This window comes from Gopherus evgoodei, chromosome 15, assembly GCF_007399415.2.
Source record: "Gopherus evgoodei ecotype Sinaloan lineage chromosome 15, rGopEvg1_v1.p, whole genome shotgun sequence".
In the NCBI taxonomy this organism is placed as follows: domain Eukaryota; kingdom Metazoa; phylum Chordata; order Testudines; family Testudinidae; genus Gopherus; species Gopherus evgoodei.
Genome location: NC_044336.1, coordinates 7881016 through 7941963, shown reverse-complemented (window position 1 = coordinate 7941963; position 60948 = coordinate 7881016). Strand labels below are relative to the sequence as shown.

At 44.5% G+C, this 60948-nt stretch overlaps 1 protein-coding gene across 1 annotated transcript; it reads right to left on the bottom strand.

The window, feature by feature from the left end:
* Positions 1-7061: 7061 nt before the first annotated feature.
* On the bottom strand, positions 7062-31625 carry TEKT3 (tektin 3). Its single transcript, XM_030534417.1, has 8 exons — positions 31542-31625; positions 25874-26481; positions 23943-24026; positions 16782-16852; positions 15501-15644; positions 12473-12695; positions 10596-10750; positions 7062-7403 (listed from the first exon to the last, which is right to left on the bottom strand). Exons 2-8 carry the CDS (start codon positions 26450-26452, stop codon positions 7187-7189), a joined length of 1473 nt encoding a protein of 490 aa, XP_030390277.1. The 5' UTR covers positions 26453-26481; positions 31542-31625; the 3' UTR covers positions 7062-7186.
* Positions 31626-60948: the final 29323 nt, after the last annotated feature.

The following is a 60948-nucleotide window of genomic DNA, read 5'->3' as shown; positions in this document are numbered from 1 at the left end:
ATGGGATTTTTAGAAGATGGCAAGTGCCAGAGGAAGCAAAATGAGCGTTTCTGACTTGCGGAAAGTTGGCTTGGAGAGAATATGAAAATACTCTAAGGAAAAAAGGGAATTCTATAATGTCTGGGAAATCTGCTTTAGAAAGTTGGAAAATATTGAGAAAGAAATTAGAGAGGCTGCAACTGAAAATTCCTCCAGTTAAGATTAAAGCAAAGAACCACAGAGTCCAAAGTGCATTGAAAGGGTAGAACAGAGAGAAGACATTACGGCCAGTTAACTGACACTGCATTTAAATCTCATAAATTACAGGAAGAGTTTAAAGACTTTTGGCTATTGGAAAAGACCAATATTTCACATGATGTAACAGAACGTTTCAAAAATCTGAAAGACTAATAAAGCTGATGGTGGGGTGTGACAAGGGGTGCGGGGGGACCTCCCTCTGACCTGCCTGGGGTCAGGACTTTGCCCAAGGAATTTTGGAATAAGTGCCAAAATTCAGGGCCATCCTTAGGCATACGCAGCTGCATAGGGTACCTGAAAATTTGGGACACCACTGGGTCTAGTGTCCACCCCTGTTCTGACCCGTCCTGCAGGCTCCCACTACAGCTGGCTGCTGCAGCCTGGTGAGTCTTCCTCCGGAGGAGATCTAGTACTTAAAAGTGAAAAAGCCTCCAGCCTGCCAGCCCTACTAGCACAACATTGGGACTGTTAAAGAGCCATTCAAGTGGTAATGAAGCCATTTAGCAGGCATTTGCCAACCCCCAGGTACATACTGTCAGTTTTTGCTGACCAAACAGTTGTGCATTACTGTCATGTTTACTTAGTCAAGAGGACCTTAGTTTAAAATTTGCTTTAAAAATGCCATTCGTGTGATACAGAAGATGATAAAATCACGTCTCTAAAAAGTCCTTGCGTAGATTTTTAGATGCACAATCTGAGTATTCATCTTTAGCCTTAAATGCTTGGATCTTCAGACGTAAAGTTTTTTAAATAAATCCCTCAAAAGACCCCCCTTATCTACAATATACATGTGAGCCCAGGCTGCCGTGGGGCATAGGAGCACCAGTTTAATAGTACTGCACAGGGCCCCATAAATCCTAAGGACGGCCCTGCTAAAATTTCAAATGTGCTACAGGTGCCTCTATTTGGGGTTCCAGGATAAAGACACCTTAGAGGGAAGGGCCTGATTCTCAGGAGAAGACACTCAGTACTTTCTGAATATCAGGCTCCATTATAATGTCTTGAGTTGAGCACCTACAGATCAGGATAGCAAAAATCACTAGACGCTTTGGAAAGTCTGAGGCAAGGAAATGCTGGCAGAACACTTATTACAAAGGAACATATGGACACAGCATCATAACTGGTTACCAGGGCAGTTCACAGAAGCTAAAAGTCAGCATGTCCATAGATTTATTTCTGGATCAGGATGGGAGTCAGGCATCTGGTGCCACAGCAAGAAGGTGGGAGTACAATAAACTAAGAAAGGGCAGGCATGTTAGCTAGACAGCCTTTTCTGGTTCTAAGATGCCGTGTTCTTAAAAGAAAGCTGCTGTCTCCAACAGACTCAGCCCTGAGCTCCAAGATACAAATAAAGGGGAGGAATCCTATTTTAGTCTGCATGAGACCAAGTCCTGGTGCAAAAGGTCCATCAAGAACAATTACTTCCTGTTTTCTGTTATGAAGGGAGAACCTGCCAAGATGCAGAGGTTATGGGATGGAATCTTGCCACAGATTAGAGCTCTAGGACCCTGCACAGGGAACAGTGGGGGACTCACAAGCTACAAACTATCTCCATAGTCTAGAGCAGCGGTTCTCAACTTTTGATACCAGGGACCGGCTTGCTGTCTTCCTAAACTGCGTCAAGGAGATCTCACGGACTGGTCATTGAGAAATACTGGTCTAGAGAACCAAAAACATTGGTAGCACTGTCTGAGTTTATCTGCGCTGTTGCCACTGAGAAGGAACCACTGGAGGACTCACGCAGAGCCAGAACTTCTGACTGGGATAAGAGCAGAATTTTGAAGTCAGAATTTTCAAAGCAATCTAAGTGACTTAGACACACAACTCCCATTGGATTTCAGTGAGATTTGGGTGCCTAACTGCTTTCATCTTCTTTGAAAATCCAGACCTAAATTAATAACCCTGAGCTTTCAAAAAATGAATTGCACTACAGAGGTAGGCAATGACAATAGAAGCAATGAGCAACAGGAAGGCATCTGCAAGCCATCGTGTGGGAAGACGTTCCACAGTAACTGGAACAGATTGAATAATAGAACGAAATGGGGCGATTTTCTGTTCATGAGCAGTTTCTTGTCATAGTCTTAATAATAAGCATAAAAATGCTTTGATAGCATTTAGCTCTGTTCTGATATTTCATCAGGGTCACGTGATTAAAGTGAATAAAATACCTTACGAAGCTACCATTAAGTGACACATATAGCACTGCACCCAGTGGTTCAGGCACTAGTCTAGGACTTCAGAGATTTGGGTTTAATTCCCTGCTCTGCCTCCAGACTCCCTGTATGACCTTGGGCATGTCACTTAGGCCCAGATTCCCAAAGGTGGTGAGGCTCCTAATTCCCATCACTTTCAAGGTTAGGTGCTCAAATACCTTTGAGAATCTGTGCCTATGTTTTCCATCTGTAACACAGGGATAATAGCACTTCCTTGCCACACCAGGGTGTTTTGAGGATAGACACATACAAGATTGTGAGGTGCCAGATATTATGGTAATGAGGAACTGATAAATACTCCATGTCTAACGACAAGGTGGTATAAAGAAAGTCGTCCATACAAACCTTGCTCACCCCCACTAATAAACAGGATGTTCACTGCAAGTTAGTGAATCTTGTAAATTAGCAGGTATGCAAGAAATATATGCATCAACTAAAGCGTTTTACTCATTTATTTGATGTGTTGAATTTTAATCATGTGTGATAAAGCTCCAAAGCACACCAGCAAATGCTCCGTAGTACACTTTGTAGAAGTACTATGCTGAAGGATAAGTACTGGGAGACCTCACTACAGCACTCACTATTAAAGCTTTGCAGAGAAGCATGAGAGTACTGCCTTTTCTGTACAAGTTTTAGTGTGTGCTGGTTAGCAAGACTCTATTGTCTTTGTATTTCATTGCATCTGGCAGATGAAACCTTTATCTGGCTAAGACCTTTATGAAACTATGCACTTCATTGTTTTGTTCCTGACAGCGGAGGAAGGTGACAAGATCTTCTGAGGTTTAAAATTTGAATATTTCCTTTTGTGCCTTATTTCAGACTCCACCAATTCTTCTGCTCTTCTCTAGCATATAAAGGTGAGATACTCAGTTGCAAACTGGAACAATGGGCCCAGATGTATCCCATTTAAGTCCACGAGAATTTTTCCAGAAACTTCAGTGGGAACAAGATTGTGTTCTAAAGATGTGAGTGGAGTTACTTTATACATTGGCATAAATCAGGAGTGAAAAGAGTTGCACCAAATATAAAGCTGCAGTAAGATCAGGATCAGTCCCAATGAAATTCACATTTTTCTTTAAAAAAGTAGAGTATAAGAAATTCAATAAAATATCACAAGGCCAAGTCCAGCCCTCTAAGCCCCACACCCATTGCTCAATTTCACCTGACTCCTCTCTTGCTTAAACCAGTGTAAGTGTACGTCTGCACTACGGGATTATTCCAATTTTACATAAACCGGTTTTATAAAACAGATTGTATAAAGTCAAGTGCACGCGGCCACTCTAAGCACATTAATTCGGTGGTGTGCGTCCATGGTCCGAGGCTAGCGTCAATTTCCAGAGCGTTGCACTGTGGGTAGCTATTCCATAGCTATCCCATAGTTCCCGCAGTCTCCCCCGCCCCTTAGAATTCTGGGTTGAGAGCCCAGTGGCTGATGGGGCAAAAATCATTGTCGCGGGTGGTTCTGGGTAAATGTCGTCATTCATTCCTTCCTCCGGGAAAGCAACGGCAGACAATCATTTCGCGCCCTTTTTCCCTGGATTGCCCTGGCAGACGTCATAGCATGGCAACCATGGAGCCCGTTCAGCTTTTTTTTTTTTTTACACAGTCACTGTATGTGTACTGCATGCCGCGGACAGAGGCAATACTCCAGCGCTACACAGCAGCATTCATTTGCTTTTGCATGATAGCAGAGATGGTTACCAGTCGTTCTGTACCGTCTGCTGCCAGTGTAATTTGGCAATGAGATGACGGTTATCTGTCCTTCTGTGCTGTCTGCTGCTATCATGGGTGCCCCTGGCTGAGATCGGCCGGGGGAGCAAAAGCAAAACTGGGAATGACTCCCCAAGTCAATCCCTCCTTTATGATTTCTAAAAATAGAGTCAGTCCTGCCTAGAATATGGGGCAAATGTACTAGAGAAGCAGTGTATCAGAAAGTACAGCTCCTCTGTGTCAGATCCCGCAGAAATGATGAGCTACATGCCATTCACGGGAGTTGCCCCTGCAACAACCCCACCCGTTGCTTCCCTTCTCCCCCAACCTTCCTGGGCTACTATGGCAGTGTCCCCCCCATTTGTGTCATGAAGTAATAAAGAATGCAGGAATAAGAAACACTGAATTTTTAGTGACATAAAATGAGGGGGAGGCAGCCTCCTGGTGCTATGATAGTCCAGGCAGGACATTAAGCAGTGTGGGGGAGAGGAGCCAGCATCCCACTGCTATGATAGTCCAGGCAGTACAGAATCTTTTCTTTTCACATGAAAGGGAGGGGGCTGATTGAAGCTCAGCCCCCCATTGCTATAATGAAGACGGTTACCAGCCGTTCTGTACCATCTACTGGGAATGACCGGGACTCATTCCTATTTTCACCCAGGCGCCCCTGGCCAGCCTCACCTGAAGCCAGCCAGGAGCACTGATAAGAAGGATGGTTACCAGTCCTACTGCATCATCTGCCACCGGGGAGGGGAGAGGAGCAGATACTTCTCTTCACTGCTGCAGCACCGCGTCTACCAGCAGCATTCAGTAGACATAGGGTGACATTGAAAGAAGTCAAGAAACGATTTCTTTCCCTTTTCTTTCACGTGGGAGGAGGGAGTAAATTGATGAGCTATTCCCTGAACCACGCCGGACAATGTGTTTGAACCTACAGGCATTGGGAGCTCAGCCAAGAATGCAAATACTTTTCGGAGACTGCTGGGGACTGTGGGATAGCTGGAGTCCTCAGTACCCCCTCCCTCCCTCCCTGAGCGTCCATTTGAGTCTCTGGCTTCCCGTTACGCTTGTCACGCAGCACTGTGTAGCCTGTAGATTTTTTTTTCAAATGCTTTGGCATTTCGTCTTCTGTAACGGAGCTCTGATAGAACAGATTTGTCTCCCCATACAGCAATCAGATTCAGTATCTCCCGTACGGTCCATGCTGGAGCTCTTTTTGGATTTGGGACTGCATTGCCACCTGTGCTGATCAGAACTCCACGCTGGGCAAACAGGAAATGAAAATCAAAATTTCGCGGAGCTTTTCCTGTTTACCTGGCCACTGCATCTGAGCTGAGATTGCTGTCCAGAGCGGTCACAGGGGTGCACTGTGGGATACTGCCCGGAGGCCAATACCGTCGATTTGTGGCCACACTAACCCTAATCTGATATGGTAATACCGATTTTAGCGCTACTCCCCTCGTCAGGGAGGAGTACAGAAACCGATTTAAAGAGCCCTTTATATCGATATAAAGGGCCTTGTAGTGTGGACGAGTACAGCATTAAATCGGTTTAACGCTGCTAAAATTGGTTTAAACGCATAGTGTAGACCAGGCCTAACTGTTGATGTCTGTGGAATCACTCCAGATTTACATCAGTATGGGAAGTGTATCCGGGCTGTTGATTTCAGTGGGAGTTGTGCCTGAATTTGGTACGTACTTTTGTTTGATTCCCGAGTTTAATTTAAATGCTTTTATTTAATTTTATTTGATTTTTGGCAGTTTAAAGGAAAACTTGGTGCATTATCAGGTGACTTAAAAGCAAATATAATGTCATTCTTTCAGATGGGAACCTTGGGAAACATTTTCAAAAACATCTAGGTGATTTAGGAGCCTCAGCACAATTTTCAAAGTGATTTGGGCACATAGGGTTAGATTTTATAGGTATTTAGGCCTCAAAAAGTGGTAGACAGGAGCCTACTGGGGATTTTCAAAAGAACATAGGTGCTTCATACCTATTTAAATAATTGATTTCAATGAGAGTTTGGTGCCTAACATTCTTATGTGCTTTTGAAAATCTCACTAGGCGCCTCTCAGTGTCTTTAAATGCATAAATGCCTTTGAAAATCTTGGGAAAATCCTTAAGAGCCCAAGTTTCATTGAAAGTCAATGGAAATTAGCTCCTAAGTCACTTAGGACCTTTTGAAAATGTTACCCCTACGCTGGTAAAGTGCCTACTATTGTGCATATGATAGCATTCTTCAGCGCTGCAAAGCCTAGTGATCCTCAAGCACTATAATTATGGTATCTCACCTATTTAAGCAGGATTATATAGAATTCTAGACAGGGAAGATAGTTTTGTAAAGTCTGGTTACTCGAGTAGATGAATGGTACACATTGAGAAGGTTCCTAGGATTCACAATAATTTGTAAAAACAATGAGGAGTCCTTGTGGCACCTTAGAGACTAACAAATTTATTTGGGCATGAGCTTTGTGGGATAAATTTGTTAGTCTCTAAGGTGCCACAAGGACTCCTCATTGTTTCTACGATACAGACTAACATGGCTACACCTCTGAAACCTGTCATGATAATTTTGTTTATCCTGCTGCATGCCTAAAAATACATCATCAATATCAACACCTAATTACTCTAATTGCCGAGTATTTTAGTTTTACTTCTGCTTTTTTTTCCACTAGCGAGAAACAAAGGCGAGAGACCCTGCAATTTTAGATTTCTAAAATTACAGGTTGAGACGACAGGAATAATTCCCACTATGGAGTGGTATTTCTCTAAGTGTCAAACAGCACCCTTTCAGATAGTCTCTGCACATTCTATGAGTACGTATAGCCACCAATGGGGTGGGGTGGGGGGGAGTCTCCCAACACATAGTCTCACACAGAAAGTGATCATTTAATTCCTATTAGTGCATCCTGTAATACATGAAAATATAACCCCATATTATTAAAACTCTGTAGTGCCACCAAGGAAACCCCTTCCATATATGCTTTCATTAATCAGTGCAGGAGCAGCTTCAGGGCTATATTGGCCTATGTGTACCCCACCAGCCTAAGAGTGTTGGGGAAGGTCTTACGCATCCCCATGCACTTCTCCTGATCAATGAACAGGGAGTTGGCTTTGACAGCCAGGTCATGCTCCAGATTAGATTTGGTGTGGACCAACATCTGCAAGGTGTCCTCTGCATCCCTCAACCTCTGCTGAAGGCTCTGGATGGTGTCATCGATTTCATGGACTTCATTAACCAGGCTAGATGACAACAATAGAAAAAAAGAGTTAGTAGATTCTAGCATGGAAACAGTCCTATAACTGGGCATGTTCCTGGCAAGGCATTATTTACAGGGCTTTTGGTGCTATTAAATACCATCTTGGTTACATTCTGAACATATTACATGCACGTTTCTTACTTAAGACTGATCCTGGATCCCACTGAAGACAATGGCAGAACTCCTTTTGCCTTCAGAGGGGAGAGGGGGTTAACAAACAAACAAACTGCTCTCAAACTCTAGTGATACATGGAGACAACTCACGCAACAGACAGCACCATTTAGAAAAGTGATGGAAAGCTGTGGTTTCCTGTTCTCATTTTGTTTTCCTGAGTTTTATCTTGCTTGCGCGCGCACACACACACACAGAGTGTGAAGAATGAAAAACAGCAGAATTTAAAAATTAAAGAGCAGAATATGAATGATGGATGAATAAAGACATTCAGGATGCCAAGAGAACAGTCAGGTGAAATAATTTTAGATACAATGACTAAATACAGTTTACAGTTGTCTTGCAGATCTTTACATTGACTCACTGCAAAAATGCACTATTGTTAGTTATCTCAGCACACCGGCTGTGTTGTGATGTATTGGGTGACTGGTGTGATGGGTTGGAACGGTCTAGCATTTAGGGTGTTTTAGTCTGTGATTTGGGAGACCCACATTCTATTTGTAAGGGGACTCTTGTCCCCTTACTAAAACTGAGTGGGAGTCTTTTGGTTGGCTAACTCCCCGTGCCAAAATAAAGTGGAAGGGTCAATGGGAAATCAGGACCCTGAGACTGACAGTCCTCAGGAACAATGGGGAGAGGCCAATGCCCCAGGTCAGCCTGACTGACAGGGCAGGCAGGTTAATCAGGGAGTCAGATGGCCTGGGGCAGGGGCCAGGAGTCCCATCCTTTGTGTGAGCTGGAATTGCCTGGTTCAGACAGAGTGGGGCCGAGCTATGGAGAAAGCAGGGGTCTGAGCTGAGCTGGGGAGCAGAGCCCTGCCAGCTCCAGAGTGGCCAGAAAAGCAGACCCTGTGCTGGGAGCAGGGCTGCAGCCACAGAGCCAGAGGGGCCAGCAAAGCAGTTCAGGGGGCTGGAGGCAAGGCAGCAGCATCAGTGCTGAGGCAGAGTGGAGCCAGAGCTAGAATAGTGGAGCTGGGGCTGGAGCTGGAGCAGTCTGGAGCCGGGTGCAGTGAGCAGCTGGGGCCAGCCAAAGGGGGCCCTGATGAAAGTGCCCAGCGCAGAAAGACACCCCCAGCCCAGGGTCCTTGCAGGCCAGACTGGGAGGGGCATCTTAACCCGATGAGGGGATGATGCTCAGAAGAAGGGTCCCATCACCCAAAGCCCGGAGGTGTGTAGCCACCACCAGAGCAAGTGTCCAATCCACAGCATCCCTGCAGCACAGCCAGGGCCTGAGAAGGAGGCCTGGGACCTACAAGGAACAGACGTCCGACAAAGTGGGTATTCACCCACGAAAGCTCATGCTCCAATACGTCTGTTAGTCTATAAGGTGCCACAGGACTCTTTGCTGCTTTTACAGATCCAGACTAACACGGCTACCCCTCTGATAAGGAGCAAACTGTGAACTGCCTGACATTCCAGAGACACTGTTTGTAATGTTCCCTGCCACACAGCAGGGTGATATGTTTTCCTTTAACCTTTCTCATTTTCCTTATTCTTTTTTAAATTAGTTGCTGATTAAATAAATTGTATTTGCTTTAAATTGTAAGTAATGATTAGTAGGTCAGCGAAGTGTCCAGTGCAGAGAGAGCACCCCAAGTGGGGACACCCTAGTTCCTGTCTTAGGTGACCACAGCAAGGTTGGGGGTTGAGCCCCCCAGGAATCCTGGGCCCAGCCTTGTTGGGGATAGAAGGACTCTGCCAGACAGGAGAGTGAAAGGACAGGGGGGCCTCTGGGTAAAGGAAGTGGGAGTGAGGACTCAGATTCTTCCACTAGCCCATTTCACTGGGGTAGTGCAGAAGCCAGGAAAGTTTCCCACAACAGCGGGACCATTCCCCTGCTTACATATTCCCTGCTCTGTCAGAGGCTTACTATGTGAGCTTGAGCAAGTCACTTAGTTTCTCTGGGACTCTGTTTTACATCTGAACAACAGAGATAACAGCATTTCTCTAACTCACATTGTCAGGCATTAGGGAGGCTCTTTGGTTAAGTCTAAGCAGCACTATTACATGAAGGACCAGATTGTGCATGGTCCTTGCACAGATAGACCGAGGAAGGGTGTTTTTGTGCACAGAACTCAGGATGGACTCAGCTCTCCTGTGGTAACTGACCAGAGCCGACACTCATTGGAGTACAGTTATATGGAATACAATGCAGTCTAGGGAGCCCCCGCTGCAAGTGGGGTGCGGCCTTGCCCGTGTCAGATATCTGATAAAGCCACTGAATCAAGACTGGGGGTGAAATTCTGGGCCTAGTGAAGTCAAATTGCAAAACTCCCATTGACTTCAGTGGGGTCAGCATTTCATCTGAGGTTGATATTAGGAACTGGACTGTGGAAGCCAAAAAGCTTTAGCTGGAATATCAATGAAAAGAGACAGGCCAGGGAGGAAGTAACAGCCAAACCTCCTGCTGAAAGGAGGGATCAGGTCCCAGCAGCACCTTAGGAGACAGACTCCAAAAGGAAGAAGACCCTAGATGCCCTCCCCAGCTCTCTTCTGGGCACTGGACTCCTTTGCAAGAGGAGGTTTAGTTTTGAAAAAGAATCAGCCAAAACACGTCCACAATTAAAATACTGAGTATTGACCCTATCCTGTCAAGTACTGAGTGCTTCAGCTAGTGCTGAAGTCCGTGGGGGTTAAGGACGCTCTGCATCTTAAAAATAGCAACATGGCCACTCAAAAATCTTCTTTAGTGTCTCTCTTATAAGGACGGAAACCATTAATGTTCTCCATTGGAGGTGCAAAGGTTTGCATGAGGTTAGCACCACACCACACAAAGCCTAGGAAATTAGCTCACTTGCAATTTACTTTACTAGTCACATCAGGTTTCAGGTAAGAACATAAAAACTGAGCTGTATTAACTTCTATTTGTCATCTTGCAAAACTGTGAATGCTACAGTGCCCTGACAGCACTGAAACATTGGTGGAATGGCTAGTGGCTTGTAACAACCACTGCATGGAATCATGTTGCCTTAAATATAGCAGTAAACCTGAACTCCTGCCTTACCGTAACTGGGTGGAATCCCGGCACAGCTCCACGTTTGGCCGCCGTGTGCGCTCGTCCAGACGGGTATGGGCCACCTTTAATGGCGGCCCTTTGTCTCTGATGGCTTTTCGAATGGCTGCTATCGTCATCTCTGTTTGGAAGATTTCTTGTAGCGTCTAAGATTAAACAAAACCAGCCCATACACAAATGAACGTTGCTATTTAGAGAATACATTTCTGTATTTTCTCTTGCCCCCTCAAAATTCCATCACTTAACGAGAGATCCTAAATTCAACAAGCAGCCAACATTATACCCAACACAGCCTCTGTATTTTACACTACAGCTGGTCGACAGGTTTACATTTTGATCCATATTCACAAGCGAGGAGAAAGCGAGGGAAATGGCTTGCCGTGAGAATAATATTTACAAAGGTGACATTGATATTGGGCTCTCTCCAATCCCACTGACATCACTGGCTCCCCTGCTAATGGCCAGAATGGGAGCAAGATCAGGTGCACGCAGAACTTTAGAACTCCTGCCAACAGAGTGAGGATCTCTTTTTTAAGGCTTATCTTTAGAGAAGGTATCCGATTAACACTGGTGACTGGACACTAAAAATCCGGTTACCGTGGGAACCCGTGCCAGTTGTGGCTGTAGTTTGAGCTGGCATTGTCCAGCCAGAACGATTGCCCCTCCCATGTACAGACGTTCCTCAACTTATGCAAGGCATTCCGTAAATTGAATTTTGTGTAAGTTGGGAACGTATCTGCAACTATTACGCGGAAAAAAAAAAAAAAAAAGCTTACGGAACTTTAAGTGCAGATTTCCGTAAGTTGGGTTTTCATAACCCAGGGAGCGTCTGTAGAAGGAACGGATTCTCACACATTTGTAGGAAAAACAAAACAAAAAATCCCATTCTGGATATCAGTACTTTAACTTCTACAGTACCTTCGAGGGGCTTCAGATTTATGATGCACTGCGTTCAATACTATATTGAACTGAGATGCACAGGCAACCAAGTTCTTTCCTCATGCTCAGCCTAGTTCCACAAGCCAATGCATCTTTGTACTTTTAAGGGGTTGCAAAAGCACTGGAAGAAGCTCAACACACAATGTTGTAGGTTTCTCCTTCCCCTCTCCCTCAAGGATTTTAAATCCACTTCTTAACAGGCTACGATAGAAAGACCGGCTAAATAGGCTAAAGGCAGGTTCTGTCCATTTGCTGGTTCTCTGATAGTTCAATCCACCATCAAAGCACCTCACATTTGATTTCTTTTGAGTTTCATTCCAAAAACTTAAAGCTAAATAAACCTGAAGTTAGCCCTCATTTTTTCTGCCCCAGCTCAAACTAACTTCTTTCCCAAGTGGAAAATCTTGGGTAAGCGTGGAATGTGATTCGAGAAGTGAAAGAGAACACAGGCCAATTCCTTCTGACAGTTACACTTGTGTAGCCTTATTGACAGATTTTCACACAAGAATAGATTTTGGGCCGTTCTGCTTTTTCACGCCTGGTATAAGCAGTATTTCAACAACAACAAAAAAGGCAACAAATAAATACATTCTACATTCCCCCCCACCCCATTTTTTGAGCAGCTTTATTGTGAAGTTAAAGAATCTAATCTGTGGCTCCAATTTATAAGCAACAACCTTGAGGAAAACCTAGAAAGTTCAGATTTAGGTTAGATATTAGGAAAACAGCAATGACTATATAGATAGTTACGCACTGGAACAGGTTACTAGGGAGGCTGTGGAATCCCTGTCATCAAGAGTTTTTAAAGAACAAGTTAGACTAACACCTGTCAGGGATGGTATAGGTTTACTTAATTCTCCCTCAACCCAGAGGGGATGGTTTAGACGACTTCTTAAAATCCCCTCCAGCCCTACTATTCTATGGATTACCTTAGCCAGATGTGTCTGGATCTTATTTTTGGCATCCGCTGTCTCAGAGATGCGATTAGTGAACGCAACGTTCACTCTGTTGAACTGGTTCCACATCTCGTTTGCAGTCACAACCAGCAGGTTTTCAATATCATCCCTCAGTTTGGAGGAGGCAGCTCGTTCACTCTGGGAGCGGAGAATATTATCATCTGTAAACTTGGCCCAGGACTCTGGCACAGAGATCCTGGGAAAACAGAACCAGAGGCATGCAATAGCATAATGCAGCTAAGGCTGACTACAGGCAACTGTATATTCTATTAGGGAGGAAGTTGGATTAAAATGATCCTTGCTGGAATCTGTGATCCTGACTCTGCCACATAAAAATTAGAATATCCAGCTACAGTTCATTCATAGTGCTGCTGATCTTTATCATTCAGACAAATATAAAGTCTGCCGTATTCATGAAGACAGCTCCACATACATAGTCTTATGCAGGCTCCACATACATAGTCTTTGTCATAAACAGATAGTAGGAGTTAATAGAACAGAAGTACTTTATATCTCTTTTGCCTGTAAAGGGTTAACAAAATCAGTGAGCCTGGCTGTCACCTGACCAGAGGACCAATCAGGGGACAAGATACTTTCAAATCTTGAGGGAGGGAAGTTTTTGTGTGTGCTGTTAGTTTTTGGTTGTTGTTCTCTCTGGGTTCTGAGAGTGACCAGACGTGCAACCAGGTTTCTCTCCAATCTCTCTGATACAGTCTCTTATATGTGCAGAATAGTAAGTACTAGGTAGATAAAGCGAGTTAGGCTAATCTTTGTTTTCTTTATTTGCAAATGTGTATTTGGCTGGGAGGAGTTCAAATCTGTATTTTGCTGAAAGGATTTTAATTTGTACTTGTATACTTAGGCTGGGAGGGTATTCCCAGTGTCTATAGCTGAAAGATCCTGTACCTATTCCATTTTAAATTTACAAAGATAATTTTTACTGTTTTTCTCTCTTTAATTAAAAGTTTCTTGTTTAAGAACCTGATTGTTTTTTTATTCTGGTGTGAGACCCCAGGGGATGGGGTCTGGATTCACCAGGGAATGGTGGGGAGAAAAGAGGGAAGAGGGAGAGAGAGGCTAATTTCTCTCTGTGTTAGGATTACTGTCTCTCTCAGGGAGAATCTGGGAGAGGGAGAGAGAAGGAGGGGGGAAGGTGCATTTTCCTCTCTGTTTAAGATTCAAGGAGTTTGACTCACAGTGATCTTCCAGGGTAACCCAGGGAGGGGAAGCCTGGGAGAGGCAATGGTGGGGGAAAGGGTTTACTTTCCTTGTGTTAAGATCCAGAGGGTCTGGGTCTTGGGGTTCCCCGGGCAAGGTCTTGGGGGGACCAGAGTGTGTACCAGGCACTGGAATTCCTGGTTGGTGGCAGTGCTACAGGTTCTAAGCTGTTAATTAAGCTTAGAGGAATTCATGCTGATACCCCATCTTTTGGATGCTAAGGTTCAGAGTGGGGAATTATACCATGACTGTCTTAAATAGTGACTTTTGGATCATTTAAAGATTTTAATAAAACCACATATTTCTAAACAGTTTGAGTATGTTCAAGCTCCAGGGGACACAAGTTACAATCAACTCACTCCAGCCAGTAAGATTTATAGCAACTTCACACTGAATAAATAGTACATGGAGTTCTTCTTAGTCATTTCTGTTTATTCAGAGTGAAATCCATCCCTGTGCAAAGGGTCAGAACAAGACCGATGCAACCCTTAAATGCCAGGCAAGACTGGAGGGAGGGATAGCTCAGTGGTCTGAACACTAGTCTACTAAACCCAGGGCTGTGAGTTCAGCCCTTGAGGGGGCCACTTAGGGATATGGGGCAAACATCAGTACTTGGTCCTGCCTAGTGAAGGCAGGGGGCTGGACTCAATGACCTTTCAAGGTCCCTTCCAGTTCTAGGAGATAGGTATATCTCCAATAATAATTTCAGACATGCCATCCTGCTGCACATCTCATCCACCCTCTGTGAATTTGATCAGCTTTGGGCTCCATTTATTTTGGCTGTTATTCTGCTGCTCATCCAAATTCCTCTGGCCCTAGTAGGGAGGTAATTAATTGACATTTAAAGATTAAATAAATCTATTCCAGCCCACAAAGTACACATGTACTAGTGAAGATTAATTTACTCCTTTAGCCCTCTGCCAACCATAGTACAACCATCCATGTACTGATTTATATCCTCATTCATTCACTGCTCTAATAAAGAGCAGAACTGTATCTCAATATCAATGCTCTTTCTTTCACTTCATTCCCATTTTGTTTATATTATGTCCATTACCAGGTCTTCTTTAGGAAGCAATCAAAACCAACAGCCTTTTCTAAGGTTGCAATTCAGATTTCATGGGCTGTAGATCAATGCTGACTTATATAGCTATAAAATACATATAAAATATTTGAAAAATAAATGTGAAGTTTAAGAACTGCATCACAGACCAATAGCTAATACATGCATGTTAAACCCAACAATGTCACTTTAAATTAAGGCTGAGATTTTTTCAGCCACCCAAGGGATTTGGACACAGAATCTCATTAATTTTACTCAGTTGAGTTTCTCAATCACTTAGGCAGCTTTGGAAATCTCAGCCTGAGTGTCTCAAATTGGGCTTTACATGAACTTTACTCTTCCTTTCTTCTTCTACCTCCTGCCTCTGTTCTATCTCTCCCGTGCTCAAACCCGCAATCTCCCTCCTTTATCATACAGGAAGGCTTATATCCTGCCCACACAGTAATCTTTTGGTTACAGTCCACTCAGAGTCATTATACACTTAAGAGACTGTACAGTTTCCACTGATTGTTAAAAACATGTGCCCTAAAATGACACGTGGCTGTGGTCTGTGTGTGTTGGGGGAGGGCACGTAGCAGCCCATAATAAAGGGAAAGCTGACTTCTCCTACAAAAACCATCTCAGTAGCTTCAGCCAAAGGGCTGGATCATGCGGGTAGATCCTTTTCTATCCAGTCCTGTGGCCCAAACAGCTTGAACATAATTCTCAAGGTGTACTTACGTAGCATCAACCCGCTCCACTCCTCTGTAGTAACTGATGCCATCAGAAGTGTTCCTTAGATGGTGACACTTGTCATCGATCCGGTGAGCTGCTTGCTTATCACTGAGGTCTTTCTCCAGCTCATGCTGGGCTGCCCTGTCGGAGCTGTAACATGAGAAAAACCATTATTGCAGAGTAAACAATGATGAGTATAACAGGCCACATCTCCAGCTCCAGGCAATCCCCTTCTGGACTACCCCAACAAGGCAAAGGAGACTTAAAGTTGTTCTAATGGGTCCGAGAGATGATGAGGGGGCAGAGCTCATGGAACATACTCTAATGGATAAATCCATGGAGTAACCCGACAAGTACTTAGCACCAGAGGCCAGTTCAATCTCAGGTGGCCCAAGAACTGGGGGGAAATAGAAGAGCGGTTCAGAGGTACCTTTACTTATCCCATCAGCCCAGCTGACGTCAAGCACAAGATTGCTAGTATTTACTTAGCATAGGAATATAATTCAAAAGAAATGGAAGAGTTTAATATTTCTGAATGACCCAAACAAGAAGAACATGCCTGTTAGAAGGGGCTATAATGACACCTTCCACTTTTATAGCATCTTTCATCTGCGCATCCCTAAGCACCATACAAACATGGATCAGTTCAAGATGCACGAGACCCCTGTGAGCAAGATAAGTGCTATCCCTATCTTCAGACGAAGAAAATGAGGCATAAGATCACATAGCAACTCAATGGTAGAGCAAGGAGTAAGAACCATGTCTCTTGACTCCTAGTAAAGTTCTTTAGTCATTAGATGATGATACTTCCTGCAACAGAATGTAATATATGAAGGAATGATCTGGCAGCTCCAAAATATCCCTGGCCTGTTTCATGTATCACTTTAGAAGGGCATTTCAGGCCAGATTGTCTAAAGAGCACAGCTTCTATTTACGCACCAAAACAAATGGCCAGATTTCCAAGAGAGCTCAGCACTTTGGGTGAATGAGCTCTTTTGGAAACCTTGCCCTAGGTCCACAACAAATATTTCTTACCTATGGTGGAGTATCTCTCTAAGTGAAGCTACTCTTATTAAAAAACAACACTGCATCATATCCTTTGGGTCTACACCAACTTGTTCAACAATTAGATCAAATTTAAACACAAGCTGAGCAACTGTTAAGTGTGTGAGACATTTCTCCCCCATAAGCTGTATTTTTGAGGGGGGAGGGGATTTGCTGAGGTGTTTACATTAGAAATTAGAATATAATGCTACTAAGAAAAGTTGAGGTGAAACTCTTCCTTACGCAAGCTGGGCTATCGCCTTATCCAGATGGCGTTTCATCCTCTCCTGACACGACTTGATGATGTCAACTTCCTGGTCAATTGACAAAAATCAAAATTCCGTCAATGTCCTTGCTTATGAATTCAGGTAACTTTCATTCTGAAACCCACCCTCATACTCCTACGTGGCCTCCTTGAACTCGGAGTTTAGGCACGCAGCAGTAACCCTGTGCTGTGTGCCTGCTATTCCTTATACCCCAAGTGAGCATGCAGGAAGTGTGGAAGGAGTAAGCAAAGCCTTGGCTTCATCCCTCCCATACTCTGGGCAGTGCAGCTGAGCCAGCACAATATATCCGCAGTGATGAGGAAGTAACTTGAGTCCCATCCTTGACTCTGCCACTGACATGCTGTGTGAATTTAGGCAGTCACTGTTTGGGCCCAGTAACAAATTCCTGCCATACTGGAGCAAGCTGGGTGCAGGGAGCAACAGTTGCATCCTTGGGCAGCTCCTGGTATGGGGCAGCTATGCACTTCCCCTGATCCAGGTCAGGTGTTGTTTCACAATCAAGCCCTACATGAAATGTTTTTGTTCACACACAATGAAACACACACTCTGCATGGATATAGCACCTTCTGGGGATCTTAAAGGACTTTGCAGATGTTCCTAATGTATGTGGATTGTGGCTAGTCCTTATGTCCCCAGTTAGGGGACAATTCACTGAAAAGGGGGTAGATAAGTGCAGAGAGGGGAAGGGAGTAGATGGAACCATGGCTCCATCCCCCACTGTATACAGGCCAATATGTTGCACTCCTCATGGGGTGTTGCAGTTACCCCCACCAGCATAACTGAGGAGCTCTGACCAGCATCGGTCTCCTGGTGGGCTTGTCTTTGTTACAGTTGTGTTAAAACATGACCGTGAGGAGTTAAACTAGTTAACATGATGCTGAGCGCGGCTTTGCAGTCAGTGTTGACAAATTACGTTCAGCATCCTGCCAGCTAGTCCTGAGTATACCCTGATGAAGGCAAGGCCTAGACAGAATGTCTCCCAATGCTTCTCCTTTTAATCTACATGAGTTTACTCAGGCTGACCATTCATCTGATTACCCTCTACACACTGAGGTTCGAATTTCACATTAATCCCATGGATTTCCAACCACTGTACCTTACTTGCTGTCTTTGGCAACTCATCTAATTTTAATCATTGTATTTGGGTGCATGGCATTTATGATGTACCTCCCTGCCGTATGGCAGGGATAGCTAATTCTGCAATGACAGAAGCACACTCCCATGTTTCCAGCTGAACATGCCACAATGATACATAGCTATTCACAGTCAAAAATCAGGAAGATATTTTCTTTGAAGTCACACAGTCAGTAGTACAAGAGTCATGGCATTAGCATTAGCTTTCACTGCCTGAAAACTGGATTGCAAAACATTTTTCCTATGCAGACATCAGTGTGGAGTCCCAAGTATAGAGGCAGATTCTTAGCCAGTGTAAATCTAGTTTGCTCCCATGTCAAGCAATTGAGCTACATCTACACACACCATCTGAGAATCTGGCTTATTAGCTCCCAGAATGCCTATCCTCCTATTGTCAGAGGTGAAAGTAAGCCGATACGGCATACCAGCAAGAGTCAGTATGCTATGCCAGACTGGACTGTCTTCCCCAGGCTGGCGATGTAAAGGGCCGATGGCTCCCTTCAGTGGCTGGAGCCATGGGCCCTTTAAATCGCCCCTGAGCCTCACGGCTCTGAGATGCCTCTGCAGCTGGTAGCTCTGGGAGTGACTTAAAAGGCCCAGGTATTTAAAGGCCCCGCCTCTTCCAGTCAAGGCTATGCCTCTTCCAGTTGAGGCCATGCCCCCCGCTCAGAACTCCAGCAGACCAGTAAGTCCTTTAAGTTACTTTCACCCCTGCCTATTATCCAGAAATAAATCACATATTATTCCTGGGTGATTCTGCACCAAAATATTAAAAATTTTGCAAATTTTATTTCTCAAAATAATGCAATATAGTCACACCAGTTTCAATTGTTTTGGTAAGTTATTTAAACTACAACATAGAAAAAGTCACAATAACTATTCAGCATTTCCTAAACACATGAAAGTTAAGTTACAAACACTTGGTAACTAGTACCCTGCATTCCAGTTATAATCCTGGATTTTCATTTAAATTACATTACAGAACACCAAGCAAAAAAAAAAAAAAGTAGAATGTCATTTTAAATTGCTCAGACTTTCACACATGAAAGTCGTACTGTTTTGCTAATCATTGTCCTGGATCTGGCTAGATACTCTGAGAAGTGCTTGGTTCTGATTGTCCTGACATTTTATTGACTGCTTAGAAAATGTTTTATTTGCTCTCAAAGTTTTTTTTTTTTAATGGGTAAGTAAAATAAATCCTGAGCTGTAATCGAACCCCATTTTGTCACTTTGGCACAGGAAAAAAGTGAGCGAGCACATAGCTCTTCCTAGCTGATTTCCGTACTGTCATTTATAAGGCTTTACATCACTCTGGCAAGGTAGGGGCCTTAAAACTTGTACAGGTTTTATGCTCCTGAGGGAATTGACTGAGAATGGGAACAGTTAACTGATCATAGCAACATTAACAACATGACTATGCAGGGAGGCTGCTATATTTCTGTCTCAGGGAATGAGATCAATTAACCATCAACATTAAAAAAATGGGTTATTGGTTTTTTACAAAAGCTATTTTCTTTAATTTAAAAACAAAATTTTCACTAACATGATGCTAATATTTAATTAAGATTTTTTTCAATTCTCAAGAAGTTATAGACATGCTACTAGGCAGGCAGGCAGCTACTTTTCTGCCTCAGAGAATGAGATCAATTAACTAGCAGGAAGACTGCTACATTTCTATCTTGGGGACAGAACCTTCTTTGTGCATAAAAAAAGACCTACCCCCGCTCCACGAGCCTCAGTAGCAAGTGAGAGGAAAGAGTCTCTCTCGCTTGTTGGCCAGCCCCGACCCCTGATAGTGATCAACGTCTCCCCCGCAGGAACGCACCCCCAGGCCCTCTCCCCCCTGGCAGTGATTTGCGTCTCTGAGGCTGCTTAGAACAGAAATATACGGGCCATATGAATTGGGAGCACAGAATTCTGTCAGGAGTAACCATTTTATTCTGGATTCATAGCACACGGCTGGATTTTTCTAACTTTGATTGATAGAAATCTCCTTGTTTCCTTGTACTCCCCCATATGCCTCTCTGGGCTTATAGGTCGATTGTAAACCCTTTGGGGCAGGGACCATCTTGTTGTTTGGTGTTTGTACAGCACCTGGCACAATGGGGTCCTGTACTAGGGCTCCTAGATGCTACTGCAATACAAACAATAGAAATTCTAACTATGCTATTGCCTTTAACTCAGTGAAAAGGAGAAGGGCCTGTGTTGCCAACTCTAGTGATTTTGCAGGAGACTTGTAATATTTGCTATGTTTATGAAAGCCCCAGCTCCTAGAGGCAGGTGATTAGGTTTGAATCTAAAATTTCACAGTTTTTCAAAACAAGTTCTGAGCCCTCATGGTAGTGGAGGAAAGCTGGAAAACATGCTCCAACCGCTCCGCAAGCCTCAAAACACAGAAGATAATAATAAAAAGAACTGAACCTCGATTTTTTTTAATACAGCCTCATGACTTTTGGTGATCTGACTTATGAGGAAAAAAATTCTCTCAATGAGCAGTTCACTCGCAGTACCTGGGGCTGCAGTTTCAGTTTCATGAGGCCTCTGCAATCACTCCCTATTTCACTGAACTTTGGATTAGGATTCTACCTTCATTCGTAGAGTTGTTTGCTTTTTACATGACAAATATAATATAAAGGAACCACACGAGCACAGTGGGTGCACATAACCATGTTTAATAAACATCCATCAATATACAAAGCCTAGCTGTACACATACACTGCTGCTCTGGCAGGTGCTGATGGCTTCTGAAACCCGAAACACAGAGAGCACTGCTAGAGGACTCACAAACTATTTAAAGAGCTACTTCCCAATTCTGATGCACTATAAGGGGACGCAGCTATTTAGCAGTTAAATTTTCAATGTGACTCTCTCTGTTAGGAATGTGTTGTTTCCTTACAATGAAAGCATCCCCCAGAAACAGTATGGCTGTGTGCTATTTGCCTATATAAGTTGACATTTACCGAGGAACAAGCGACCAAGTGGTTTGGTTTGGCCAATATTGCATGGTCTACAAAACATGCCTGGGGTTTGTGCTCTGTGTGGATTGGCAGGAGCTGGAAATACCATGAAAATGGACTCTCAGTCACTAGGCCTGGTCCAGCTTACACTGATATCAATGGGAGTTTTTCCATGTATGTTAATAATTGCAGTTGAATTGAAACTTTAGGGTGAAATCCTGTTCCCATTGAAGCCAACGGCAAAACTCCCACTGATTTCAATGGGGGCAAGAGTTCACCCTTAGGTTGGAATTTTCCACAGCACTCAGCACTGGCCTAAATAAAGATAATAGCAAACCTCCAATTGACTTCAATGGGAGTAAAGTTAGGCCAACTCTAAGCTCTTTCTGAAAATCTTGCCAACAACAGGACCTCCTATAGAGAGACAAGGGGGCTGAGATAATATCTTATAACTTCTGTTGGTGATAGAGACAACAGAATTTGGTCCAATACGAGATATTACCTCACCCACCTTGTCTCTCTCTAATATCTTAGAGAACATGGCTATAACTACACTACATGGGATCTCCTACAAGTATACCATGGTGCAGCTACCTCATATGTCTCTCCAGAAGCCAATTACCCACTTTTACTGTATTAGACAGACCTTCTCTTCATGCTCGGTCCTGGCCTCTTGTGAGCTTCTTTATTTAATGGATGGGGGAGGGGGAAAACAAATGCACAAGCTTTCTAAAGAAGTTCCACTTGCAGGTAGAGACCAGCCCTGGAAGATTTCAAAGATGAAAGTCTTTGAGTACTGGAGGAAGTGGGTTACAACAGGAACTTGTGATGTTGCACTCCATAATGTTTTATGGAAATATGCTTATGAGTGTAAATATGATGTAACTGAAATATGCTTTATGCAAAAGCTCTCTTGTAAAGTATCATTAAAAAGCTTATAATCTACTGAGTGTGTTCATCCTACGTGTATAAAGGTATGATTCTTGTATCTGAAACTAGAAATATTAAGTATAACTCTGAGGTCCTATTGTAAATATGCAAAGTGTGGGTCATTAATGGTGGTTTAGAATCTTGATGGCTCCCATTGACCAGGATAATTGACTGTAAATGGCTCTGTTTACCTGTGAGCCTGCCGGGGTATGTAATGAAAAATGAGGTCTTACAGTGACATGTGACCATGTCACGTGATACTGGAATCCATCTTAAACCTGGTGCTTTTCCATTTAGAAGAGGGGTGGGGACCCAGAAAGACAAAGGATTCCAACCTTGTGCAAAAGCTATAAAAGGGGGTGAAGCAGGACAAGGGGGGTCCCAGTCATGAGAAAGACCCTGCTTTTCACCTAAGATGCCTGCTGGAACTAACAAGGATTGTACATGGGAAAGGATTGGGCCCAGACTAGGAAGGAGTCTAGTCTGTTAAAGAAGCTTATTGGAACATCTCTGAGGGTGAGATATTATCTGTAAGCAGTTTCTTCATGTATTAGGCTTAGACCTGCATGTTTCTTATTACTTGGAACCACTTAAATCCTACTTTTTATATTTAATAAAATCACTTTTGTTTATTGATAAAGCCAGAGTAAGTGATTAATACCTGGGAGAGCAAACATCTGTGCATCTCTCTCTATCAGTCTTATAGAGGTCGGACAATTTATGAATTTACCCTGTATAAGCTTCATAGAGAGAGTAAAACGGATTTATTTGGGGTTTGGATCCCATTGGGAACTGGGTGTCTGGGTGCTGGAGATAGGTGACCTGCCAAGCAGTTTTTGGTTAAAGTCTGCAGCTTTGGGAGCATCGCCCAGACCTGGGTCTGTGTTGCAGCAGGCTAGTGAGTCTGGCACAACAAGGCAGGGTTCTGGAGTCCCAAGCTGGCAGGGAAAATGGGCTCAGAGGTAGTCTCAGCACATCAGGTGACAGTCCCAAGGGGTTCTCTGTGACTGAACCTGTCACAGAACTAATCTGCAATCTTAAGTACAGCAGTTCTTAGTGGAGAATCTACTACCCTCCTTATCCCACTGGTAGTTAGACGTATTTAGTCTCTGTTATGTTGTCTGAAGGAAAATGTCTTGTATAACTGATTTGGTATGTTAACTAAAAACAAGTAATATTATTGGTGGATGGGGGCCAACATAAAGAAGAGTTGTCATCCAACCTCATCAGATATCTGTATTCAAATGGTTGGTTTAATGTTCTGGTGACTCAGTGTTAGCACTGAAGGTGCTCAGAAACCATACAACAGGGTAGATGGACGGATGGACGGACAGAGGGGTGTGTGAAAGGAGAGATAGGATAGAGCAAGCCTGATCTAAAGCCTTCTGGAGTTGCAGTCAATGAGAGTTTATTGATTTCAGAGGCCTTTAGGCCAGGTCCTTAGTTAGTATGTTTTATGCTTTGCTTAACAGGTAGTTATTGCTGCTGGATCAGCCTCTTCCATGCTAAAACCTTCAGGAAAGGAGCTGTCCTATTGTCATTCATGCTGGCATGTGCCTTGATGCCTGCCCTGAAATCTGGAAGATCCCCAGCACTTGGCGGGAGGTCAGACTATCCACATAGAGGCTCCATTCCTCTGAGCTGGCACTGCGCTGCCAGTACAGCCACATTACTGGAGATTCCCTCTGGAAGTGGCTGGCCCTGGGAGGCCGCTTAAAGGACGATCATCATCAAGGAATGGGACTCAGGCTGAATCCTCTTTCCTTACATCAGCTCTGCACAGAGCTGACGTGTTTCCCAGCCCTGCCCCTTCTCTCTAGCCCAACCCATGAGTGGATCTCCTCTGTGGAGTTGGAGGAAAGAGTGGATGGTGCTGCAGAGGCAGCTGAACCCCACTACTCCATATAGGAAGGCTGATGACTGCATGAAGAGGGTCCCCTCCATGAGTGGATCTTGGGGATCTGGACCGTAGTAAGTATAAGGAGAAATGATGAGGACATGTGTTAAAGCTACAACACCGGGTACTGTTGGTCAGCATGGAGCTGTCTTTGCAGTTAAGTGCCCCATTCCCTAGTTAGGCTGTTATGAAAACTTACTGTCAACAGCTGTTTTTCCACATCATCATGGACTAGGTCGATTCCCATCCTCTTCTCTCGATGAAGTAAGCACTCTTGGGCTACCTGTTTGGTAAAAAAAATATAGCTGTCGACTATAAGGTGACCAATAAAATTACACCAGAGAGCTCTGGAAAAGTTCCAGTTGCTTAATGTTAGTGCTGTTCAAAGGTAGATGTTTATCTCACTGCAATATTTAGTAATGGCAGTAATCTTTGCACTTAGAATGGGATTTTTTCTTTGGAACACATATCTTCCCTTGGGTTGAGAAAATCTTTTAAGACACACAAGTACCCATTTGCCATATGCCAGTGTGTTACTGATAATAAACAGCCAAGCTAAAATAGCCAAGTGATCAAAACATAAAGGACACACCACACGATCCATTGTCTACAGCCAAGCTCTAAGATACAACCGTATTTGCTCCAATCCCGCAGACAGAGATAAACACTTACAAGATCTCTATCAAGCATTCTTAAAACTACAATACCCACCTGCTGAAGTGAAAAAACAGATTGACAGAGCCAGAAGAGTACTCAGAAGCCACCTACTACAGGACAGGCCCAACATAGAAAATAACAGAACGCCACTAGCCATCACCTACAGCCCCCAACTAAAACCTCTCCAGCGCATCATCAAAGATCTACAACCTATCCTGAAAGATGATCCCTCACTCTCACAGATTTTGGGAGACAGGCCAGTCCTTGCTTATAGACAGCCTCCCAACCTGAAGCAAATACTCACCAGCAACCGCACACCATACAGCATAAACACTAACCCAGGAACCTATCCTTGCAACAAAGCCCGATGCCAGCTCTGTCCACATATCTATTCAAGTAACACTATCATAGGACCTAATCACATCAGCCACACCATTAGGGGCTCGTTCACCTGCACATCTGCCAACGTGATATATGCCATCATGTGCCAGCAATGCCCCTCTCCAATGTACATTGGCCAAACCAGACAGTCTCTATGCAAAAGAATAAATGGACACAAATCTGACATCAGGAATCATAACATTCAAAAACCAGTGGGAGAACACTTCAACCTCTCCAACCACTCAGCGACGGACTTGAAGGTGGCAATTTTGCAACAAAAAAACTACAAAAACAGACTCCAAAGAGATACTGCTGAACTCGAATTAATATGCAAATTAGATACAATTAACTCAGGCTTAAACAGAGACTGGGAATGGTTGGGTCATTACACTAATTTAATCTATTTCCCTATGTTAAGTTCTCCTCACACCTTCTATGGGTCATCTTGATTATCACTTCAAAAGTTTTTTTTTCCTCCTGCTGATGATAGCTCATCTCAATTGATTAGACTCTTCCTGTTGGTATGGGTACTTCCACCTTTTCATGTTCTCTGTATGTATGAATATCTTCTGTCTGTGTGTTCCATTCTATGCATCCGAAGTAGTGAGCTGTAGCTAACGAAAGCTCATGCTGAAATAAATTTGTTAGTCTCTAAGGTGCCACAAGTACTCCTGTTCTTTTTGCGGATACAGACTAACACGGCTGCTACTCTGAAACAAAACATAAAGGAGCACATACATCCCTGGTGTAGCACCAGTTGAACTCAGAGAAATGTCTCCAGGCATGAATTTGGCCTGATCTGAGCCTTGCAATAAGACATTGTAAATTGTGACCTTAATTAGAATTTTTCACGTAGTGCATGAGAAAATATTTAGTTAAGTAAATACTGTTCTTAACTGCTCAACAGGCATTGGATAGGAAATGTATCAGATGGCAAGGGCTTTGTTTATCTCCAGCTTGGCTAAGGGCCTCTTAATAAAAGACATTCAGACATAACCAGCTCAAATGAAACTTAATTAGATATTTGAATGGCTGCAGATTGGGAACTGATAGGCTATAACCCATCACAGCATTTATCAATGTAACTGATACCTGGAGAGGACCTTCTGTTTCAGCCAAGGCCCTTTCCAATCGTTTCTTCATGTCTGTAAGAGCATTGGTCTCCCCAATCATCTCGTCTATCTCGTGGTTGAGCTCCGATTTCCAAAATACTATATCATTGACCCGTTCTCCCAAATTTTTGGTAGTGTCCGTTTGGGTTTTCCTTGTTTGCTGATCTTTGTCCTGGATCATGCGGGATGTGTCCACTCTTAGCCGCTCTGCGCTGTGCCGGGACATCTCTGACTCTTTGTAATTGGTCAGGTTGGATCTGTACCAGTCATCAGGGGTATACCTGGTGAAAAGCGCTGTTCTATTGGAAACAAAGGGAAGCATCTTGCTTTGGGTTAACCCTTGGGAGCTTTTGGAGAAGGGAGCCAAAGTAGGAGTGATGGCTGCTACTTTATAATAAGTGCTGGGTCGCCATGGAAGGCTCAAGCTATGGGTCAAAGAGTAGTGAGGGAACCGGTTCTTATAGCTCGATGCCATGGTGCTGATAGCTGGTAGGAAGTTAGCAGGTGTTGGTCTTGGGTGGGCGTAAGTTGCCGTTAAAGTAGAGCCTACAAGCTCCATGATGGAAAACTGCTATTCGCTTTTACTTCCTGCATAAAACAAACACAAAAAGACAACAGAGAATGATCCCATTTAGCAAGGTCCCACTTAGTCGTAACAACACCTCTTCCTTAAACACATGCACTCATAATAAAAACACCAACGTGTATAATATTTGAGTATCAAAAAGACAGGCCTAAAACTCTCGAAAGCAAAGGCCTATCTCACCGTGCCCCATATATTTGGATATAGGAGAATTGAAGTTTCCTAGCCTGATCTACAGTAAAAAGTAAGCTTCACCCCACTACGCCACTCAAGAGTGTGAAAAATCCACACCCAAGTGATGTAGTTAAGCCAACTTAACCCCCAGTGTAGACAGTGCTAGGTCAGTAGAAGAATTCTTCCATCAGCCAGCCTAGCTATCACCGCTTGGGGAAGTGGATTACCTACACTGATAGAAAAACTGCTTCCACTGATGTAGGTAGTGTTTACACTGAAGCACTACAGTAGCACGGGGTTTGAAGTGTAGACAAGCACTTAGTTATTGCTCAGTGTCACTTATTGAACTAAACCAAGGGCCATATTGTGCCATGACTTTTTAAGCAGAACTCCCTACTGAGTAGAACCGGAAGTCCTGCTTACAAACTGATAGCATTACACACTCCCAAACCTTTACTACTGTCCACAATGCACAGTTAACAGAGGTGCAGCAGCAATGGCTGTATTTTATTCTGCCTCATTTATCATCAATAGATCCTGATTTTGCAAACCCTGCCTTACATATTATTATTATTGTCCTAGTATCTAGGAGCTGCAGTCATGGGACCGGGACCTGTTGTGCTGGGAGCTGTATAAAACACAACAAAAAAAACCAGTCCCTTCCCCAAAGAATTTACAATTTAATTATAAGAGAGGAGACAACTGGAGGATACAGATACAGATAGGGGAGCCAAGGAAACCATGTGTTTTATTTTACTTATCTGAGTAACTCCATTAAAAACAACAGAGCTATCAGATACTTTAAATTAAGCATGCACATAAGTGTTTGCAGGATTGGGGCCTCAGGGACAAACCCACAAGTTCCATAGTTTTCAGTAGGAGCAGTCTCTTCCTCATATGTACTCAGGGTGTGCAGGACAGAAACTGCACAGAACTCCTAGTTCCAACATTTCCAATAGTGAGCAACAATTTACCAAGCAGAAAGTGCACAAGCTCAACTTCCAGAACCTAAATGCAGTGTTGCTAAGGTAGAGCAAGGCAAGCAAACATCTTTTTTTGACTTGCAAGGAGAGAAAATTTGATGTCAAAGTCACTGACGTAGAATAAATATATTTGAAAAGAGAAAAAAAGAACAATGACCTGAAGGTCAGCCTTTTCACATTTAACCATTGTTACACTTCAAAAGTCATTTGAATAAACGTTCACCCACTGTCACCCTGGAGTGAATGACCCCACAGGAGGGTTTTCGGGGGGGGGGGGGGGTTGTAGGGGAAGGAATGGGGGAATTTTATTTCAAGTAATTGCATACTGTACTGTTTGCGCTATTGTTCTTTTCACTTTGAGGTCATTAACTAATTGTGAATCAGTAATATAATACTCATGGCATTCAAAAGGTGAATATTTACTTGTGTACAATACCTATAATCCATTCACAAACACACTGAGGGATATGTTGCGCTGATGGGGAATTCTCTTATGGTTACAAGAGTTGATTGCTGGTTTAAATAAAAAGGGACTTCTGGCTGCCCTAGGGAGAAAGTAAAAGATCCCGTAGCTGGATCAACAATCTGCAGTAAGAGGATGGACAATATTGTCGACAAAGCTACGGTATTTGTAGGAGTTCAAGATAGAACATGTGTTCTCCAAAATTTGTTCCTTACAGTTTAAATAAAAACCCTTCACATATTAAACCTGTTCCAATATTAATATTGTACAAACAACATCAATACGTTTATTTTTTGATGTATTTGTATTGGGTAACTCATAGGAGCCCTGTAACGGCCCCTTGTGGGAGGTGCTGTACAAACACAAAACAAACGGACAGTCATTGTCCCAAGTAGGGTGACCAGACAGCAAATGTGAAAAATCGGGACATGGGTGGTGGTGGTAATAGGAGTTTATATAAGAAAAAGACCCAAAAATCGGGATTGTCCCTATAAAATCGGGACAACTGGTCACCCTAGTCCCAAGGGATTTATAATCTAAGGGCATGTCTTCACTACAGCTGCTACAGCGGCACAGCTACAGTGCTGCAGCTACGCCACTGTAGCATCGTAATAGAGATGCATCCTACAGGGACAGAAGGCGGTAGCTAGGTTGATGAAAGAAACATGCTTTAGGCCTAGCTGCATCTACACCGGGGGTAGGTCAACCTAACCACGCTGCTCAGTGTGCGACATTTTTCACAGGCCTGATAAACGTGGCTAAGTCAATCTCATTTTTAGGAGTAGACCAGGCCTAAATAGTGAAGGCCCTGATTCAGGAAAGGGTCTCTGTTCAGGAATGGTGCTTAGCCTGAAGCATAACTTCAATAGGATTTGAGTGCAATGGAACTTAAGCTCTTGCTTCATGTTAAGCATGTGCTTAAGTGCTTTCCTGAACAAGGATAAACCTAAGCACCTACTGAGGTGTTTTTCTGAGTCAGGACCAAAGAGGAGAAGAGATGTGCTGTAGCTGTATTTTCATTCTAATGATCCTGCACTGATACAATGCCTATTAGCCACATGGATCCTAAATCACTGTACAAAGTGAATAGCCCTTTGTGCAAGCTGCACACCAAACATGCACACACACACACACACACACACACACACGGATCTACCACCAGTGAAGTGGAGCCATCTCTAGGGAATGAAGAGTAATAGCTATTTAACAATGCATCACAATGGAGGGTTTGTCTACACAGGGAAATGACTTTATTCCTTAAAAAGTGGAGTGATACCAGAATAACATCACTTTTATTTCAGAATAGAGAGTGTCCAGACAGGGAGTTATACTGGCATAGTTATAGCAGTATAATTGTTCCACTACACCTATGCTGGCCAATTTCCCCATGAGAGAGACTGGTTTATATTTAAAGTTCTAAGCCTCTGAGGAGGGAGGGTTTGAGTTTTAGTCACCTCAGCAACAACGGAAGAAAACCTGTTCCTTCCCAGGAGCAAAACCAATAAATCCCGATGATTTATAACTGAAATTCATAAGAGGGAATAGACAGGAGACACACAACATGCTTGAAGCAGCAGACTAAGAAAAATATCATATCTTAATATATTTAGCAAATGACAATGCACATCAGAAAAAAAATAGAGGAATGAGGGGGTCAAAATAGGGTCCACTGAGTGCCACAAAAAAGGTAGCTTACAGAGCTGATTCAGATCCAACATACACTGTTGTACATCAGGAGTAACATCACTGAATTCACTGGACCAGACACTCTGCTAGCGCAATGATTTCAATGGAGATATGATGATTTTAAACCAGCTGAGGATCTGGCCCTGTGGAATTATGCAGATGTAAAAAGTGTGAGATCAAAATCACACAACATGGAAGGAAAGCCACATAAAAGTCTAGGATGCTGCTATACTAACCAATAATAAACATCTCTAACTCATCTTTGGGGTGCTCAAATAAATGTTGCTTTAGCAGAGCAAAGTATTATTATTACTAAAGAATGCTTCCGAATATAAATGATATGGAACATAATACTGCAAATGATCATGCAAACCAGTGAAAACTAGTGAGGTCACGGAAGGCGAAAAGGACATTCTCTGAGGCCAGGAAACTATTAAACTTCAGAGTTGGGAACAGAATGTTTGGACTGGAAGAGGAAGGCAGTAAGCCACACGCAGGTCTGGAAGCTGCTGTAGTCCCAGGTAAATGCTGTACATATTTGCAAATGTCTGGAAAGAGCGACTAGGTGACCTAATAGGTCGTTTCCATCTCTAGCTTCTATGAGAATGTTTTGATGTGCTTAGTGAACAGTGCTTGAGAAGTGCAAAGTGTTATTAGTAGCAATAATAAATAGCAGGTAACTTAGCAAATGCTAATACAAACCACAGAAAAATAGGGAGATGAGTAAGAGGAGGGAAAGTACATTCCCTGCATCTGTGAAATGACTGAACTTAAATGCCCACCCCTTTTGGCTGCCTTGGTGTGTGGATGCTCAACCTAAGACACCTACTACGTGATCTCAAGAGGTGCTGTTGAGTTGAGATCAACAGAAGCTGTGGGTTCTCAGCCTCTCTGAAGAATCAGGATCAAAGTGTCTCAAACTGGAAACCCAAAATTAGCAAAAACTTTTCAAAATGTGGTCCTCTGAGCTGGCTGTTTTGGCAAGGATTAAAGTCCATGGCCAACTCCCACTAATCAATAACTGCCACCATTTTGTCCCCCTATTATGGACTTCCCTGTCCCCACTGCACATCTTTAGACCTTGGAAACAAATAGTTTTGGAGTCTGGAGGACAATTTTCATGACTTTTCCCTCCTAATAAATGCTTGTCCTTCCCCTGTTGACACAGACATTTAGAGAGGGAAAAGATGGTTTGGGGAGTAAAGAGAGCTACGTTGCCTTGGTTCCCCGACTAAAAGTAATTTCCTTCCCACATTCTTGTATGACCCACTCCCCAAAATTACTAACCCATCTACTCCCCCCTCCCTCACAGGTAAATGGCTGCACCTCCTCAGCCCTCCAAACACATACATGGGGTGCAGAGCACTTTCTTGGGTTGGGGGATAAGTTTCCCTGGATTCCATTCCCCCTACTAGCTTGTCTGTATGAACATTAACAGTATCTCCTTGTCCCCCACTTCACATATGCAGATTTAGTTTTGGGGAAGGGAGATTTTTGGGGAGTGGCCAGGCTAAATTCCCCTGATTCTCTCTCCACTACATTATTGCCTCCCCTTCTCTTCCCCCTTGAAGCTCACACAGGCTGGGCAGTGACAGAGGAGCTGGATTCCTGTGCTGCCCTGATGCTTTCTGGGTCCCTTTCAGTTTGTAGGTCCCCAGCAGCCCCTGCCAGGTGCTCCATCCTCACTGTCTCCCCGAACCTCCTCACAGCCACTGGCTGGGGGGCTCCCTGGATGGCAGTGGGAGGTGCCGGCACTCACCTGTCTGCTGGCTACTGCTGAGGAGGGAGGGAGCCTCCTGCATGCACAGGCTGCTTGCAGCTCACTTAGTGATCAGCAGCATTTTCCCCCCTCCCCTCCCCCGCTTCTATGCCCACCCCCTTCTTTGTGACACACAGAATCCCAACCCCACCCATTGGCCAAGAGGGGATGGAAGGGGAGGGAGAGAGGAGGAGGGAGCGTTGCTAAGGACTCACAAGATGCTTAGTAACCAAATTCTCTTCAGGAGACCTGGCTGGGCTGGGGATCTCCTTGAACTTGGGGCTGGGAAGATAGTGGGAGCACTGGGGGGCATCACTATACAGCCTTGGTAAGACACCACATCCTTCTCTGCTATCAGTGTAGATAGCATTTGAATAAAACATTCCCAGTTCTTAAAAAGCACTCATTAAAAATCTGCTGAAACCACTTACAAGCAAAACACAGCCATAGCATAACTTTGGGGCTGGTCCTTGCTAACCTCTATTTTCCCATCTTACCTCTGGCTTCTGCTCACAGCAGCAAGTTCAAGTTCCCATACTTCTCTACACTTAAGCTAACTTCTGGTCAAAGCCTAATTTCTATTTAACATAGTCTATAGGCAACAGCAGGCAGGAGGAATTAGATTTATTTTAGTTTATTGCTTCAGGTAAACTATCTGGCACTCTGATAGGGAATGGGGATGAATGTCAGATTAAATGATTGTTAGCAGTGTTGTTGTAGCCATGTTGGTCCCAGGATATTAGAGAGACAAGGTGGATGAGGTAGTATCTTCTATTGGACCAGAGACAAGCTTTTGAGGTACACAGAGCTCTTCTACAAGTCTGTGTACCTCAAAAGCTTGTCTCTTTCACCAATTCAGGCTGTCACAACTAAGTGCAAAGTGGAACAATAACAGCTATGTGAGTGAAACAGGACAAACACTATGCTCTCAAATTAATTCACACAGAAAAATGATAAAATACAAAAACCATCACATCACTTGTGGGTGAACACTTTTCACAAAACAGTCATTCCATATCTGTCCTCTCAGTCTTCATCCTGCACAACAGCATCAAAAGACAAGCCTGGGAGCTACTTTTCTAAAAGTAAAATCATGGTCTTAATAAAGACACTGGATATATGGCTTATTACAACAATCTATAATCTACCAACTCCTCTTTTTTGTCTCATGACTGGAGAGGTGTTAACAGGCCACTGCACCTTGAATTGGCTCTGAGAACGTGTGTTGACAAGACTACTTATGCTAAACAATCTGTTCCACCTTGTATTTAGTTGTGACACATCATCTGAGTGTTTTCCCCAGACCTGAAGAAGAGTTCTGTGTAGCTTGAAAACCTCTCTCTCACCAACAGAAGTTGGGCCAGTAAAACATATTACCTCACCCACCTTGTCTCTCTGTTTAAATGGTTGATTTATTCAGCTCCTCATTTCTTCTTTTTTTCCATTTTCCAGTTTTCTCTGATTTTGCACATATTGATCACAGCTACACACCCTGTGCCCATGCACACATCTTTCACACCTCCAAACTCATATAATCATACATCTATCACACCTAGTGCACACAGAGCTTGCCTACACAAGAAATTTACACAAGTGTCGCTTAAGGTGCGATATTAAACCAGCTGAGTCAAGCAGGTGCAAAATTTACAGTTTACCTGTGTGGACACTTACTTCAGTTTAAATCAGGCTTATTTTAGGGTATGTCAACGCTGGAAACTTCAAAGTGTGAATGTGGTCACGGGCGAGTGCTGGAAGAGACCTCTCCCAGCACTCCTGGTAATCCACCTCCATGAGGGGACTAGCTCCCAGCCCTCAGAGCCTGTCTATACTAGCGCTTTAAAGCACTCAGACTTGCTGTGCTCAGGGGGGTGATTTTTCACCCCCCTGAGCCAGCAAGATAGAGCGCTATAAAATGTAAGTGTAGACAAGCCCTCAGTTTAACTGAATTAGGTATCAATTTAGGCTAAGTGTCTGCATAGGGATTTGCACCCATTTAACTAAACTAGATTAAAAACCAATTTAATTTAAACCAGTGCGATTTTTGCATGTAGACTAGGGCTTGTTCTACACTACAGAGTTAGGTCAGGTCAACATAAAGCAGCTTATGTCGACCTAACTATGTCAGAGTCTACACTACAGCCTTACTTCTTCCAGTGTAAGGCCTGGTCTATACTGGGGTGTGGTCGATCTAAAGCTAGGTCTACACTTGGGGGTGGGGGGTCAATCTAAGGCTAGGTCTACACTGGAGGGGGGCGTCGACCTAAGATATGCAACTTCAGCTACACGAATAACGTAGCTGAAGTGGCCGTATTTTAGGTCAATTTACCTGGCCATGAGGACGACAGTGAGTCAACCACTGCCGCTTCCCCGTCGTCTCCGCTTCCTCCTCTCACCACGGTGAAGTTCCGAAGTTGACGGCAGAGTGATCAGGGATCGATTTTATCACGTCTACACTAGACACGATAAATCGATCCCTGATAGCTCGATCACTGTAGATATATGCTGAGTTTTGCAACTTCAGTTACGTGAATAACATAGCTGAAATCAACATACTTAGATCGACTTATCATGGTGTCTTCACTACGGTGAGTCGATTACTGCCACTCCCCCGTCGACTCTGCCTGCACCTCTCACAGCGCTGGAGTACAGGAGTAGCCGGGAGAGCGCATGGGGGTCGATTTATCATGTCTAGACTAGACTAGAGCGGCGGGGTTTGGATGGGCTGGGTGTTCTGGTGGGCCTGTCAGAGGCTGGGGGTGTGGATAGGAGTCAGGGCATTTGGGGGATAGATAGGGGGTGGAGTCCTACGGGGGGCAGTCAGGGACAAGGAGAAGGGAGGCTTAGATAGGGGGTGGGATCTGGGGGGGCAATTAGGGACAGAGGTCCCGGAGGGGGCGATCAAGGGACAAAGAGCAGGGGGGTTGGATGGGTTGGGGGTTTTGTGAGGAGCAGTCAGGGGGTGGGAAGTGGGAGGGAGTGGGTAGGGGTGGGGCTACCCCTTCATAGAGTGTCCTCTTTTTTGAAAGTTCAAATATGGTAACCCTACTACTACACCGACATAACTCCACCTCCACGAGAGGCATAAGGCTTATGTCAGTATAGTTAGGGCAGTGTTTCTCAATGTGGGCTTCAGGCTGAGAACCACAGTGCCCCCACCAAGCTTCCCTACACACCCCCTATGCCCTGGGCAGCCCATAGACCCCTTCCACAGGGTGGAGTTAGGAGCAGACCCCAGGTGTGGAGCTGTGGGACAACCCCTACCTCCCTAACCCCACCACGCAGCAGCCCTGACCCCAGACCCTGCCAGGTGGAGCCAGACAGCAGGGCAGCACAGCTCTGAGCCCGGATCCCGGGGCCGGGTCGCAGGGCAGCCCCAAGTCCAGACCCCGCCACGTAGGGCAGAGCAGCCCAGCAGCCCCAACCCCAGACTCCGCCACGTGGGGCAGGGCAGCCAGGGCCAGCGGCCTTTAGCACACAGCTGGCCCTTAGCTGTGAGATAATTGGGCCACATGAGGCCCATGGGTTGAGTACCACGGCTCTAAGCCCTAGTTAAGCAAGTACTTATGCACTTGCCTAACTTTGAGCACAGAAATAACCCTAGGGCTGACATGCTTGGAGTTCAGCACTTAATGCCTTGCTGGACTGGGGAGTCTGATCGTGGTTTGGGGTAGCAGGGATTGTGCCTAGATTCTCAGTCTTGCTCCACTTCCATCGTGGGACCCTGTCAACTTAAAAATCACTTGAACATGCATCTCACCTGCTCTTTTTACAAGCACTATCAAAGGCCTTGATGCTGCAAGCACTGGCACTCTTGTGTAACTAGCTCCATGAGTCAATGTCCCACTGACTCAAGGATTGCTGGGAGACCAATGCAATTTGTCTCCTCCCCAGCTGGAAGAGCATAGCTCCCTGGAAGCTCAGTTCTGCCACTGCTCCTCTGCTTCCAGGTGACAGCTTGTGCCTCATTTTACAGAGGGGGAATCAGAGACCCCCAGAAGGGAAAGGGCTTGCCTGGAGTCACCCAGTGGCTTGGTGAGAACAAATAACCACTCCCAAGGATCCTGGCCCTGCCAGAGCCACTGCCTGGTGCAGTCAGAATGTTGTACTCAGCTGTAGCCCTGCTCCAGTGTCACACTGTGTGAAGAGTCCCACAAGTGTTAGTGCCTACCTCAGGGAAGACTGTCAGAAAACAGGGCAGACACCCCAAGCTGGTGGTATGTTCTCTAATTAGATTTCACCAAGCCAGTAACAAATGTGAACGCCTGGATCACTGTACCAGTCTTACCACAATTATAGACAGTTCCCTTAGACCAGTGGTTCTCAACCTACTTATCATTGTGGGCCACACAGGCGGCCCACAATGTGTTATCTGGGCCACAGGTTGAGAACTGGCTCTGAACTCCCATTGGCTGGGAACCGTGGCCAAAGGCAGTTCAGGGGCGGTGCCTGCAGGCAAAAGCAGTGCGCAGAGCCTCCTGGACCTGCTGGCCACTTCTGGGGCGCAGCGTGAAGTCGGGACAAGCAGGGAGCCTGCCTTACCCCCAGCCAGAGGCCGCACCCTCACTACACCGCAACCCCCTGCTCTAGCCCTGATCCCCCTCCCGCCCTCCAAACCTCTCGATCCCAGCCCAGGGCACCCTTCTGCACTTTAAAACCCTCATCCCCAGACCCACTCCAGAGCCTGCACCTGGATCCCTCACCCCACCCCACTGCCAGCACTCTAACCCCCTTCCACAGCCCAGATCCCCATCCTGAACCCTGAACCCCTAATTTCTGGCCCCACCGCAGAACCCACACCTCCCACCCACAGCTCATATCCTCTCCCACACCCCAACCCCCTGCCTCATCCCAGAGCCCCCTTCCGTACTCTGAACCCCTCATCTCCACCCCCCATCCCTGAACCCCATCCTGCACTCCAACCCCCTCAGCCAACCCAGTGAAAATGAGCAGGTGAGTGAGGGTGGGAAGAGCAAGCAACAGAGGGAGGGGGGGTAGAGTGAGTGGGGATGGGGCCCAAGAGAAGGGCTGGGGCATGGGTGGGGCCTTGGAAGAGGCGTGGGGCATGGGTGTTCGATTTTGTGCAAGTAGAAAGTTGGCAGCCCCACGTGCTGCACCAGGCAGCAGAACAGCCTGGACCCCGGACAGGCAGCCAGGATCCCAGACCCCAGTTTGCAGGGCCAGGTGGTCTTTAGCACACAGCTGGGGCCCCAGCTGTGTGCTAACTGGGCTGCAGGTGGCCCATGGGTCAGGGGTTGAGAACCAATGGGTTACTTACATCTGCTGTTAGTTGTCTTGTCAATTTGGAACTGTGAAATTTACATGAAAGCCGGCTTCCCAGCGGGGCTGCTGCTGAGGCTCCACTCCAAGCCCCATTTATAGTATGGGCCCAAGACACTGACTTTTACAATAGCATTACATTGACTGTAGTGTTGTATACCATTCCTGGAGATTACTGTCTCGACCAAGGACACAAATTCTGCTGGGAAGGATTAATGTCCAATCTGGGGATTGGTCCTGCTTGGAGCAGGGGGTTGGACTAGATGACCTCCTGAGGTCCCTTCCAACCCTAATAGTCTATGATTCTATGAATAGTCTATGATTCTATGACAGACATATTAAAACCCTCTTTCATGGACTGATTTAAGCTCCTCAAATAAGTAACATTTATATAGCAGCATTCTTCAGTAGATCTCCATGCACATCACCAACTTTACCATATTTAGCCTCCCAGTACCCCTGTGAGGTAGGCAAGTGCTATTATTCCCATTTTATAGATTGGAACCTAGGCACAGAGAGGCTAAGTGACTTGCCCAAGGTCACACAGCAAGTGTGCAGCTAGCCCTAGGCTAGTGACCTAAACAGACCATTCTTCTTCTACAAAGCTGATTGCGGGAATTAGTAGAATGAGACTAGGCTTGATCACATGATACCTTACTTAGTAATTAGAGGGAAAAGAAATTTGTGTAATGAAGTTTCTTTGGAGAGATTGTGAGAGGCTAAGTGTCATTTTTAACACTGTCCTTTTGTTGTCCCTGCTGCCTTGTCAATTGCTTCTAGTCTCTCTCCTCAGCTGGTTCGAAGTGTGTGGCATGTCTCCTGCTGCCAAATAGGAGACCAGAAATCTATAGACACTGTGTGCTGTTCTCTATTCCAGGGCTTCTTTAAAATAAAAACAGGCTTAAGGATTTTTTTTATGTTCTTTAAAGATGAAACCAAGGCTGGCTTTTAGGCGAGAGCTATACGTGCAACTGCAGTCCAGAGACACAGTCCTGATCAAGAGTCAGGCGCTGTCTGGCTAGATTATCCAGGGTTTTACTAGGTTTCCTGTGCATGCGTAAAATTTATCAGACAACTGTAAAACTTCTAAGACCTAGGGCACATCAGTATACATCTGCAGAAAAGGACACTACCTATATTGTTAGATAAAGGCCATCCCAGACTCCCACACCCCAGCTCTGATTGAAAAATCTCGTATCTTAAAGCAGACCCTCCTCCCCACTTAAATCTGATCCAATGGACTCTCATTTGTCAACATGCTGCCCTTCTGAGCAAAATCTCATGCAGGGCAACACATCCATGGCAAACTCCAGAGCAGTGTTGCCATTTTCATGATATTAGAGAGAACTTGGTGTTTTTCTTAATGCCCCGGCTCCTGTAGTCATGTGATTAAGTGAGACTCTCAGCTTTCATTTTTTTTTTTAAAGTAAGATAATAGCCCTCAAGGTTTCTGAGAAAAACCTGAGAATGTGAAGTGAGTGCATCTGAAAAGTTCAGAAGCCAGAAGGCAAATAAAATAGCCCAACATTTATTTAAAAAGAATCTCAGGAGTTTTAAGCCAATCACATGTTTTTGGATCTGATCGAGGATTTTTAAATGCTTGGGGTTGGCAATACAGCTAGGGAAAGTTTTTCAGACAAAACTTCCCTTTGGGGGGGAGACGACACAGATTCTGCAACACTGAAATGTTTTGCAAATTTGTGTCAGTTTTGCTTAAATTTTGTGATGAAAAAATAAAATCTGGAAAAGACAGAAGGTTTCATTTTGTTGTTTTTGAAATGAAACATTTTTGTTTTTATTCCAAAGGGCTTTTCATTTCAACATTTCTTAAAAATTTATTTTAAAAACTTTTTTTAAAAAACACCTCTAAAATCTAAATGTAGATACTAAAAGTACCTCCACGTAAGTACTTATAGACTGCAATCAAGTCACCCTTTAATCTTTGTTAAGCTAAATATATTTGAGCTCCTTGAATCTATCATGGCAAGGCAGGTTTTCTAACCCTTTAACCATTCTCATGGCTCTTTTCTGAACCCTCTCCAACTTATCAACATCTTTCATGAATTGTAGACACCAGAACTGGACATAGTACATGAACAGCGGTTGCACTGATGCCAAATACAGAGGTAAAATAACCTCACTACTCCTACTTGAGATTCCCCTATTCATGCATCCAAGGATTGCATTAGCCCTTTTGGCCACAACATCACACTGGGACTTTGTGGTCAGCTGATTATCCACCATGACCCCAAACCTTTTTCACAGTGGCTCCCCACCACACGGCCATCATGAAGAAAATTCACTGTCTGAAAATTTGTAATTCCTCAAGGAGTCTCTGAGAATACCACCATAAAACAGGCTTTCTTCACAGCAACAGTCAAGCAACTAACGTTTGCACAGCCAGCAAAGATGCTTCCTGTCTGCTATACCATGCAGTGGCCTTTGCAGGTCTTTTGGGGCTTTGTGTTTAGTAAGCAGGGTGTGAAAAAGCTTCTGAACTACCCTGGTGTGCCCCACTTGTATATTAATGTATCTGGAGGTCCTCAAAACCAGCTTCCTGCATGACGGTGGGCCTAGTGGAGGCTCAAGGCAACACAGTGACGTTAAAAAAAAAAAAAAGTGAGGGTAATGTATTTGTCCTTGAGTCCCAGCGTGCCTAGTACAAAATCACTACACTTACAACAATTGCTATTTTCTTTTAAAAGTTTCCATCTTTACCAAGAAAACCTCAGTTTAAGAGAGAGGATGGCATTGTTGCTTTGGTTTTAGCCAAGCAGGTGTGTAATACTGAGGCTAATGTAATACAGATTGCCTAAACAGGATGAAAGACAGGTAAGGAACCAAGAAGGGAAAAATTGGAACTGACTAGGGACAAAGATGGAGTGGTGAGGGTGGGAGGCGCGACCTCTGGCCAAGACCACAGGCATTAGCTAAAGAACCAACAAACTCATAGCTGACAGCCAAAGCAGCTCACCTGTGCTGTAGTTTTGTTCAAAACAGGTATTAGTCTTATAAGAATGTATTTTGTGTTTAGACTGTATGAAAAGCTTGTCAATTGCTGCATGCATTAATCTCACTTGTAATGTCTGTATCCCATGCTATAAGAAGGTATGTATGTTTTGCTTTATAACTTTAAAAATGCTCTGAGCTTGTGAACCCAGGCAAGGGAATTGCCTCCCTTGCCCATTCAGGAAGGCTATAAAGGTTACACAAGCCACTAAAAAATGTCACAATACAAAGGATTAGTGCAAGGCCCTATCACACCTTGCAAATGCTACATGCAAGGGAGCTCTTGCCTTGGACTGGAAGGCCAAATGTAAAAGGAAGCAGGGTCACAAGAAAATGTTTCATCTCTCTGCTGTTTGAACTGCTAGGGCCAGAGACTCTAAAGTGACGTGAGAGATTCCCCCAGGGTTATCCCTGGGTTTATCCTGAATGAGGTTTTGAATTCACTGATCACTACAACACTGTCACTCTTAGAATTTACAACTCATGTGTTACATGCTTGCTTGGACCTATAAATAACTCATTTCTTTTTCCTAGATAATAAACCTGGAGTTAGTTTATTACAGAATTGGCTACAGGCGTCGGCTTTGGTGTGAGATCTGGGATATCAATTGATCTGAGGTTAGAGGATAACCAAAGAAAGTTTGCCAAAAAAAGTGAGGAATTTCATGACATTCATCATCAAAATGCCACAAAGTTGATGGTGGCTAAAAAATTTCAGCCAGCTGTAGAGACCCATGTAACCCCCCCCCCCCCACACACACACACACTATGTTTCTTGTCCCTCAATAGATAACAAATGTAACCAGCTCAGTAAAATGGTTTGTCCGATTGCCAACTCTACAAATTAAGCCTGGAATCATTCTGCTTCTGCAGGCCAAATTCTGCCCTCTGCTACTCCTATACAAGCCATTGTTTTCCAGTTATGCCCCTGTGTTACATCTTTCCAACACCAATTCTTTCCATGAGGTATAACAGAGCAGAATCTAGCCTCCAACTGGAACTTAATTAACAATTAATGGATAAGAAAGTTGGCTGCACTGGTAGTCAAGTGGCAAAGACTGATTTCTGCTACTGGCATAAGCAGACCTCACCCAGTACGTGTACAAAAACTTGGTGAGAAGGTGCCACTTTTACATATTCAGTTTTTAGAATAGAAAAAAGACTGAGCCTTGTTATCTATGGCCCTGCAAAATGGTCATAAAATGCTACCAAATCAGGCTGCTACCACCTGGCCCCCACCTCTCACAGGTGTCAAAGACAACAGAGGGTTGAAGACAGCAGAGCATTAGACTCCAGTCATTTCACTACATCCAGTCCCCATCTGACCTTAAATTCCAAACATAAAAGCCATAAACAGAAATGCTTAATTAGAGAGATGATGTTATGGAACTATCCCCCACCCACTCATCCCCTTAAATAGGAGGGAACGTCAATCTTCTATATTCCACTTGCTTGAATGGCACTAGTAGCCCTGCCAAATATTTTGCTCCAGTTTCATAGCTACTTACTTATGTGGTTGCAGTGTTGTAGGGATTAGAGAGAGAGAGACAAGGTGGGTGAGGTAATCTCTTTGATTGGACTAACTTTTGTTGGTGGAAGAAGTTTGATTTTACACAGTGCTCTTCAGATCTGAGAAACAGGGCCGGCTCTAGCTTTTTTGCTGCCCCAAGCAAAAAAAAAAAAAAAAAAAAAGGCAGCCGCAGGAAGCATGTGGAGGGAAGTCAAGGTAGCTCACATGGGGGTGAAGGGCGGTTCTGCAGCCCGCTCGCAGTCGAGCGAGAGGGGCTCCCCCGTCCGGCCTTCGGGTACTTCTGGCCAGGCAGGCGGAGCCCCCGGGGGCTGCAGGAGGTGCTGGCTCAGCCACTCCTTTATAGGTGGCTTGGCCGGGCCAGGCTCAGAGCAGCGCAGGAGGATGAGTCCAGTACAGGTTGCGAGGAGTGGCACATCCCAGGGATCCTGGCTGCATGGTGAGCAGCAGGGATTGCTAGTTCCTGACCCCCGGGCTGGGCTGGGACTGGCGGAGTGTGGGGAGCCGGCCGAGCGCTCCGGAGCTGCGGACCGGGCTGCCAAAGACAAAAAAAAAAAAAAGAACCACAGCAGGGCGGCCAGAATATGCTGCCCCAAGATTGGCTGGAATGCCGCTTCTTACAATGTGCCGCCCCAGGCACGTGCTTTCTCTTCTGGCGCCTGGAGTTGGCCCTGCTGAGAAGCGTACTCAGCATCACAGCTAGATACGTAGTGGAACAGATTAACTACTTAAGCTAAAACAACCTGTTCCACCTTGTATATCGCTGTGACCCTCTGAGTATTTTTCGCAGACTTGAGAAGAGTTTTGAGTAAGCGTAAAAGCATTTTTCTTTCACCAACAAGTTAGTCCAATAAAAGATTACCTCACCTGCCTTGTCTCTCTCATTCCCGGTCTAGCCGTATGTGTATATGTGAGTTTTTATTTTGCATGAGTGATTGTTTCTCCAGAAATCTGGGTTCCTTGCCAAAGTTCACATTCAAGTGGATTGCTTCATGGCCTCAGATGTCTTTGCAGCTCTGGAATTTTAATCATCTCACTATATGTATATTACCCCTCCTCCCCCCCAAACATCTGTTTTCCTACACTGACAGGAGTGACTTTCAGCTTTAGATAAATATGACTTTCCTCTCACTATGGACAGAAGAGTGGTTCACAGAGAGCCAAATGCTGTGGTTCTTACTCAGGCAAAAGTCATATTCATTTCAAAGAGGCCTGAGTGAATCCGGAGAACCAGATTGTGCCTTAGTCTTTGTCAAGGCTGAATCCCCACTCTGGCACTTCGAGTACAGAAGGTGGGGGCCTGCAAGGATTCTAAAAATTAATACTGGCCACTCCAGGCTTGTATTAAACTCCCAAGGTTATAGCTTTTCTCTGACCTTGACTTGGTAAACGCTGCCAACACCTAAATGCAAAAAAGAAAAAAACTCCTTTGACCCAGGAAGGAGCACTTGGAAATTCCTCTCTGTGGGGTACTCTCAAGCACTTTCACACACACCCTCCAGGAAAGAGCTGAGAAGACAACAAAGGAAATTAGTTGTTTCCACCAGCTAATCAAACAGCATAGGCACAAACCTCCTAGGACACAACAATCCAAATCCTGTTCTTTAAAAAAGGTAAATTTTATTAAAAACAAAAAAAGAAAATACATCTGGATTTTAGGCTTTTGCTATATTTTAAGAGTAGTTCTATAAATTACAAAATAGCTTTCTTGGGGGTTCATCTTAAAGGTTACAAGCAAACAAAAGCATCTGGGGTTAGCACAGAGGAGTCCACAAGCCTTAAAAACAAACAGAAATAAACCTAATCCCGTCCTTCTCTAATAGCTGAGTTATTGTCCACATGGACAGTTGTACCAATTTAATTCGATGGGTTTAGAAACTAATTTAGTTACATCACTGTGACGCATTGTGTAGGCATTTGGCTTCAGTAGGTAAAGCTTGTCCACACACAAATCAGCACCAGAGAGAAGATCTTCAGCAACTACACAGCAAAGGCAGGTCTACGCTACCACTGAAGTCCATCTAATTTACGTTGCTCCGGGGTCTGAGAAGGACATCCCTCTGAGCAACGCAACTTCACCACTGCCCTGTCAGCATAGAGAGTCTTCACCAGATGCTCTACAGCAGCGCAGCTGCAGTGACACAGCTGCACTGATGTACACGTCTAGTGTAGACCTGCCCTGAGATATCTGGTTTAAGTCCAGCATCCATATAAGCCCAGCACTCATTTACACACCAAAATAAAGTGACCAGCGCTGGGTGCTGAACACTTATGGAAAATATGGCTCCAAAGGAGATGCTTCCAAAGGTGCTGAGTTCTTCAAATCTGGTCCCAGGAGGATATCAATTTCAAAAGGTGCTGAGCATCTGCAGTTTCCATTGAACTCAGACGGAGTTGTGGGCGCACAGCACTTCTGAAAATGAGGTGATTATTAGATAGATAATTTGGTTTTTAGGAACTTAGTAGTATGCTACTGAGGGGTGTTTTTTTTAAACCACACAAGAAATGTGACATGAGTAAATCATTTCAGATCCATCCTCTCACCGTGAGTCACCAAACCACAGCCTCTCATTTCTCTCAAAGACAAGTGTATTGCATTTTCACATAGTTAAAATGCAGTTATCTTGTGTGATCACAACATGTGTCAAGAATTGTACTATTCTTTAAAAAAAGAATGTCCTCATTGGCCTTCAGTGGGATTCATGGGACTTGTGCTCCTAAATCCTCTGGACATATTTCAAAATTCTCATCTGGGACTTTTTTTTAAAGCCACTAAATTAATAATTTGAGTAGAAACTATTGCTCATTGTGATATATTTAATCACAATCTGTTACTATGCGAGACTCTTCCCTGTCTGATGCTATTTTGAGACCACAAGTCAAATCTTACCATCAATAAGCTCTACTCTGGTTAGAGTAGAAAATAGAAACAAATTAGTTGAATCAAAGTCTTCTTATAGCTTCTATAAACTACAACAGGCTCAAAGCAATGGAGTCTGGATCCTATTCTGGGAATTAGATTATCTGATTGCAGTATCCAGTGCTGCAAGAAAGATGTGCTCAAAGTGCATCAAATTGGCAAATAGGCTGGTCACATGAAGCTGAGAACAGCATACATTGGATTAAGGGCGTAAAACTAGAGAAAAAAATAAATCAGCATTTGGAGTCACATACACCCACAGATTTATAACCATAGAAAAGGTTTATACTTCAGCATAGAAAGAAATGAGAATATTAACAGAATAGGTCATTTAAAACATGAGATTATTATATTGCGTATATAGCTTCATATGGAACCAGACCACTGCAAAAAGCCATGGCATAAACTATGTTTAGGTTTTATAATAACTGGAATCATATGAGCAAGGATAGGATGTATCATTTGGCTTAGATTCCTGACTGTAAGTATCAGGAATATATATGCTAACCCACACTGTATTTATGGCCTGATCTAAAGCCCAATAAAGTCCATAAAAAGACTCCAACTGAATTCATTGGCAGCTGGCTCAGGCCCTTAGAGATCTGTCACTAGAATCACAAAGGGCATGGAGAGCCAGAGGTCTCAACTTTCCAGAGCATAGCACAATACCATTGGATTGCATGTTAGGGGCCCTCTTCACATTAGCTATTTCCTACGAAGCTATGGTAGTGAAGTCACAATTGAGCCTGACACTAGCTTTCCCTTGCAACCCCTGCCCTTTGTCAAAGGATAAGGTTCCAAGTGCCTTGTCTCTGGGGGTCAGGGCCAGCTCTAGGTTTTTTGCCACCCCAAGCAAAAAAAAAATTGCCACGTCTCCCCCTCTTTTTCTTTTGCACTTTGCAATGTTTTGTTTTGGTTTTGACTGTTTAAAATTTAAAAAAAATGAAAACAGAGAATTTGTAGTTAGTGAAATAAAACAATTGCCTACTAATGACTCATTTACTCACTAGGCCGGTCAAGGAATGTGCTGGGCTGTGTCTGCCTGGCCTCGGCATAGGCAGGACATCTGCGCCAACCCCAGGGCTCATGTGGTCCGTACGGGTCGGACAAAGTCATGCTGCTGGCGGGCTACCCAGCTTGGCTGTCGCTGCCGAGTAGTCAGAGGGGCCTGGAGCTGCATGGGAGACACCTAACAGTTCTGCCTCCTGTCTCTTCTTCCCTGCAAAGCATGCCGGGGACTTGGCGCTGCCCTCTGGAGCTGGGCGTCGCAGTCCCATACTGGCAGGAGCAAGCAGCAGGAGCTTCGAGGTGGGGGCTGCCCGGTCCCTCCAGCCAGGGCACAATCACCTCCGCTCCCCCGGTGCCAATCCCAGTCTGAAATGGCTGTAGCAGCCCTGCCCATGGTCCCACATCTTGCTATGCAGCCATGGGCGGCTCTAGCTTTTTTATGGCTCCAAACACGACAGTCAGGCAGCCTTCGGCGGCTTGCCTGTGGAAGGTCCACTAGTCCCCCAGCTTCAGTGTACCCACTGCCGATTTGCCGCCAAATCCACAGGACCAGCAGACCTCCTGCAGGCAAGCCGCCGAAGGTGGCCTGACTGCCGCCCTCGCAGGGACCGGCAGGGCACCCCCCACGGCTTGCCACCCCAGGAAAGCCCTTGGAGCGCTGGTGCCTGGAGCTGCTGCTGTATGCAGCGCAGGGAGGGGAGAAGGCTCTAACAGCTGGGCTGCGGCTTGGCTCCCACACTGGCCTAGGGCCCCCATGGCTGGAGGGGCAATGGACCCTGGGAAGCCTGGTTTGGGGTAGCCTCAGCAACACCCCAGAGTCCCGGGCGGTCACTCCGCAGCCTGGCCAGGGACAGAGCCAGCCGGGTGGGGGACACCGCCTGTAACTCTCACGCATAGTGAGCTGGGGCAACTGTGGGGTTCGGCTGATGGGGCCTAGGGCAGAGCAGCCGGCGGCTTGTGATTGCAGGGCAGCGTGCCCGGGCCTCTCGCTCCCCGGGATCCCTGTGAGCCGACCGCAGGCTCAGCCTGCGCAGCAGCATGAGTTCAGCTCAGCCCAGGCTGCCGCTCCCCCTCCCTGGGCATGAGGCTGCGTAGGGGGGAGGAGAGGGCGGAGGCAGGGACAAGCTGAGGAGGAGTCCGCTGCTGGCGCTGGAGGAGCTGCCCGCCCGGCTGCCATGTTCTGCCGCCACCCCCTGCGCTCCGCGACTGGGGCAGGACCCCGCTACCAGCTCCTGTCTGAGGGGGATTGGCTGCTGCCCATGGGAGAGCGGCAGACGCATGCTCCCCACTGAGCCGCTCCCCCTGCCCCGACGCACAGCCCTGGCGGCACCCGGTCAGAGAACAACAGGACAGTCAGGATCCAGCCCAGGACACTGCTTCAGGTTGGAGCTGGGGCCCCAGCATTATGCTGCCCCTGGTAATTTGCCGCCCCAAGCACCTGCTTGTTTTGCTGATGCCTACAGCCGCCCCTGCCGGGGGTAAAGGTCTGCCAAAGGAGGATTCCGGCAGAATGCATTGGTGAAATACTACAGTGGGGGGAAGGGAAGTTTCCTGATCTTCTCTTGGAAATCTCCCACTTAAAGCATTTAACTACATGCTTTACCTTCAGAGCACAAACAGCCCCATTTACCCCAGTGAGATTTTAACAACAAAGCGTGTCAAAAACAAAATTCCAAACCAAACATGGAGTTTTTCGGCAGTTCCAGCTCTACACAGCATCCTGTTTCCTGGGATCCCCTGGCTTGCCAGCAGGCCTTCTACCCCCAGCAGCTTGCTGGCTTTGTCTTTTCGCAGCCATTCCTCCCCACAGCATCCTGCTGTCTTTTATTTTATCTGAATTACCTGATTCCTCTCAGTTGGGCTCATCTTGCAAGCAGGGCTGGCTTAGCCCCAGGTTCTCCAAGGACAAGCCACCCTGTGACCATGAGCTTCAAGTTAAGCACAAGATTAAATGCTTTGCTCCACAGACATAGGATTAATTAGTGGATTTGTGTTATGCATGCACTTAAGTGCTTAGGTGGACTGGGGCCTTGATGGCTTCATCAGGCTGCATCTACTTCTCATCAGATCTGAGCCACATGTGGAAGTAATTAGCACACCCTGACGACCATCTTGAAGTCTGCCAGTCTTTTGCTAGGTCAGTGTTTATTTTTGAGTTCACTTGCTTGCAGCAAATTTTGGCAGAGCAGCCAGGAACTGTTATGTTATGACTGGTTATTGTTAAATCTTTATCACCTTGGCAGGAGTTTTGGTTGCGGGGAGGAGATAGGGAGCGTATCCCTCTCTCCTCCCTGCCCAACATATTCAGGCTACCGGAAACAAAGGATCATTCTTTCTACATCTCAGCTTTTGTCTCCTCGGCAAACACCCAGAGGTGAGTGGAGTGCTGTCATGACAAGTACTCACAAAGCACACCTGGAAAAAAACAAAATAATAAAAAAGACAACCCTCCGTAGAAGTTGTTTTAAAAAAGAAAAGAAAATATCCCTCCTCATTTGTCAGCACTGAGTAGCATACACATGGCCAAGGTGATTTTTCCATAGGAACATAAACAGTATTCTCAATGGTATTAAACATTAATGACAGAGTGATGACTCTCTCGAGCCACACACATGCACAGAACCCCCCTTGTCTCTTCATTGCTGCCCTGAAAGAACATGGCTTGCTGGACATTTTGGGAGCATGTTGTTATAAATTCACTGATATTTTTAATACAATGTCTCTGTGCATTTTGTGTCATTATTATTTGTATTCCAGTAGCATTTGGAGACCTGACCTGACCTGGGATTGGGACTCCCATTGTGCTGAGTGCTGTATAGACATTTAGTGAGAAATGGTACATGCCCTACAGAGCTTACAAACAAGCCCACAAACAACTGAGATATGGTTCTATTTATCTGAACCACCCAGAATTTGCAAGGTCTTAGATAAATGGCCCATGCTGGCCTGTCACTAATACACATGCCCAAAACACATGTAGAGCTTATGACTATTATTTATTTTCAAATAGCATCCAGTCTCTGCTTGGCACTGAACCCTGCCCCAAGGAGCTTACCAGCTAAAGAGTTATTCATAGAAAAGAGGAGCCAGTCATTCCACGTATTTCTCAGATAACATAGATAAGAGCAAGTTATTGTCTTAACTCTGTGTGTTGCAACATTTAGTAACTGCCTTGGTAAAGGGATGTAATCTACCTACAAATTGCATAAAAACCACCCTAATATGTGATGCTAGTAACAACTCAACTTATTAAGTAAAACCTCTATGTGCTTTTGTTTACTTTTTGGATTTCATCCAAACTGGACAATGAAAATGGCCTGGCCAATCCCATCCTTTTTCTAGCACACCTGGGCCTGACCCAAACCCTAGTTCTGAAAAGTCTTGCCCTTTTGGAAAGTTTGGATCCAGATTCAAACTTTGTCACTGGCCTTTTTTGTTGTAATGGGGCAACCCAGAAACCCACAAACACACTTTGGGGAAATTTGGCTTCCAGTCGAGCGGCAATCTACTCAGCTCATCTTTAATTCTCAGTCAGTTTCATGCTGGAGTTCTCATGAATGCTCAGCTGTTGTTTGGGTTGTAAAGATTACAGGCGGATGTTTACATTTTTTTAAAAGCCCAAAGTATTTTCATTTAAAATTAAATTAAATACTTAAAATATTTCCATTCTTATTAGATTTGGGAAAGCATATTGATTTTATTTTTCAAATCTAAATACTGGATCTCAAATGCAGTAGATCCAATCCCCTAATTAAAAATACCTTCTCTTCTATCGCTGTTAGTTCCCTTCATCATATATACATCCAAGTTGTGATCAGCCAAAAGTCTGTAACATTTCTTTTCAGCATTGCCCTGCCTGCCACATCACTTCAGCACTATCAGTAAGATTTCATCACAGAAATATTTTGCATGGTACTTAATCTCATATTACATGCAATGTTTATCCTCAGTACATTGCGGTCCGCTTAACCTGCTAGAATACATGGTGTCCATAAAGGAAAAATGAAAAACAGAGCTGGATCAGCAGCTTTATTCCCTTACAAATGACAAGACTTTTTCAAAGAGTTTAGCTGGAAGGTGTGTTCTGACTGGCTGCTGAACTGTCTCCAGAGGAAGGTTAGTCCTGGCATGCCGTGGAGAGACGAAAGATTCTACAAAAACTGGCAATAGGACCAAAGTAATTCAGGAAGGTGTTTAGAGCATGTAGCTTGGCAGCAAAGGATCTTTTGGCTCTGAGCACTCAACACCAAATAGGTTCCTCCTCCAAAAAGAGCTTTCAGGGTGAACTGCTGTCTGGAGTTTGAACCTATGATGGATTTTCACAGGAGCTCTGTGGCCTACAGTATACCAGAGAAGCATCAACCAGAGTGCCAGGCATAAATGCTTCACTCTGGGTCCAGTTCCGGCACAAGGACAGGCCGTTCTGCAGATGCCTAGCAGTGGAGGCAGGGTAGGCTCCGGCAGCATGGTCTGTATGCTTTTATACACACGCACCATGTCACAATGTACCTTCACCCCTGCGAGTGTCTCTGGCTACCACCAGGAATAATCTGTTCAGTGGGGAGGGAGGAAACCATAGCTGACCCAGGTGGACAATTAACCTGGCCTAGCCTAGAAGGGACACTATTGCCTCCCAAGCACCTCCTTGCAGTTGAATGTGGCTCAGATGGGATCCTGTCTCAGTTTCCCCTCCTTAAGAAGGTACCATTGAGGTCATTTAAGTAGCCCTGTCAAGGAGAAGCCAACATACTCTACTTTATAGCACCATATCGCCTTTAATAAACCCTTCCAAAAGGGGCACTTGGGTCAGACTGTAAAGTCTCTGGGCTCAGAGCCCAGATAACACTTAGAAGTCCCAAAACAAAAGTCTCTAGGTTCCAGCAGCAGCGTCGTCTGCAGTAAGGCCTGAGGATTTCCTGCTGCCCAGCAAGCTCAGCATCCCTTCCCCTCTGTACTACCCACCCAGAGAGCTTTTCCTCAGTTCAGGCTCCCTAGGACCTTCTTGTGACAGGTTGGATCACAGAAACCCCCTTTGGGACTTCCATCTGATGTGCTGAGACTACCCCTGAGCTGTTTTCCCTGCCAGTTTGGGACTCCAGAATCTTGCCTGCTTGAGCCAGACCTGCTAGACTGCTACAAACCCAGACCCATGTCTGAACAACATCCCCCAAAAGCTGCCGGCTTAACTGAAAACAGCTTAAGAAGTGTTCCTGTTGCCAACACTCAGATGCCCAACTCCTAATGGGGACCAAACCTCAAATAACTCTGTTTTATGCTGTATAAAGTTTATACCGAATAAACTCATAAATTGTTCACCCTCTATAACACTGAGAGAGAGATATGCACAGCTGTTTCCCCCCACCCCCAGTATTAATACTTACTCTGGGATAATTAATAAGTAAGAAGTGATTTTATTAAAGACAGAAAGCAGGATTTAAGTGGTTTTAAGTAATAACAGACAGAAAAAAGTGAATTACCAAGCAAAATAAAACAAAACATGCAAGTCTAAACCTAATACAGTAAGAAAGTGATTACTGGTGAAATCTCACCCTCAGAGATGTTCCAGTAAGTTTCTTTTACAGAGTAGCCTCCTTCTAGCCTGGGTCCAGCAATCACTCATACTCCTGTGGTTACTGTCCTTGTTCCAGTTTCTTTCAGGTATCCTTTAGGGGTGAAGAGTCTGTCTCTTGAGCCAGCTAAAGACCAAATGGAGGGGTTTCCAGAGGCTTAAAGAGACTTTCTCTTGTGGGGGGTGGTGATCCCGGTCCCTCTCCCTCCCCAGAATCCCAGCTTCAAGATAGAGTTTTAGAGTCACATGGGCAAGTCACATTTCCATGCATGACTCAGAATTTACAGGTGGCAGCCATTGTTCACATTGAACATCCTCAGGTAGACTTCTTATGTGGAATGGAATCTTCCAAGATCCACTATCTGTTAAGTGTTTCTTGATTGGAAACTTAATTTGCAAATTCCTTTCTAAAGAAGCTGATCAAATGCCTTACTAAGGTTACTTAAAATCAAACAAGTACACAGCCAATATTCATAACTTCAAATACAAAAATGATACCTGCATACAAATAGGATGAATATATTCAGTAGATCATAACCTTTGCAGAAATATGTTACATGGCATACATAGCATAAAACATATTCCAGTTATGTCATATTTACATTCATAAGCATATTTCCATAAAGTATTATGGGATGCAATGTCACACTCTCCTCCACTGGTACTTCCTTTGTCCTCCAGAGCTCCCTCTCAGCTGAGCTCTCCTCAGCCTTTTACTAGGCCCAGGTGTGCCTTACTTAACTGCCTTCCAGCTATCCAGGCAGTTACATATCCCCAGGTGAGCCTGGTTGGCTCATTCCCTTCAGTGGAGCCTGTCACAGATAGGCTGGGCATCTGACTCCCTTAAGGGCCAGCTCTGTGACACCTTGGCAGTGTTAATATACGACATGCCTGATTCTATCAGAGACCACAGGGTGCTGGAACCTGCCCAGCATTCCCTGACTCTTTCACTAGTCCCCACTGCTCTTTTCTGCGACCACCCAGCAGGGTCCTGTTCTTTCTGCCCTGCCTCTTTCCAGGTATGGCTGCACATTGAGGCGGAGCACCATAATATTCATTCACTCTTTTGATGAAAGGCTGAGACCTCTGCGTACAGGCCTCAGCCAGACTCAGCTTACTGGGGTTTCTTGGTACACCACTGTAACGAGCTGTATAATGACACAAAAGTAGATAAAGCCAGGAAATAACCGAAGTTTCTCCAGGGATAGGAGAAATCATCCCCGGGAGTGCAATTATCTGCTTGTGCTTACTGCACATTCATGCCTAGCTACTGGCTGAAGGATCAAGTAGTTACTTTAATCTACAGCAGCTAGGGGCTCACCTTGCCCACCCTGATTTATGTGGAAGGCCTGATTCTCAGAACTGGTGTCCTTCCAGTGCCTAGGGGCCAGGAGCACAGGCAGGCAGCCTGTGTCCCCTGAGCACTATAGAGGACACACACAGCACTCCCTGGATCCTAGCATGGGAGGGGGAGGTTTTGAGGGACAAGGTGGGAGAGGAGCAGTGTGCCTCTCTATGTATTCACTAGCCAGTTCTATCCTGTGCAGCTCTGAGGCAGCTCAGGCAGGCATGGGGGAGCTGCTGTTGCTCTGCAGCCTCTGGGGGAGAATTTCTTTCCCCATTCTTAAGCCCCACGGTGCCCCCACCCCCGCACACAGCCTATGTATGTGTGCACAGCAACAAAGACTTGCACACTCCCTAAACTCCCTCAGCATTGCAACTCCTCTTCCCCATGCATACTGCCCAGATAAAGGACTTGGGCTCTAGGCAGCATGGGCAGGCTGCCAGTTAAATGTCACAGCCGATGTTTTGTTGATGTATCCTTAACCGCTGAACTCAGTGTTCATCAATGCACTCTAATTGTCTCTGTTCACAGCATTACAGGGAAGGCCTGCAGCGATCCTGCCGCTGAGCCGAGGGTTCACAAGCTGGGACTTGTTCCCTAATCAGAAGTTAACTAACTGTACTCTACAGTACGTGCCTTGAGTGCAGGGCTGGGTTCTGTGCAATCAGAGGCAAATTTAGGACTAGGAGCCACTGAAACTGGTTTCTTATGTAACAGGCATTAGGGTTCTTCTTTGCAAATGTTTGGTGCCTGTGAAACCAAATGTCTGATACCACCAGCTTAGAGGGCCTAACGCCCAGTGCCACTCTGGACACTGCTTACGCAAACAACATTGTGGAGTTTCATGCTCATTGTCTCTGAGAGACTCTAGCAAACATGCTCAGCTGTTGCTTTCTAACTGCCAGCCCTGCAAACTCACCCTGAGATCTGAGCACCACGGTTCTTTCTGGCACATACACAATCATTGGGGATAACAATTCTGCAAGCCAAATTCTGCTCTCGGCTATCCCTACACGCAGGGGTAACTGGGTGCAGAATTTGGCCGCACAATGGGAATATAACCGGCAAGTCTGCTGATAGTGCTTGAGCCAGAATACACTCCAGCTCCTGCTTCCTCAGCTGTGTTGGCTCTGCAAGGGTAACAGGAATCTTTGATTTCAACCTATGAAAGGGAAAAAGAGTAGGGCATATGTGACCCAGCAGAGATCTCAGGTCTCTCAGTAAATCACAAGAGCTGAGAGGTGCACCCAAGAACATTTGCATTTTCCCATTATTTGTTTAGAGATGCAATTTCATGAGGTGCCAGGAGCGACAGTACCTAGTCACTAAGAGATCTAGCTCCAGAGGAGAGGAGAAGAAATTGGAAACACCAAAGCACCAGCCCAAGGAATTGGGAATAGATCCCTAAAACCTCCACAATACTCATCTGAATCCAGTAGTGACCGGAAGTTGCAACAAAGGCTGTGTAGTGGCCTCATGCACAAATCTCCACACTGCAATTAGTACCTTTGTTCACAGGCGCAGGAGAGGGGCCCAAACACCGAAGGGGCCATAGAGTTGGACTGATTGATTGGTATTTTCTATTATTTAAATAGCAGCAGCATGTAGAGGCCTCAGCCAGGATAGGAGGGCCCCATTGCTGGGCAAATGCATGGCGAGAGACAGTCTCTGCTCTGGAGAGATTACAGACTAGACAGACAAGGTGTGGGAGGGGAAACAGAGGCAGAGACAGGGGAAGTAGGAGGTCAGTGGCACAGCCAAGAATAGAACCCAGTCTACAGTGGAACCCACTAGACCATGCTGCCCTTTATAGCACCTGATTTATCTTCTGACTCATGGAGCTCTCCAGAAAGGCTGCAAGCTCTCTGGGGCAGGGCCCAGTTTTCTGGGAAAGACCTCGCACACCTTGGCACTATGAGATAATAAATAATGACAGTGGCCTAGATCTTGCCCGCATAGGGTCACACATGGAGGAGACTTTCTGCACACAGATCTCACCTTCCCAAGTGAAAGGGGCGAGGGCTCTGCTAAATGGGTGATGTCAGTCCATCCTCTGGAAAACTGGGAAAGCAGAGAGGGCTGGAGACTGAGAGCGCCAAGATGGGGGCAGACAGTAGAGTGTGCACACTGTCATCCTTCTAGTCCTGCAGTCCCTAAGAATCCAATGGCACTGCACTACCAGAGAGCTTGGGGACACACCAGGGACCAGAGTGGACTTTGTGCCACTGTCCCTGGTCTCGCATGGATCACTGTGAACTTCCAGGCTTGCATTCAGACTCCTGAATCATTAAGGAGACCCAGCAACACTCATAGGTCCCCTCCACCGGGGCCCACCCAGCTTGTACAATCAGGGCCGCAGAGAGCCATCCTGCAAACCCTTACTCATCTGTTCAGCCTGTGACTGCTCATGTGAGTAAGGACTACTTGTGTGAGTAACAGGGTTTGTGGCATCAAATCCAAAATCAAACACGAATGATTCACCCGTGCGAAGAACACTGCAGCCTTGCACAGCACTGACCCTGACTGCTAGTGTGGTTTTAATGGCAGTGCTTGTTGGCTGTTACACTAGAAAACAACACAGCTGCGTCAAATAATTAAGGGTATCGTAGCTCTTTATACCTTCCACTCACAGAGAGGAGAGAACAGAGGACTGTATCTCAGGTGTGGAGTCCCACCCACCCACAGTGTTATTTGGCTGATCTGTTTAAACACACAAGGAAAGTATCCTTGAAAGGAAGAGGCCTGGGGCAGAGTCATTAGTTCCCATTGTCTGCAGGTCCCAGTCAGGAAAGCTCCAGAGAAGGTTTTTCACTCAAGTGTTTTTAGTGGGAACATCTGGGAGGCTACAGCAGCTTGAAGCAATCGGCAGTGATGCCTTATGAAGAGACGGTCAGGCTGGCGCAAAGTAAATGTCGATTCAAAGCAAAGTGTCTATAAAAATGCACCACAAAATTCTACAGGCATGAGACAAACCTAGTGCTGGGTCCTTGGTTTCTTCATGTCTGCTTGTCAGGAGCCTGGATGCCTCTGTGAGAGGTACTATGGCAATTAGTAAATAATAGTAATAATATGCTACAGTTTATAATGTTCTTACAGGTCTGCCGGGTCAATCTGTGCAGTCCTTACACAGACAACACATTGACTTTAATGGGCGTGAACAAAGCCTAGACATAGATCTGAACCGGAGCCACAGATCCAAATGCCCCTATGCTTTGCTAAAGTGTGGCTTTTGGCACCTTTCTGCAATGTATTCCTTCTGCTTTCTTTGCATCAAGTTTTTACATCGCTTCTGTCAGCAGAGAGAAGCAGCCATTTTGAGTTCAGTTTGGTGCAGACAGTCAGCAGAGATACATTTTATGCCCCGTCTCAAAGACAGGGCCGTCCTTAGGCATAGGCAACATAGGCAGCTGCGTAGGGCACCTGAAAATTTGAGGTACCACTGGGTCTTAGTGTCCACCCTCTTGTTTTCCTATCCCTGTTTTGACCCTTCCTGCAGGCTCCCACAGATGGCTGCTCTAGCCCGGTGAGTCTTCCTTGGGAGGGAATCTAGTAGTTAAAAGTGAAAAAACCTCCAGCCTGCCAGACCTATTAGCACAACATTGAAACTATTAAAGAGACATTCAAGGGGTAATAAAGGCATTTAACAGGCATTTGCCAACCCCAAGGTATATACTGACAGGTTTCAGAGTGGTAGTCCTGTTAGTCTGTATCAGCAAAAACAAGGACGAGTCTTTGTGTCACCTCAAAGACTAATAAATTATTTGGGCATAAGCTTTTGTGGACTAGAACCCATTTCATCAGATGTCCACGAAAGCTTATGCCCAAATAAATTTTTATACTGTCAGTTTCTGACTTTACTGACAAAAACAGTTGTGCATTAATGTAATATTTACACAGAACATGACAGTCTACAGGAGCTTAGGTTAAAATTTGCTTTAAAAATATTTCATTAGTGAGCTGAAGATTATAAATCACATTTCTAAAAAATGCTTGCATAGAGTTTTAGATGCACAATCATCTTTAGCCTTAAATGTGTGGATCTTCACACATAGTTTTTTAAACAAATCCTTCAAAAGACCTCCCTTATCTAAAATACACATTTTAATTACTATAGTTAAAAAAAAAAAGTGCTTCCAAGTCTTCCTGTCCTTTCTGTCCATCCCTTCACCACCTCTCCCCCAACTCCCCACTGAAAAGAGCCCTTAAAAGGACAACAGTCCTTCCCTTCCAGATAGCTGGACAAAGAGTTCCCTTTCTTTACTTCTGACTATCCGACAAACTAGTTTTAAAAGAACCCTCCAGCAATATCAGTACCTTAGTAAGACAAAATCCTTGTTATACCTAAAATCTTTGGAAACATATTTTTTTAAAGTTGGTGAAATTTCATAACCATGTCTCTTGTTATGGAGATCACACAAAGTAAATTACTGTTCCCTTTTTCTAAAAGCAATGAACATTGTTAGGAACACACTAAACTCTCTGATTAATTTAAAAGAATGTCTTTGTTTCAGTGAGTTAAATATATAGTAATCTGGAATGCTGGCTTAAGATTTGAGTACATTTAAAATATAAATTCAATTTAGAAATACTGATGAAGAAAATGTAAAACAGAGAAGAGCTGCATCATGTATTCCATTGTATGTAATGTTGTATTCAGCAGGAGAGCTGACTCACCCTTACTATGAAGTTTTTGCAAATAAATCTCTGACAAACTTCAGGGCATATAAAAAAACCTGTGACTGACATTTTTTATTCCCAAATTTTAGTGCTTTTAATTAGGTACTTTCTTCATGTCCATTCTGCATGAGGGAGAGTGCATGGAAGTCTCTGCGGGGAACTGTGACTCTCCGCCACCATGAGGCAGGCTGGGCATCTCATTATCCTTTGCTGTCAAGTCCCTCCTCGCCCTTCCCCACCAGGCTGTGAGCTTGGGCTGCCATCAAGCATAGGGGCACCAGTTTAATAATACTGCGTGGAGCCCCATAAATCCTAAGGACGGCCCTGCTCAAAGAGCCTTTATTTTTGTTCTTTCTTGCTTTGTTATTCTCCTAAACTAAAAGTAAAACTAAACTAAACTAAATGTCAATCCAGTTATCCCCAGACAGGTCATTTGCTCTTGGTGTATGGAAAACATAACAGGGTCAGGGAGCATATCTATCTGAAACACAATTGACTATGTTATACTGTTCCAGGGAAAATATGTTTCCGGAGTCTATTGGAGCAGGTAAATTACTGATAAGATCCAGTATCATTGCATCAATGACCAAAAACTTAGGATTCAGACTGAGAAGAAAATAATGAGGGATTTATTCATTATTGTGTCAGGTACTCTGAGGTACCACCTGGCATCGTAACAACAACCCCAACAGCTTCCTTATTGCACTATACCATTTCTGTTCCTGTTTCCTTTGCATGTGCACTCTGCATTTGGGAGTGTTATTATACCTTCTGGGTGGTCTGAATGCAAACAACAGTAGGTGAAATTATCCTGTCTCCTGGGGATTACTCCAGAAAATCAAAACCATGGAGCTGCTTTTCCAATGCACATTTTGACAGCTGGCTGTGAAAATAATGGAGCGAGCGTTTTATGGATCTTGCTGGCTTATGAATTTCCTATGCTGGTTAACAGCCAGAGCATTTTCTGGCTTGATCCTGGCAATGTCACTCTGACCAATGGTGGAAGGATCATTTATATATCTGAAAATTAGGCCTTTATGCTCCTATATGGGAGAGAGCAGTAGCTGCAACGCATGGAACTTATCTACATGGCTGGACTTTATTTGCTGATACACACAAGTCATTAATGCTTTTATGAGTGTTTGAAGTTGTAGATAGGGAAGAGTGTCATTTCCTCTCTTGTCATTAAAAGCTGTTTATTTTTCACCTGTATGCAAACAACTAGGGCAGGCAATGGGCCAGATCTGACCTCACATGCCACTCCAGCAGTGCAAGGGAACCGCAGAAACAGCTCAGGATCTGGCCCAACTTTTAAAACAACCCTCTGAGTGGTTTGAAGTTTTCAGTTTGATCGATCTTAACCTTTTTACCCATTGATCGGTCCCTCTTTCCAGAGCGTGACTGTCAGCTCCTGTGGGTTTTGCAAAGCTGAATGCAAACTATTTTTCACTCTTTGGTTTGTGCAGCATTGTTATCCCACCTCAAGTTTTACTAGGAGTAAGCCCGAAAATATAAAGGGAAACTTGGCCCAAAACAGTGAGTTTTGCCTGGTGGTAGGCCAAAATCCTGCAAACACACCTGACCACAGAAATTGTCCCAACTGTGAAGTTGTGCTATAAAAGCAGGAGACTCATTTTTCTTCTAACAAGCATTTAATACTGGCTGTTGCAGCAGGGCAGATAGAACCACTCTGCTAAGTAATTGGGAGCTCTCTAGAGTTTTCTAGGCAACAAGAAGTCATACTCTTGCCCCGAGTCCTGCAGTCTGTTCTGCAAGAGTGCACCCATATACCCATAGGGCGTCTACAGGTACATTTACACAGCACAAAACAAACAAACAAACAAACCCCCACAGCTGTGAGTCTCAGAGCTCAGCTCAACTGACTTGGGCTCATGGGGCTCACGTTGTGGGGCTAAAAATAGCAGTGTAGCCATTTGGATTCAGGCTGGCGCCCAAGCTCAGAGACCCTCCCTGCTTGCCAGGTTTGAGAGCGCAGGCTCCAGCCCAAGTCCGAATGTCAAAACAGCTATTTTTTCACCTTAAAATGGAGCCCAAGTCAGTTGACCCGGGCTTTGAGACTTGCTGCTTGCAGGGCATTTTTGGCTATGAAGACTTACCCTCAACTATCAGAACTGGTGCCAACTCTCATGATTTTATTGCGACTCTCATGATATTTGATGTTTTTCTTAACCCCCAGCTTCTTGATTCATGCAATTTGGCTAGAATCTCAGCTTTCATTTGTTAAAAGAGTGTATTTCTCGGGGCTGTTGATTAATAGCAGTTAACTCAAAAAAATTAATAGCAATTAAAAAAATTAATCATGATTAATCGCACTGTTAAACAATAGAATACCAACTGAAATTTATAAAGTATTTTTGGATATTTTTCTATATTTTCAAATGCATTGATTTTTATTATAAACACAGAAAAAAAGTGTACAGTGCTGACTTTATATTATTTTTATTACAAATATTTACACTGTAAAAAGATAAACAAAAGAAATAGTATTTTTCAATTCACCTCGTACAAGTAGTGTAGTGCAATCTCTTTATCGTGAAAGTGTAACTTACAAATGTCAATTTTTTTGTTACATAACTGTACTCAAAAACAAAACAATGTAAAACTTTAGAGCCTACAAGTCCACTCAGTCCTACTTCTTGTTCAGCCAATCGCTAAGACAAACAAGTTTGTTCACCTTTATGGGAGATAATGCTGACTGCTTCTTATTTACAATGTCATCTGAAAGTGAGAACAGGTGTTCATGTGGCATTTTTGTAGCCAGCGTTGCAAGGTAAGTGCCAGATATGCCAAACATTCATATGCTCCTTCATGCTCTGGCCACCATTCCATAGGACATGTTTCTATGTTGATGGTGCTCGTTAAAAAAAAAATGTGTCAATTAAATTTGTGACTGAAGTCCTTGAGCAAGAATTGTGTATGTCTCCTGTTCCATTTTTCCCACATTCAGCCATATATTTCATGTTATAGCAGTCTTGGATGATGATCCAGCACATGTTCATATTAAGAATACTTTCACTGCAGATTTGACAAAACACAAAGAAGGTACCAGTGTGAGATTCCTAAGCTATGCACTCGACCCAAGGTTTAAGAACACGAAGTGCCATCCAAAATCTGATCGGGACGGGGTGTGGAGTAAGTTTTCAGATGTCTTAAAAGAGCAACACTCCGATGCGGAAACTATAGAACCTGAACCACCAAAAAAGAAAATCTACCTTCTGCTGGTGACATCTGACTCTGACGATGAAAATGAACATGCATTGGTCCGCTCTGCTTTGGATCGTTATCAAGTAGAACCCACCATCAGCATGGATGCATGTCCTCTGGAATGGTGGTTGAAGCATGAAGGGACATGAATCTTTAGCGCATCTGGCACGTAAATATCTTGCAAAGATGGCTACAACAGTGCCACGTGAATGCCTGTTCTCACTTTCCAGTGACATTGTAAACAAGAAGTGGTCAGCATTATCTCCTGCAGATTATAACCAAACTTGTTTGTCTGAGTGATTGGCTGAACAAGAAGTAGGACTGAGTGGACTTGTAGGCTCTAAAGTTTTGCATTGTTTTATTTTTGAAAGCAGTTATTTTTTGTACATAACTTGTACGTAAATACATAATGTACATTTGTAAGTTCAACTTTCATGATAAAGAGATTGCACTACAGTATTTGTATAAGGTAAATAGAAATATACTATTTCTTTTGTTTTTTACAATGCAAATATTTGTAATAAAAATAAATATAAAGTGAGCACTGTACACTTTGTATTCTGTGTTAATTGAAATCAATATATTTGAAAATGTAGAAAACATCCAAAAATACTTAAATAAATGGTATTCTATTAACAGAGCAATTAATCATGATTAATTTTTTAAGTCGCGCAATTAATCACAAATTAAAATTTTTAATCTCTTGACAGTTTTAATTTCTAGCCTTCCTGGCTGTAGAAATCAGCTTAAAGCCGTGACTCAAAGTGCATCCTAAAGACTCAGGGCATGTCTACACTATGAAATTAGGTCAATTTAATAGAAGTTGACTTTTTTAGAAATCGATTTGAT

Excerpts from the sequence above, each read along its gene's own strand:
- TEKT3 (XM_030534417.1), bottom strand. The coding sequence starts at position 26,452 with ATGGAGCTTGTAGGCTCTACTTTAACGGCAACTTACGCCCACCCAAGA. Across the intron at positions 24,027-25,873 it reads AAACAGAAGGTCCTCTCCAG|GTAGCCCAAGAGTGCTTACT; the intron begins GTATCAGTTACA and ends TTTACCAAACAG. Across the intron at positions 12,696-15,500 it reads GTGGAGCGGGTTGATGCTAC|GATCTCTGTGCCAGAGTCCT; the intron begins GTAAGTACACCT and ends CTGTTTTCCCAG.